The sequence below is a fragment of the Bos taurus genome, chromosome 28 (genome assembly GCF_002263795.3).
Source record: "Bos taurus isolate L1 Dominette 01449 registration number 42190680 breed Hereford chromosome 28, ARS-UCD2.0, whole genome shotgun sequence".
Lineage (NCBI taxonomy): Eukaryota > Metazoa > Chordata > Mammalia > Artiodactyla > Bovidae > Bos > Bos taurus.
The window spans coordinates 34700507-34771134 of record NC_037355.1 but is presented as its reverse complement, the minus strand read 5'-3'; the positions used below and the strand labels follow the sequence as shown (position 1 = coordinate 34771134).

General features: G+C 55.5%; 1 long non-coding RNA gene across 1 annotated transcript; it reads right to left on the bottom strand.

The window, feature by feature from the left end:
• Positions 1 to 18048: 18048 nt before the first annotated feature.
• LOC132344145 (uncharacterized) lies at positions 18049 to 67948 on the bottom strand. Its single transcript, XR_009493267.1, has 2 exons — positions 67864 to 67948; positions 18049 to 61061 (listed from the first exon to the last, which is right to left on the bottom strand). It is a non-coding gene; the product is annotated as an uncharacterized lncRNA (long non-coding RNA).
• Between the last annotated feature and the right edge of the window lie 2680 nt (positions 67949 to 70628).

The window sequence follows — 70628 nt, the reverse complement described above, 5'->3', positions numbered from 1 at the left end:
CCCCTGGCTGCCCCCCATCCACCCCCCGGTGCCCCAGCTGTCCGCCCCTCCCACCCAGAACAGGATGTGGGTGTCAGGAGGTGAAGGAGAGTGTGGGGTCGGGGTGGGGAGTGGCCTCAGGACTCGACTTCCTGAAGCCTGATCGGTTTACCACAGTCAGTTGGGCCCAGGACCGCACAGCTGTGAGTTATAAATGTCCCTGTCAGAGCCTGGGCTGAGAGGCCCCGCTGCTGGCAGAGGCACCAAGGCCCAAGGCACCCACTGCTCTGGGGGCCTCCCCAGGCAAGGGTCCATTCTCCAGGAGGCGCCCCCACTCCCCACAAGTGTCCAGCACTCCTGACCTCTGGGCTCTCTCAACTCCCCCGAGACGCCTCACGCAACAGGGTCTAATCGTGCCCACTCTCTACCCCTCCAGGTGCAAAGCTTGTGGTTCCAGCTACCTCGAGAGCTCTCAAAGGGCAGGGGCCATCCTGAGTCCCCACCTACCTGACACGAAACCCAGGGATTGGCGCACAGCCAGCCCCACCGGTGACAGCCTCTGGGGCAACTGTTCCTGCTCAGCAACCTGCTTCCCACGGCCCCAGCCACCCCCTGTGCCTGCCCACCCAGCCCACCCAGGGTGGAGGGGGCGGAGGTGGGGGGCAGGGCTTCAGCCTGCAGTGCAGGGCACTCAGACCCACTTGGCCCCTGGACTCTGCACATCCAGGGTCTCCGTCAAGAGAGGGTCCCATTCTCCCTGCCTGCCCTCTCTGGGGCTCCCTTGACCTGGAATGCAGGGTAGAGACTGCAGTCTGGGGTGCATACACAGCTGTACAGGGTACAAAGTTAGGTTCCTCCAGCCCCAAAGCTTCAGCCCTCCTCCTGAGGTGGCCAGGTCCCAGAAATACAATCAAGGGAACAGGAATCAGCAGGGGACGGTCCAGGTTTGCAGGACCTGAAGCTTACACTATTTTGGAGGTCCTCTTTAGAAATACATGTCCAGTTACATTTTTTTCTTTTCTCCTTTTTTATTTTGCCAAGGGATGTTAGTTCCTCGACCAGGAACTGAACCTGGGCCCCTGGGGAAGTAAAAGCACAGAGTCCCACCACTGGACTGCCAGGGAATTCCTGACACATACACATTTGGAATGAGAAAAGAAGTAACAAATTCCTAGAACCTTAGGAAGTCAGGCCCCTTTAAACAATTCACCAGAAATGCTTACACAGAAATGCTGTGATGGCAACCTCCTGCCCCTTCCCAGCCGCCAGCAAAACCCCACCTTCATCCAGGCGGTACAGGGGTGGGGTCAGGAGGCTGAAGGGCATGAGCTTTCCTCTAAACAACAGTGCTAGAACTGGTGATAATAATAACACCCAGCATTAATGGATCTTATTCGGTGGGTATTCTTCTAAGTCCTTTACGTGAGTTAAGTCCTGTAAGTTCAACACGGCTTATGAGGTAGGTACTATACCTATTTTAACACATGAGGACACAGTCACAGAAAGGTTTAAGGAAGCAGCCCAAGGGCACACAGCTAGGATATGAATCCAGACAGCCTGGTGTTGGGGCTCTTATGAGCCCTCAACCATTCCTCTTTGCAACTGCTCTGGAGGGTCCAGGGGTTTCCTCTTCCCTCGGCGGCTCCAACAGCAGCAGTGACCACAGGGCTGACAGTTAAGCCTCCATCTGATTAAGCCATTCATTCATTCCAGGCAAATGCTTACACCCAGCACCAAGAGGCTGTGAACACAGGCTTCCTGTTTGCCTCGCTTGGCCCCGGGGAATTCTGGGGTCCTCTCTATGGGTAGAAGTGGGCACCCAACTTGACCCTCTGCAACCCGAGGGTAGGAAGAAATGCGTTGGCCTCAAAGAGACTCCAGCAGAGGTGAGAGGGGTGGGGTCTGCTGGAGAGCACTCTGCAAGCTGTCCCACTTCCTCATTTACAGATAAGAAAAAAGGTGGCTTGGAGCGGAATGACTTTCCGAGGGTCACCCAGCAAGTGGGGAACCCCCTGTGAGGCTAGGGCTAGTCTGGAGGGGCAGGCCAGGTGGCCTGAAGCCTGGGGTGGCACAGGCGCTGGTGGGGACAGGCTGGCCAGGGCCGGAGGGGGAGGAGGCCCCTGCCTTTTGGCCTCTTGGAAGCAGTGCCTTTGTTCTCTCTTTGTTTTCCATCTGCCTGCGCCCCCACCGCCTTCCAGGCTTCCCCTGATTGTGCGCAGGGCGATAAAAGGGCAGATGAGCGGGAGATCTCTGGCAGCAGCGGGTCACCTCACACAGACATGGTGGCGGCGGGTAGGAGGCAGAGGGGCCCCCCACCCCTGGCCCACAGGCCAGGGCTCGGGCTCACCACCAGCTGCACAGAGCGCTCCTCTGAGGAGTTTTGCACATGGCTCTCAGAATCCCTTTGGCAACCCTGGGAGGAAGGCACGGTGACCTCACGATCTACAGAGGAGGAGCATGAGGCTGCAGAAAGCTGCGGTCAGGACCGGAACCCTCACCTCGGGGATTTCCAACGGGCCACGCTGACCCTGGCCCTGACCTGGTCAAAGCTGTTCTCCCTTGCCATCTAGAACCAGCCATTTTCAGACTTTCAGGATCGAGGAAGACAGAGTAGAGGGTCAGGCAGGCTCTCGCCCATGAATGCAGGGAAGCCGGGCTGGCCAGGGAGCCCAAGAAGTCACACGCTCTACTTCCTGGCCACTCTGAGGCAGAAACAGAGTCCCGGATAAAGCGCCTCTGAGGGCACAGCTTTCCTCTGCTGGGGGCTAACTCCACTAGCCTCCGGGCTGGGAGAAGGGCATGACGCAGGGGCACTGTCGGCCCAGCCATGGGATGAGGCAGCGGTGGCCTGCAGGCCAGGGACTGGCCAACCCTGCCCTCGAGTCCTTGCTGCTGACCCGGGACTCGCCACCCGGTCCCTGGTCTGTGTTCTCAGACCCTCTGCCAGTGTGTTCCCAACTTTAGTTTCTAGAAATTTTAAACCAGGTCAGGTTTCACCTAAATCATTTACATATTGCTCTCTAAATCACTTTGAACCAATCGCATTCTTTTTATTTAAACTCACCTAAAGCAATATTGTCTGTGAAATCACAAGTTTGATGTATTAATTCTATTTGTTCCTAATTCACACTGAGATAAACGCGTAATGTTGAGATGTGAGATTCAGACCCTCACACAGGTCCTAGCAGCCCACGGTGTGTAAGGCCCGGACTGGGAGACGAGACGAGCCTCAGGAAGTGATGTCAGGAGGATCCGAGCCCTGGCTGGGTGCGAAAGTGCGAGCAGGCAGAGGTTTACAGAAGGGCAATTGAGGGTCTGGCTTGGGTTACGGGCTCAGACCAGACTATGTCTTTCTTCCATCTGGGCTGGAGTTTGGTCCAGATGTTGTTCCAGTTGCAAACAGAGGCTGCAAATTCCCCCAGACAACACCTCTACACAGAGGGAGCACTGGAGGGGGTGCCCAAATGCCTGGTTTCATCTCTGTTACTGGACCCAGTAACAGAGTCCTGGGTTAGGGAGTCACTTAGGGATGCTAGACCTGTCCGAGCCTCAGTGTCTCCATCTGTGCAGAAACAGTGGATGAGTCAATGGTTCCTCCCAGCTCCATGGGTCAGACTGCAGCCCCCTTGAGCCCTGGTGACATGTGGTGATCCAGAGGATCCCTGGGCCTCAGATCGACCCTCTAAACATGCATTCAGACCTCCCTGGGCCTTTTCCTCCCACACCTGATCAGGGGCCTCGAGTGGCATCTGGGGTTCAAAGGGGAGACAGGGCAAGCCTGTGTGACAGCTATAAAATTAGATAATCAGCTAATCACCAGCGAATTAGCATCCCATCTTTACATAGAACAAATATAGTATTTACGTAAAAGTTGTTAGGAGTTTCTCTCTTTTTAATTAGCAGAAATAAATGCAAAATGAATGGTAATTAGGCAGCTGATGGATTCGGTAGTACAATTATGCTTGCAGCAGTGCCCTAGTCCTTAAACGCTGCCTGCTCTGAGGAATCAGAGGAGCCTATTTATATAGTTTATTTATAAAACAAAGTTAGCAGGAACAGAGGGGCAAGGCCTGGGTACTGCTGGGGGAGGGTCTTGGCTGCAGGGACGGGGCCCTGGGAGGAGAGGGGAGCTTCTGTGCCCAAGGAATGGGTGGTGGTGGTTCTTAGGACTGGGCTGTCCAAGTGCACCACCAAGGCCCCCACATGTCTATTTCAGGCCCCACATGTGTCACTGGGAATGGCCTCCCTGGCAGGAAGCAAGCTAGAGTGTTGTGGAGGGGCTGGGAGCAGCTGTTCTGTGCACTCCTGTCTGTCTCTTTCTTCGGCCCCTACTTCTCTCTTTTTTGCTGGCCCAATTCCTTCATTGCTGCACCTTGAGGCATATTCTTCTACAATGTTCTCCCTTTCCCCCAGAAACTCAAGGGGAAGCGGGTCTCAGAATAACGCAACCAAACACAGTAGCACTGAGTTCCGGACCAATGGAGCACCTGGTGGGAGACAGAGGCAGCAGAGTCTTGAGAGGAGGCAGCCCAGAGGAAGAGACCAGCATTGGGTTTTGAAGGATGCGTAGGAGTTTCCAGAGAAGTTGGGAAGTAGCAAAAGGACCTGCATGTGCAAAGGCAGGGAGGTAAGAAATAGCCTCCTGTGGGTGTAGTAAAGGGGTTTCCCTGGTGGCTTGCCAAGCTGGAGACGTGGGTTTGATCTCGGGGTCAGGAAGATTCCCCCTGGAGAAGAAAATGGCAACTCACTCCAGTACTCTTGCCTGGGAAATCCCATGGCCAGAGAAACCTGGCAGGCTACAGTCCACGGGGTTAACAAAGAGTCAGACACAACTGAGCGCCTGAGTACGCACACGCCGTAGTGAAGAGTCCACCAGGGCTGTGGAGGCTGGGGAAGGAAGTGGGGCCTCATTTTGATGAGTCTTGGATGCCAGGCTAAGGGTTTGGACTTAATCCTAGAAGCCGTGGGAAGGTCTGAATCCAGGGAGTTGGGCAGCCCCTTCCCACTCACAGTTCTTTTCTGAGCTTCCCCTCCCCCACCCGGGAGCCAGGGGGAGGGCCAGGTCGACAGGCCATTAGAGGCAGCTGGCCCAGCTCAGCAGAGTGAGCACGGAGCAGGAGGCTAACCTGATTAGGAGGGACAGGAGGTTTGTCTGCAGGGAGGGAGGAGGGGAGGGTGACTGGGTCTGAGGGCCAAGGAAGGCGGGGGTCTCCTGAGTGAGGGGTCTGTCTTCCCTGCAACGGAGCCTCTGCCCTGCCCCCAACCCTGCCGGCTGGGGGGAGGTGCACCAGCACTGCAAGAGGGGCCTTGCCCCCATCCCCAGCTCAAACCCCAGCCCCTCCACCGCCTTGTGCTGTGACCTTGACACAGCCCTCCCAACTCCAGGCCACATTCTTGTCTAAAACAAAGGCTTGAATTAGACTCCGGGAGAAGCAGTAGGCAATCCAGCTCACAGCCCCATCCAGGATAGTTTTAGGGGTAACTTTGAGGGTTTTCTGCCTGCAATGTAGGAGACCTGGGTTTGATCCCTAGGTTGAGAAGATCCCCTGGAGAAGGAAAAGGCTACCCACTCCAGTAGTCTGGTCGCAAAGAGTCAGTCACGACTCCTAGGGGTCGGTGAGGGGTTTCAGGGAGGCATGCACTCCAGTGTACCCCAGTTCCTCTGCGCCCAACTCAGGCTCCTGTGGCGGCTGAACCTCCCTCTCCAGGGACTGCCCGTCAAGCAGGATGCCCAGCTCAGAGGTGGGAAGAATCATTCGTGTCCACCCAAGCCCTGGCAGCCCTCCTAAACTCAAACAAAGTCAGTGATCTGAAGGGGCAGTCTGACCCTGACACTGGAGGTTGGGGAGGATTTCACAAAGGGAAGTTTCTAGCTCCCTGGTGGGGACAGCTCCCTCACCTCCGAGTGAGTGAGTGAGTGAGTGCTCAGTCACTCAGTCATGTCGGACTCATCGCAACACCATGGACTGTAGCCTGCCAGGCTCCTCTGTCCATGGGATTTTCCAGGCAAGAATGCTGGAGTAGGTTGCCATTTCCTTCTCCCCCTCACCTCTGAACCACCCCTTTAAAACACAGCAGTTCCATGGAGGTCTGGAAACCTGAGCTCCGCCTGAGCCGGTATCTGCTGCCACTCAGGACTGTGCTCTGAACTTGTAAGGGAAGACAGAGATCACACCGCACGGCCTCTCTGCTCTGTAAGTTGCGCTCCTGCCTTCGGCCAAAATCAATACAGTTCTCCACTATGATTGCTTCACCATCATGAGGGGCCAGGCCCCTTGTGATGACATCCCCACCCCGGCACTGGCGGAGGATACTGAGGGTCCCGCTTTATCACCCAGCCTCAGCCCCACGTGAAGAAGTGTGGGGTGGGGGTCGGGTGGCGATGGGGGGCAGTGCGGGCGAGGAGTAGGGGGGCTGCCCAGAGCTGCTCTAAGTGCCTCTCCAAAGACAAGCCCGGTGCTATTCATCAACTGGTTTTCAGGGCTGTGAGAAATCAATGGCATTTGTGCTGCAAACTCATCATTAGGACAGGAAAAACTCTGCAATGGAATTGATTTGTTTAAATATAATAACACGATTTAACAGAGAACCAAGGGGGTGGGGAAAGGACCCAGGCAAACAAAACACAGGGATGGCACAGAGGAACCAGCTCTGAAAACCTTCCAATGCAGTGGCCCAAACCCACCACCCTGTCTCCCTCAAGCCCTGCGCGGGGGAGCCCAGAATGGGCACAAGCAGGGACCTGGTGGGAGGTGGCTCAGGCTTGGTCTCAGATGGGCCCTTCATCAGCATAAGGATGTGCCCAGGGACCTGACTGGTCACTGCTGTGTTGTTCCTGGAGGTGACTTAGGCTCCATGAATGTCTGTTTAACTGAACAAACTTTTTTATCAGGCACCTACTGTGTTTGAGGACCCTGTAAGGGTTGTGGGGTAAACAGAGATTAAATCCTGGGCCCAGCTCTGAAGGACAAGGTCCACAAGGCAGCTATGCAGGTGACAACTGGAGACCAGGGAGGGCTGGGCTTCCTGGGATTTTAGGAAATGTGGGAAAGGAGTGCTGGGGACAAAGGTCAAAGGGGGCACAGTGAGGAGCAGAAGTGGACGGTGCACTCAAATAACCAGGAGGAGAGGGCCCTCATCTCATGGATATGGTACCCCGCTGGCCTGATGATGATGGAGTTGGTGATGATAAAAGGTGACTTTATTGATCCTTAAAACGTTCCAGGGTCCCACAAACATGTGTCATTTCAATGAATCTCACCATCCTGTGGAGAAGCAACTATTATTACCCACATTTCACAAATGACACCACTGAGGCTCTGAGGGAAATAACTGCCTGAGGTCATACAGCTAGTAAGTGATGGAGCTGGGGTCAGACCCCAGAGCTTGTGCCCTAACCACTGTACCTCCTGCCCTCACAGGGGCTTGTCCTTCACATGAGCTGGGGAGCAGATGGCCCCTGGCTTCCAAGATCTGGGACAAGCGATGCACGGAGCAGTTTAAGGTGGGAGTCTGAGGCATGGTGTGGGGGGTCCCTGCACTGGGCTGGGGCCCTAGTCACAGACCTGCTGAGGCTCAACCCTAAAGGAAGGGAGAGGCTGGAACACTGGGTGCAGAGCTGGCCTGGCACTCAGGGTGCCCTGATCCCTTGCACACCTCTTCCAACCTCTCCCAGAGGGTGCGAGTCCTGGGGGAGGGAAAGTCATGGACTGAGTTCCCGAAAGGCATGTCTGAGAGGAAGATGGCCCCCTCCACCCCACCCGGGGCTGGGAGATGCTCATCTGAGGGTGGGGACGGCAATCTCAAGTCCTCAGGGAAGGACCGGCAGCACTGGGCAGCCTCACTGAGCTCAAAAAGAACCTTTATGTCAGTCTCGGAATTCAGACTTTATTCCTGGTGACAGTGGGCAGCCAGGGCGGGCAGGGGCGAACTGGGAAGAGCTCAGTAACTGAGACCAAGGAAGACAGTAAGATCTGAGAGCTAGCAGAGGGTTAGGGGTGCTGAGGGGGGACCCGAATCTGGAGGTGGCTCAGAGAATTTAATCGACCACAGGGGTGAAGAAGAGGGAGGTACCAAGGATGACCCAGGCATCTCCCCCAGCCCTCTGGGGGCTTCGATGCCCAGCTTTGCTGAAGCAGCGGCTGCCTGAGTCAATACGAATTGACCAGGACCCCAAGGAGCCCTGGGCCCCTCCCCCCAGGAAGCCCTGACTTGGGGGAGGGTGCTGCTAGCCGGCAGGCCGACACCAGCCCCACTCTGTCCCACTGCTGACCTTTCTCCTTTGTCAGCACTGCTCTCCATCAATGCACCGGAAGGGCCAGTGCAATCTCTCCCGACTGCCTGGGGCCAGGGCTGGGGGCGGGGGCCCACTGCGTCTTCCCTCTTTTAAGGAAGAGGTTTCTGAAGCCTCTCTGGAAGGCCGGGTGCAGAGGAGCCAAAGCCCTCAGTGCAGATGGGGAGCCTGAGGCCTGAGAGAGGTGGCTCAGGACCCAGCAACCAGCTGCAGGCACAGCCCTGGGCACAGAGAGCCCCTCGGGGGTGACCCACAGCCCCCGAGCTGGCAGAGGGGAGGGTGAAGAGGAGGGGAAGCTGGATGGGGAGGCTGGGTCAGGCCATGGAGGGATGGGCAAGGATATCTGGTGAGAAGAGGGACCAATGAGGTGTGGGAAGGGGGCAGGGGCAGAGCAGGGCTGTGCCCCAAAGTCAGGAAGGGGTCCGGAGGCGGTGATGGGAACAGTTGTGGAGTGGAGAATCAGCGGGACTAGCTCATCAACTGTCCCTGTGGGTGAAAATTAAGAGGTTTCCGGGATGTGAAACTTTGAGTGCTAAGACCTGGCAGTCCCAGGCAAAGCGAAAGGGCTGATCACCCAGCAGGGCTGAACCTGAATTCTGGTTTTCAGCGCTACCACTTCCAGACTGCGAGTGACCTCTCTGGGCCTCAGATTTCTTCCTTTGGAATGTAGAGATTATAGGAGTACCTTGTGTAGGGCTGTCACGGAGATTAAGTTAAATAATGACTGTTAAGTGCTTAGCCTCTGACATAGCCTCTGATACTAATCATTCAACCAAGGGTGGGGGCTGCTCTTATTACCGTGGATGGTTACGACTAACGTGAACACGGGCCCAGGGCTCCCCCCGTGCCAGGCCCTGTCCTAAGCACCACACCAACACTCCTGGTTTAATCTCACAGTGTTGATGGCAGAGGAGCCATTATTATCCCATTTTCAGAGGACACTGAGGCGTGGAGGGGCTAAGCCACCAGCCCAGGTTCTCATAGCAGGTGAGAAGAGAGCCCAGAAAACCACTTCCATTTCCATGGGGCTCACCCCACAGCCAGGGACACGTAGGCCAATGTCAACACATCTGATCACACTGACCAAGGGCAAGAACTGGACAAAATACACAGGTGGGATGGCTGTGGCAGGGCACTCAGAATGTGCACAGGAATGGGCAGGACAGCCCTGTTTTTGAGGGGTACCAGTCCCTAGTTCTCAGCCTGGGTCTTTTAAGACCTTCCTCTTCCAGTCTACATACATCAACCAAATGTATGAGGCTTCCAGGGCTGACTTACAGAGCAAGAGAAAGGAAACCTCCCAGAAGTGCTCAGGCCTCCTCCTGGCCTGGGGCAGGCAGGGCGGGGTGGGGCCGGGGGTCAGAAGGGAGCAGCTCTCTTGACCTGACACCTTCTCTGTGTTACCTCATTTCATTCCTGCAACGACACTATAAAGTCAGTCACAATGCCCACTTCAGAGATGAGAGCACAGAGGCTCAGAAATGCGCTAAGGTTTCACAGCTGGATTTAAACATGTCCAGCCCTCCAGTCTGGGCTCCTCTTGCCTGCAGGATGGACATGGAGCATGAAGGTAAGAAGCCGCACCTTGGACCACTGTGTTGGACATGGCACAGGTCTCAAGGTGAGCACTGGATAATCCAGAGGAGGAGGGGCACCGGCATAAACTCCAGCAGCTCAAGGAAGGAGCTTAAGCATCCAGGGCTGGAGTGGCCAGCCTGGCAGGATACTGCACCGAGGGAGAAAACGGGGTGGGTGCTAGGGTCTGGGCAAGGGCCCATCACCCCAATACTGGGGGGTAGGGAGGCCCTGCAGAGAGCTCTCTTCAGTTTCAGGAGCAATGCCATCCCTGCTCAGACCCCTAGGAAGTCCTCAGCACGAGAAACTGTACTCTCGCGAAGCAATTAGCTTCCAGCACCCAGGAGAAAGGTCGCCGAGGCAGGCAGGCAGGCGATAGCTGGGCAGGGGCCCTGGGAAGCTGGACCCGGTTATTTTTAGCATCTTGATTCGAGAGGGATGAGGCCTGCCTCCCTACCAGGTAAATGTCAGCGCCACTGGCGGATCCGCCAATTAGAGTAACTGGAACCAAGGAGGAGAGACTGACTCGGGGCCTCTCCCTTGAGCTCCTCGCCCCCCAGAAGCTCTCCTCCTCCACTCCCTCTTCCTGACCCTGGCCCATTTGCATGTAAGCCTGAGCAGAAAACCCTGGCTCCATCCCAAAAGGAGTCTGACTACCACCTGGAATTCAAGGTGAGTCCTGCCTTGGCCCCATGACCCTGGCCAAGTCTCATGCCTTCTCTTCTCTGATTCTAATTCCCCCCTGGAAAATGGGCCCCTGAGAAGCCCACCTACTATTTTGAGGGTACAGGAGCCAGGGGTCATGGAGAAGCTTTGCTATGAGGCCAGCTCGCCCTTCCTGGTGTGGATGGGCTGTTGTATTATTCCGGGAAATGAATTCAAGGCTTCCTGAGTGGGACCCCGGACCAGCCCCAAGCTGATGAAGCTTGAGCAGCTGCTGTGCAAAGTACTGGGGGGATGTGTGAAATCTTGGGTACCAATAGGCCAAGGGCCCCTAGGTGCTGCTCTGCTGATAGGCAGGGTGAGAGGGAGGATGCTGTGGGTCGTGAACACAACCTGGGCTGAGCCCTTGGCTATGGGGAGGGGCTGCACCCAAGGGGGCATCCTGCACCCACAGCTCCTGCAGCAGCCCACAGGCACATATAGCTCAGAGGGCAGCCCCTTCTCCGTCAGGCTCCGAGCCAGACCAACGTCTAGGGCAGGGTCATCTACTCCCACCTTGCCCCACACACCTTCCCTAGAAGGAAAGAGGAAACTGGTCACAGGAAGGAGAGGAAGCCCATTGCTCAGCCCACCTCCCCCTCAGACTCTCAGCTTCGTAGTCTACTCTGGGAGTTGGATTTTTAGCAAGCAGGAGAGTTCCCTAAGGGCTGAGTCCCCTATCCTCCCTGGCTGGGGAAAACTTCTGGCAAAGCCTGGGTCCCCTGGAATCCTTGGCCAGTTGCCCAGCTCCCGGGGGAAGCCTAGGACCCTGGCACTTGCTCACACCCTCCCCAAAGGTAGGCTCTTCCACTGCGGCCCTGGCCTGCTGTGGCCTGCCTGGAACTCCGAGGAGATCTGAGGCAAACAGGCACAGAAACGGAGAAGGGAATCTCTCAGGGATGTTTAACAAGTTAGAAACAAGTACAAACTTCCTCCTTCTTCTGCCATCTGGCCTGTAGGGGGCATCTCCAACCTTATTTCCTTCACTGCCCACTCTTGGCACGACTGATCTGTCCCCAGAGTGCCTGCCTCAAAGCCTTGACCCAGCTGATCCCTGTGTTTGGAATGCTTTCAGATCACAATAATGTCCATTCTTCAGGAACCAGCTAGAACTCCACCTCCTCCAAGAAGCCCTCCCTGACTTGGAACCCTTCTTGGGGACCCTGAGAACTCATCCTAGCAACTACAGATCCAAAAGCCTCCTGCAGACTGGTCTCTGGGCACCCTGCTGTGGCTCGGCGAAGGGGGCTGACAGGGGACACGGGTGGCCTCAGGTTTCCAGAGTCCACTTTCCTTCCGCACCCCTTGCATCCTGTCAGCTTTCTGATCAGAGCCTGACTCTGGAGCATTCTCTCTGCCTTGGCCTCCGGGCCTACAACCTCCAGACCCCACTGGGCTCTCAGCGTAAACAGAAGCGAGGAGAATAATAAGGGTCGCAGGCCTTAGCAGGAGCTGGTGATTACAGGAGGCGGAATACAAACAAGGCCTTCACAGAGCCAGGTCTGAGGGCGCCCTGCTCTGCTCTCCACATCCCCAGAACTTCCCAGGGCCCCCACTCTGCACCCCCAGCCCCTCAGGGGTGGGTCCTGCCTTTCTGCAAGCACCACGCCCCACAGATGGGTCACATCAGCTGTAGGACTTGGGCCCTGCTGGCATCCACATCCGCCACACAGTTTAGGGTGGCAGCGAGCTCAGCTGAAAGCCTGCAGTGCCATGTTGGGCTCCTTTGGGGTGCACCCTCCATTCTCTGAGCCTCAGTTTCCCCATCGGTCATGAGGGGGTGGACCAGGTGATTTCCTAAGGCCATTCCTCCCCCACGCGACGGAGATGCTATGATTCAAGTAAAGAGGCCACCTTCACAGCTCCACCCAGTGTCTGCTCCCTGCCCGCAAGGTCACGGAGCCTTTGGACCGGGGACATGGGGCATGGGTGTGGCTGCCCTCACCCTGAGTATGTGGCTCCCGGACCAGAGGAAAACAAACTCTAGGGCTCAGAGAGGGGTGGTGAGCAAACACCACAGGGAGGGAAAAGCACCCGCTGTGAGTAACACCCAAGGAATCCTTCCTGGTGTAGTTCACCAAATCCCTGCTTGTCCTCAGAGAGCCCTGCTGGTGGCCGAGGCCAGTGGTCCCTGGGGTACAAGGGCAGCCCCACACACCACAGACAAAGCAAGGCTCCCACCAGACTCTGGGAGAACCAGGGGACCATCCTTTCACCCCCTAAAAGGATGCCTCCTGTCTAGGCTGGCAGCCTCCTGCAACTGCTGTGATGATGCTGTGTGACTCTGGGTTGGGCTCTGGGTCTCTCTGTGTCTACCATGTCATTGGACAGGTTTTTTCATGGCTCCCTTCCAGCCCCACCTCTGGGCTAACGTCAGGCCTGTATCAGGAAGGGATGCAGACTGTGGCCATAGAGGGCGGCACCTGGGCTCTGCTCCAGGGCAGCTTCCCACTTCAGCATTTGGGCAGACTGGCATCCCTCTGGGAAAGAGGCCCAGCTGCTAGCCCAGGAGAGGTCCCAAGGTGCCTGGGTTGCTGAAGAGGACTCAGTGTGCTGGAGGTTCAGCCAGCGGGGGTACACAAGCCCCCAGCGCTGCCCCTCCCCTCTGCCACTGTCTCTGGGTGAGCTGTGAGCCTCTGCTTCCAGGCCAAGGCCAGTCCCAGCTCCTGGCCTTCACAGAGGAGCTGCCACTGCCCCACAGCCCCCTTTGGCTCCCTGTAATCTGCAGGATCAAGGTCAAACTCTATGGCCCCTGGGAGCTGCCTCAGTACCTGCTCCCAGGTGTGGCTGAATGAAGTGTCCTCTCCCAGAAGACTCCTGACCAATCCCACCAAGTTGTGCAGAGACCCCAGGAAGACCCTGTTTCCTCACTCCTCTGTGTAGGGATCTAGACCCCTCCTCCAGGCAGTCTCCCCTGCCTGCCTCCTCCAGCACAAGGGAAGAGCTGTCCCTCCCATTTCCTACTGCCTTCACCTGCTGAGAGCCTCCACCTAGCACACACTGCTCTGTAGACTCCGTTGACCTCCGTTCAAGTCCAGGGCTGTGCTCACCCAGCACTCAAAGAGGCACTTGTGAATGCCAGCTCCTAGCCCAGTGCCGGAGCCCAGTAAGTGTTCAACCCACTATGACCGATGGAATGAATGGTTCACCAGCAAACATACCTGTGGCTACCAGAGACAGAAGCAGTGGGGAAAACACATATTATGGTGTCAGGTAAAACTGGGCTGAATTTCAGCTTCACGGATAGCACTGTGACCCTGTGTATATTTCTAAACCTCTCCGAGCTTTGGGGCTTCTGTCATAGCTCGGTTGGTAAAGTATCCGCCTGCAACGTAGGAGATCCCGGTTTGATTTCTGGATCGGGAAGATCCACTGGAGAAGGGATAGGCTACCCACTCCAGTATTCTGGCCTGGAGAATTCCAGGCACTATACAGTCACAGGGTCGCAAAGAGTCGAACCCGACTGAGCTTTGAGCTTCTTCATCTACAGGTGGGATAATCCGAGTGTCCCTGGGTTGTTGAGATGTTTGAGAATATTGCAGGTTGTGAACCCTGACCTGTCTCAGCAGAGCCTCTGGTTTTACAGACCAATGAACCGCTGCTCAGAGAGGGACGGTGACTTGTCCAAGGTCACACAGCAGGTCTGCAGCAGGACTGAGGCTTGAACTAAAACTTTGCTCGAAGGGCTTGGGGGGACAATGGCCCACCTTGCTGACCCAGAGGGTCCCCCACCTCGGGGAGGAACGACCAGTGGGCTGTGGACTGTATTTCCAGCTTCAGGTTGGGTGAGGGGTCAGTGCTGGCTGCAGAGGCTGGGGGTGGACAGGCCTGGACTGCTGGCAGTGAATTCCAAGGAGGGAAAGGAGTCTGTGCATTCCCAGCTGGCGCTGGAGACTGACATGCACGCCACATGGGGACCCTGGAATTCAAGCTCTGTGTGGCCACGGCCAGGCCCGCCATGAGCTGGGCTTGGCACTCAACGTCGTCTAAACCAGCCCCAAACTTGCCTTGTGCCATGTAGCCCTGGAAACGTGTTGACTGACAGATGATGGTGTTCATGCTGTCAGTGTGAAGCCACAAACTCAGGGCTAGAGGGGCTGTCAACCCAGGTCCCTGCCTACAGAGCTCTCATCCACAGCTGTTTGGAACTGCCTCATGTGACACCCCAACCCCCGCTGTCCCCCTACAGCCTCTCTGAAATGACAATCCAACCACGTCTCTCCCTGTGTGCCCACAGCCCTGGGGATCAGCCCCATCACTCAGCCCCACCTGCTTGCGTACCGTCAATGCCGTGGAGCACTAACCTCATCCCAGGCACTGCAGCAAGGGTTTATGTGGATGACTTTATTGAATTCCTCACAACTCAGTGGGGTTAGTTCTATTATTATCCCTATTTTACAGATGAAGAAATGAGGCAAAGAGAGATTAAGCCACGCTTCTAAAGTTACAAAGAGAGGAGTGTGAAGAGTCTGGAAAACCCCAATGCCAAGGCTCGGAGTCCATACCTTTCACCACATCCATGCCCTCTGCACTCATCCACCAAAGGTGTGCTGAGTACCTTTAATGAAGTGCCAGCCGGGGGGGCAGCTGTCATGGCCCTGACTAGACATTCTTCTGTGTCCAGCTGGGTTGGCTGTCATGACCCAGACCTGGCTCCACTTTGCCAGGCTGAGGGAAGCGGGCCAAGCCACTCCCAGTGGTGGGTAGGTCTGGGGGCTTGTGTACTCAGCTGAAGAGACCTTCAGCCCGCTGGGTCCTCTTCAACAGCCGTAGCACCTGCGGGGCCTCTCCTGGATAAGGGGCTGGGAGAGCCCGTCTTCCAAAATGCTGAAATGGGAAGCTGCCTCGGAACACAGCCTAGGTGCCACCCTCTGTGGCCACTGTCTATATCCCTTCCCGAGGTAGGCCTGACCTCAGCCCGGGAGCTAGGCTAGGGATTGCAACTCTGGGCCTCTGTTTTCCAGTCTGGCAAAGGGCATAGGACCTCTCAAGGGCTTTCTCAATGGCCTGATGGGGTGTGAAAGAGCTTACACACTGTAAAGAACTCTACAGTAACAGGTCATTGTAGCTACCGGAGCGGGTCACAGGGCGGAGGTCAGGAGGGCAGGCCTGGGGTCAGAGAAGGCTCCATAGCATCTGGCCCACAGAAGTGAGTTTGCCAAACAGAGAAGGGCAGGCAAGGGGCAATGAGGCAGAAGGCTCTGCAAATAAAACACAGAGCAGCCCCCAACCCCCTCTGCCCTTGTGGATTAGGCAAAGCACACAAACACCAGGTTTCCAAAGTGTGTAGGGACAGGGCTCAAAGGCAGACAGTGCACACCGGGACACCCCTGGACACCACTGCCTGCTGGGGGTGGGGCTGGCATCCCACCCTCCCCGAAGCCACCGTCCCCAGATGCTTGAGATGAGCTGGATGCTGGCTCCACCGGGGCTTCTGCAGCTGGTGGAGAGGGCAACATCTCTCCCTTGGACAGATGAGTCTCACAGGGCGATGCGGGACCTGCCCAAGGTCACTGGGTCTGTCAGTGACTGGCGGAGCCTGCATGTGAAGTCCGTTCTTCACTTATTCTAGGCAGTGCTGGCTTCATAGGCAGTTGCCTGGGGCCCCAGGCTCAAAAGGACCTACTCATGGTTTAATGTTCTATGGCCACCATCGTGAAATCCTTAATAATTTTTGAGTGACAGGCTCCACAATTTTGTTCTGAACCAGGCCCTGCAAATTATTTAGCCAGACCTGATTCTAGGAGATTCTGGTGGACATGTTGGGAGAGGAAGTAGAGGGCCAATAAATGAACTTTTTTTCTTTAACTAGAGGATAATTACAAAATAGTGATGGTTTCTGCCATACGTCAACATGAATCAGCCACAAACTTTGATTTCTCTGGGACTTTGCAAGAGCCGGACCTTCTGCTTGGGCTTCTCTTTTCTCCTTTATATCAACCTAGCAAATTTCTCCCTGCCTTCCAATGCTCAGCTCACTTGTCACCTCCTGGGGATTCTTCCCAGATCTCTTCCCTCACCAGAGAACATACCAGTCAGAACTCATGCCCCCTGTGCCATGGTCCCTTCTCCTTGGAACACATCCCTCCCTGTGTATGCATGTGAGTACATCCCTGTGTGTATGTGGAGATACCATGTGTCCTGAGAACCTGTGTCTGTGTATCTGTGTAAAGAGTCAACACAGAAGTTTGTGAACGTGCCTCTATAAGCATACGTGTGCAGCAAGTCTGTGCACATGTGTGTCTATAGTGTGCACGAGTGAGGTCTGTGTGTATACGCATGAGAGGGAGTGTGCCTCTGCAGGTTTCTGTATGTATCTGTGCACACACAACCACTCATGGCTGTGTGTGCACGCACATCTATAGCCCCTTAGCATGTAGGGACAGGTTTACAAGCACACATTGCCTGTGTAGAGTACACATGTACACGTGTTCATGGACACAGGTATGACTATGGGGTAGAAGACCCCTCTGAGACTTGTATGTGTATCTGTACTTTCAGATGAAAAACCTCATGTTCACGTGTAACTATAAATGGTCTTCTTTCTCAGGAAAATCTTAGTCCTCTCAGAGACATTCTGGATCATAACTTGGGCTACCTTCTCCAAGATTTCCTAGATTCCAGCCTCCCCATACTCACATGAAACTCCAGTGTTAATCTCATCCCACATCATGGCAGCCTTCCTAACCTCATGCTTCCCACCAGCCAAATGAGGACACCCATGATCTCTTGATGCCCACCCACAAGAAAAGACCAGCAGAGAGGGGGCAAGGCCAGGGGCAGAATGAACCAGAGGTCAGGACGTGGCGCACTGGAGCCACACAGACCTGGAAGTGAACCCCATGGGGGCTCAGCCAGGAGTGCGGCCTTGGGCATGCTCCTTTCAGACCACAAACCTCAGTTTTCTCGCCTGTACAATGGGAAGGATAACAGCACCCACCTCACAGGGCTGTGATGAAGATGAAAAGAGTGAATAACTACACAGTACTTAGCACAGTGCCTGGCATACAGTTAAGTGCTCAGAATGTTAGAAGATATTATTATTATTTTCATGAGCTAAATGAGAAAACGGAGGCTTTCAAAAGCGAAGGGACAGGGCTACCCAACACTACACTGGGAGTTGGCAACTGGATAAAACCTGAAGTTCAAGTGCCAGACTAGGGTATATCCCTTCCCACAACCCTCCATTCTCTGGCTCCCTCTGAAAGGAGGATGCCAAGGAGAAGTGAAAATTAAGAAATAAACCCCTTCCCCTAATTCCTCAGTGATGACAGCCCAGCTCCCGCTTCTCTAGGCCCTGAAACAGCACCAGCCGCTTGGACTGAGTCCCACACCTGCAGACACCCAGGGTCAGGGCCCAGCTCATTCTGCTTACCTGCCAAGGTCTCTGCTGACCACGGGGACTGGAGGCTGCTAAGGGTGTCAGGAAAAGGCAGTCACAGGGGAAGGAAGCTGTAGCCCCAGCAGTCCAACCTGGCTGAGCAGAGCTGCTGCAGGTCCTGTGGAAGAGAGGAGAGGGTGCAGTGAGCTCCAAGCCTGAGCCTGAGGGCCCCGACCCTCTTCACCCACCTCTAGGTCCTGCCTGCCCAGGCCCCTCTGGCCATCTCCGAGAGTTGAGCAGGCCCACAGAAGTGGAGCCACCCTAGAAACTGGATAACTGGATGCTGTCCCCCTCCTCCACTCCAAGTAAAGGTCAGAGGTCCAGAACTGGCCCCAGCACCAAGGTCAGCTTCTCTGTACCCTGTCCTGCAGCTTCAGCCATGCTGGGACACCCACCACTGTGTTGCAGTCAGCCTAGCCCCCTGGAACCTCATCCTTTGGATAAACCGGGTACTCTGTCTGGGTCAGCCTAGCCCCCCTGGAACCCCATCCTTTGGATAAGCCGGGTACCCTGTCTGGGTCAGCCTAGCCCCCCTGGAACCCCATCCTTTGGATAAGCCAGGTACTCTGTCTGGGTCAGCCTAGCCCCCTGGAACCCCATCCTTTGGATAAGCCGGGTACTCTGTCTGGAGCCCTTTCCCATATGTTTCTGTCTTTCAAAGCCCCACTCTGCTCAGAAGTTCCCATGGAGCCCTCACTGACCTGCTGCTCCTTTCTTTGTTCATCCTGCAGTGGCTTGGGTCCAGCTGACCATGTTCCCTGCCCTCCCCCCAGCCCCAGCTTTCTATTGGCCGGGTTCCCCTGTGAGCAGAGCTCCTGGTCATCAGGAATGAGGTCTAGTTTATGTCTGTCCTCTGAGGCTCACAAGGCCACAGCGACTGCTGGATGGATAAATGGAGGGATGGATGGATGGATGAGTGGGGCAGTGAAGACAGTCAGTAAATAAGTTGAACAAAATGGGCCATTTGACATATGCCCTAAAGTCCAGAAGCCTGCTGAGCTTTCCACGGGCCTCCTCATACCCTTGCCCCTGTTAGATTCCAGAACCCAGAGTTCAGGGTGGTGAGACCAAAGAGGCTTGGGGAGGTGGACTCCCTTCTCTGCCAATTCACATATGAGGAAACTGAGGTCCCGATAAGGGAAGGGTTCCCATTGCAGGGTTCCCAAGGTCCCATTGCAAGAAAGAGCCAGGCCAGAAATTAAGCCCAAATCTCCTTGTCTTGTCCACTGCCTGGAGGCAGCCACGGCAGTCCCTTCCACCTCCTGCATCCTCATGTGTCAGTTCATGCAGGCACCTAGCTTCCCTGATTGTTGGGGGATGAGGCTAGCTGTAGAAGGCGGACTCTGGGTAAAAGAGGGAGGGCAGTAGAAGGGCTGTGGGATAGGAAAAAGTGCAGTAATGAAGATCAAACTCAGAAAAGAGCCATCTGGTCTGATGGTCCTCCTTTCCCAGCCAGGAGGCCTGAGGCTAGAGGCAGGCCAGAGAGGGGACATTACAGGGAACCCTGGGGTCAGAGACACCTCTCCAGCCCACATTCAGCTGGGGGGCCTCTCCAAAACCCCCATTAACCACTTCACTGTCCTCCACAGAGGTCTTCTGGGCCTCCCAAACACGGGTTGGTGGGGCATGTCATGGGCACCACCTTGAACAGTTCGCATGCATCCCCTAGCCTGTGGTCTATCCTCAACCCAGCATTTTCAGCTCCACAGAAATGTGTGCATGTGGTCACCCAATGATGCATACTAGAATGTTCACAGCAGTGCTAGTCAAAACGGCCCAAGAATGAAAACTTCACAAATGGTCATCAACTGTAGAACGGATAAATCAGTGTATCCACACAATGAAATACAACACAGCAACAAAAACAAATAATCTGCAACTATATCCAACAATACAGGTAATATTATGAACATAATGTTGACCAAAAAAGCCAGATACAATGGATAATATACTTGTGTATTCAGTCACTTCAGTCCTGTCTGACTCTTTGCAACCCTGTGGACTATATAGTCCTCCAGGCTCCTCTGTCCATGGGATTTTCCTGGCAAGAACACTGGAATGGGTTGCCATGACCTCCTCCAGGAGATCTTCCTGACCCAGGGATCGAACCTATGTCTCCCATGTCTCCTGCTTTCTTTCCCACTACACTAATAGGGAAGCACCGAGAATATACTTAAGGAGTCCACTTATTTAAAGATCACCTGATGCGAAGAGCCGACTCATTGGAAAAGACGCTGATGTTGGGAAAAATTGAAGGCAAAAGGAGAAGGGGATGACAGAGGATGAGATAGTTAGATAACATCACCGATGCAATGGACAAGAATCTGAGCAAACTCTGGGACATTGTGTAGGACAGAGGAGCCTGGCATGTTGCAGTCCATGGGGTAGCAGAGTGAGACATGACTTAGTGACTGAACAACAGCAACAAGAATAGGCAAAACTACTCTAGCCTGGGGTAGACTAAATACATATGGCCAGATTCTCTGCAGCTGCTCCTATCAAAAGGCGAAGTCCAGGGACTTCCCTGGTGGTCTGGTGGCTAAGATTCTGCAACGCCAATGCAGGGAGCCTGGGTTCAATCCTGGGTCAGGAAACTAGACCCCACGTGCTGCAACCAAGGGATCCCATATACCCCAATGAAAATCGAAGATCCCGTGTACTGCAACTAAGACCTCGTGCAGCCAAATAAATAAGTAAAAATAAATATTTTTTAAAAAGGGTGGAGCCTATCCTCTATCCCTGAATCCAGGCTGACCACGAGACTTGTTTTGACCAACAGGACTTGGTGAAAGTAGTATTTTGTGACTTACAGAAACTAGGTCTCAAGAAATCCTGCTATTTCTGGTTTGGGCCCTCTTGGAATGTGGCCTGGCCAGGGAAGGAAGCCAGTCTACCCTACTGGGGGGTGGAGGAGAACTGAGGCTGCCCAGCCAATAGCCAGCACAACCTGCCAGATGTGACTGAGGCCATCTTTGACCATCCTGTCCAGCCGGCCTTTCGGGTGACTGGAGTCACATAAGCCCAAGGGAAACTGGCAAAGGGACTGCTCAGGCAAACCACAGAATTACGAGACATAATAAATGGCAGTTGTTTAAGCCACTAAGTTTCGGGGTGGTTTTGGGGGCAGTAATAGATAACTTATAGTATACTGTTGATATTGTAAGGATAATGTAGTCATTATCCTTGCGGGGGAGCAATGACTGGAAGGGGGTATGTTGGGGGGCTTCTAGGGGATCTGGAATGTTCTGTTTCTTGATCTATATGTTGGTCACATGAGGGTATTCATTTTGTGAGAATTTGTTGAGCTATGCTTAGCATATACACACTGTTTCAGCATGGATGTAATACTTCAGCTGAAGCTAAAAACAAACAAACCTTCCATGGCTTTCTGCCCAGGCAGCCAAGATCCAGCCCCGCCCTGGCCTGCTGGCCTCACCTCACTCTCCTCTGCACATTCACAGTGCCACCTTACACCTCTGTGCTGGGGAGGCCCCTCCCTTCCTGCCCAGCTTCAAGCTTGAGGGCAGGAAGCACCTCCTCCTGGAAGCCTTCCCTGACTGCCCTTGGCCTTGCCCGAGTATCCATATTCATACAACTATCTCTCTGGAGCTGGAATTTCCTGAGCACAGATTTAAGTCTGTCCCTTCAGTCTCCCCAGCTCTTGGAACTCTCCAAGTGGGAGCCCTGTAGGGTTAGGGGGCACCCCTTTTCCTATTTATTCCCCTAGGGTCACAACCTCCACAGTGGAGCTGTGATGATCAGCCAGGCTTTGGGGATGAAGGGGAACAGGGAGAACTGGTGATCACAAGAAGGGTCATATGTCACCATCTCCTGGGAACCCAGTTTCTCCCAGGTAGACCAAGGGCAAGGCTAAATTTGGGGGTACAAAGAGGGTTTACAAAGAGGGGGAGGACTTAAGGAGCCACCCATTTGTAGCCAGATGGTGACACCTGTGAAAGGGTACTACTCCTTCCCTCTTAATTATCTAGTGAAATAAAGTGCACAGCAGGGCCGACGGGCAGTCAGCACTGCATCTCTGCCAAAACAGTGGAGAGTGGTAATGTCAGACACATGGGCATCAGCTCTGCTAAAATCCTTCCATACACTGACTCCGTGACTGTGACTCAGGTGGGCACCAGGGCCTCGGTCCTAGATGCCCCTCTCTGGGCCTCCTATTCCATCTCTGCAGTTCCAGCTTTGTCCTCAATGGATGTGTGGCCCTGGGGTAGCCCCCTCCAACCTCAGCCCCCTCCACTCTTATCCCAGAGATCGGCTTAGTCAACAGTCTCTGATGAGTCACATTTTTCTTTCCTGTGGGAGGGCTGGCCCCTGAAAGGCCAGGGAATCTTTCTGCCTCCTCAGAGTCCCTGCCACAAGCAGGCGGGTGTGGCCACTGCAGGTCATCGATGGCAGGCCACTGCACCCTGTCACCCACCTGCCCCTGGGAAGGGGGTGCTCAGGCCTGGAGGGGAGAGTCCATCTCCACCCTCATGCTTTCCCTGGTACCCAGATTCTTTCACTAAGAAAGGAAGCTCCTTGCCCAACAAGGAGGCTCAGAGAAGCCAGAGCGTTCACGATGGGAGATGGAGACCCGGCTATTTGCGGGTCAGCTTCGGTCTGTCCTGTGGCAGAGGTAACTTGGTGTGAGGAGCCTGTGAGGGCAGCTGGCTGGGTCCAGACTAATGACAGAAGGAGCTCTGAACTGGGGCACGCCTTCCCCAAGCGGGTGTGCCGTCTCAGAGTGGTGAGGGCCCTGTCCACAGAGGCGTGCAAGCCGATGCAGTGGCCAAGTGGTGCTGTGAGCGCACAGGAAGCGTCGGAACTGGAGCTGAACTCTGTATTTCCCAAACTCCTCTGATGATAAGAATCACCGGGGCTGCTCGTGAAACCCACAGCCTCCCAGGCCTCTCCCCTGAGAATGGAAGTCTGTGGGTCTGGAACGCAGCCCAGAAATTTAAATTTTTAACAAGCCCTCCCAGGTGATCCTGCGCATCTGTAAAGTTTGAGGGGAACACCGGCAGATGACCTTCCAGGTCCCTTTGGGCCTTGAGATGAGTGATTCTGAGCCCCACACTCCACACCTCCCCTACCCTATCTGGAAGATGCGGCTGGCAGGAGACTAACTGCATCATTAAAATAAAAATGATTTAACAGCTTTAGGAGGGGCAGAGATGTCAGGGGGAGGGCGGTTCTAACCCATGGTGGTACCGGCAGCCGCTCCCTCCTTGTGCCCCTCGGCCCCCCAGAGTTATCCAGAAAAGCTCAGCATTGGGGAGGGGGTGAGTTGACAGCTGTTCAGCTGCTGCTCAGCGAGACCCGGAAAAGCAATTATCTTGCTCTTAGCAGAAAGGCACTGGCTTTTACCCGCCCCCTCCCTCCCACCTTCACACACACATACACACACACACACAGACATATACACACACACACCCACCCACACACACACACACCCACCCACTCACCCAGGCCGAGACGCTGCTGGCTGGCTCTGAACCCACCTCCCCCTAACCCCACCAGCCCCCAGATTCCTCTGACTCTCAAACCTCCATCCTCAGAGCACATTTCCAACACTTAAATCATTTAGCCCGCTAAACCGGAGACGGCGAAATGGGTGCTATTTCTTAAAAACATACAGAGAGCGTATTAAATTATTGATAGCCATTAAACAGGGGGAAAAATTAAACAGCTCTCAGCTCTTATCAATCATTCATGCAGTTTCCACTGGGGTGTTTTCTGGAGAGTGATCACACGGGCAGCCCAGGGAGCCGACTCCTGCTGGCAAGGAAGGCTCTGGCTGCGTGGAAGCGGGGAGGGGGCCGCTGCAGCCCCCAGCTACTACTCAGGCAGGCAGAGGCTGAGAAGGGGGTCTGGTGGGGGGTGGGGAGCAGTCAGCCTCTCACTTGACTGCCCCCCACCATTTTCACCACGTTATTAACAAAAGGACACTCTGATACCGCTCTCAGGAACCCCCTTCATTAAATCCAGCCTGCTCTTATTGAGCATCTAGTATGTATCAGGCATGCAAGGTGCACAGATAAATCAGCCTCAAAGCACTCACGCAAAGGTGGGAGGGAGCCCTTTGAAGGAAAACGTGGTTACGCTACGTTGTGATAGGAGCTGCTGTGGAGGTCAACTCCGAGGGTGGCCCCAAGGAAAAGGGAACCACTTTGGCTGCAGTGGGGTTGTTAAGGAAGGCTTTGCCACCGAAGTCATTCCTGGGTAAATTCTCACCCAGAGCACAAACCTGGGAAGGGCATCCCAGGAAAGCTGGACAGCCCCGGCAGAGGTCCGCAGCCTCGCTGAGCCTAAGTTGAGCATTCCATCCTGTCAACAGCCCCGCAGATACTGGCCATGTGGGCTCAGGGGCTTGGCCACAGTGTGTGGAGCAGGGAGCCGGCCGTCACCTCAGCCTCTCTTCCAGGCCCTGGTCAAATCCAGGCCAGGCCAGGGGAGTGATGCATGAGGCCAGGCCCCCACTGAGCGCTGACGCTGACGGGCAGGAGGTTGGGGTTCACCCCAGCTGCCCGGGGCAGCAGCACCTCCACCCTCGCACGGCAGATCCATTTCCTGGCTCTGACTCAGGACACCTAAGCCAGCGCGTGACGCAGGCCACGGAGGCTGCAGGGCCGGGGCAGCGCTGCTCTCCCAGCCTCAGACAGGCCTGGCAGAGCTGTCCTCGGGCTCCCTCCTGTCGCTGAGCTGTGCCAAGGACCAGGGCACCAGGGCTGTGGGAGCCAGCGGACACTCGATACCGCCCCACCTCTCCGCTCAGGGACCGTCCACAACCAGGGGCCATCTGAGGCTCTGAGGCCAGGCCAGGCTGCCGGCTGCTGCAGGGAACAAAGAGGCCAGGCCCACGCCCGCCAGGACCCTGCAGTCCCAGCCCCCCCGGAGAGCACGGCATTCTTGAACGCCTTTCAGGAGCTCTCCTTGCTCAGGAGCCCAAGCCGGGAGCTGGGAGGAGGCCCTGCCAAGTGTTGATAGCACCCTCTCCAGAGAAAGCTGCTGTCGCGGGGAAACATTCTGGGGAGAGTGGCTGTTTACCACCAACGCCTGGGACTGTCAAGAAATAATCAGAAGAAACTGAATGTGCAAAGTTGAAAAGACATGTAACGGAAGCCCCCTCCCCAAGCCTGGGACTTTTCAACCTGGAGGACCAGGCTGCTGTATATTTTGCCTGGTTTGGGGAAATATTCTTAAATTTGCATCAGGGTGGAGGAGGATGTGGGAGGTGATATACATACAGTCAGCTAAGGACTGGGAGACCACGGCCCCGAGCACCATCATCAGCCTTGGCCTCTCTGGGCCTCAGTTTGTGCACGTGCAGAGTGACAGATACCCATTCGACCTTCAGGAAGACCATGCGGTCTGAGGGGACAGGGTTAGCCTCCAGGCTATCTCTCCAGTCTGTCAGGAACATGCAGTTCCTTAAGATGACCTGAACATGCCACATGCTCACCTGAAGACTCGGAACAATGGGGCTCAGCGAGTCTGAAAATGTCAGCACAGACCCGTACATCTGTCAGCAGCACGCGGCTCTGCCGGGTCCCTGCCACCCCACCTGGAGTGCTGCACGTGATCTGTTCCCTCTCATCCACCACCACACCTGTGTAGGGCTTGGGCCTGAGTGGGCACAGAGCAGGCTGTCAAGGGAGGTTTGCTGACCGGCAGAATCAAGACTCATATGGGCAAGTGACCCCCCCCAAATTCCAATCATAACATCTATCCCTATTCAGGCAGCAGCCCTGACTCCCCACTGCCAGCACCTCCCACTGCCAAACCCCCAAGTCTAAGTCCTTCACCTGGGAGTTGTGTCTGAACTTCCAGATGTTTCTTACAGCCTCTTTGCTCCAGCCAGAGAAGAACGACTCAATCTCCCCTGTCCATTCACGCTCTGGGGCCTTTGCACATATTATTGTTTTCTTTCCTACAGCCAAGTCCTACTCCAGGTCAAGCTCTCTGTCCCCCTTTGTAACTGTTGTCACACTTTCCACGTTACACCAGACTGGTTTCTGTTTGCATCGGCTCTGCACTCAGCCTGGAGCACCATGAATGCAAACAGGGCTCCTTTCATCAGCACCTCACCCAGGGGGTCAGAGAGGGGCCTCTAACTTGACTACAGTTCAACAAGCACCCCAGCCCCCAGCCTGTAGGTCAGAATCAGTTCCTCCTAAGGGCTAACCAGCATCACTACAGCTGTAATTGTAAAAGCCATTCCCTGGATAGTGGGGGAGATGTCCTCCGCCAAGTGTAAATGAGACTGTACTCTTGGAGCTCCCGGAGCCAAGGGAAGGGGCAGGCTTGGGAATTTCCAGGCAAAGGCCAGCAGAAATTGGCCACAAATGAATCATTAACTCTCGAGTCGAGAGCTCCGAGTGGCCGGTGCCAAGGTCTCGGGCTCTGGCCTGTGTGGGCCACTTGGCCTCTCTTGGCTCAGGCCTGAGGGTGGCCCCCCCTCCCTGGCCATCTGCTTCACCCCATGGCCACTGGTCACTGACAGGCGAGGCCATCTGGACCAGAGCGGCCCAGATGTCTTATGGGAGAGGGCACGCCTTTCCCCAGGAATGACTCCAAAGCTTTGCCACACACGTCTGTCCTTCTGAAGTGCTGTCCCTTCAGTGAGCTAAGTCCCCTCCTCCTTTAAGGTCTGGCTCCAGTCTGGCCTGCCTCCTCTCTGCCCTGCCTATCTGGGCCCACCTTGGCCCACCACCTCTGAGCGCTTGTTGCCTTGGCTGTGCCTGCCCACCCTGCCCTGGGTGCAGGGGCTCATTCCTTCTGCACGATGGGGACTTGGCCCCTCTCCTGGACCCCGTCAGCCAGTTTGAGGCAGAACACAGGTCAGGAAGCCCACGTGTGATGGGGTTGCCCATGGGCTCAGTCTGCAGCTAGCAGGGTGAGCGCCTGGCTGGCCGTGGGGTCTTCGGTCCTCACCTGACTCAGGGACAACGTCAAGTCCTGCTCCAGGCCTCTTTTCAGGGCTTCTGGCAGCGAGGGTGCAGTTCAGGCAGGTCTAGACATGTCTGCCGCACTCCCACTGGAGAGCCAGGGAGTTGTGGGGGGCCTGGCACCCTGATTCCCAGGAGGCAGCAGAGGTCAGCACTGACCACCTTCCACCTTAGGGCACCATCCTGCAGGCTAGGGTGCAGTTTCATCACAGCCCCTGCAAACTGCCCTAAAGAGGCACCCTAACTCTTCTTGGGTAGGGACTGATGGAGACAAAGTCTCAAAACACAGATTCTATTGTAATATGATGCCAATACATCATTCACCTGTGTTTCTGAACTTAGTGTCCACCTGCCTGGCAATAAAGCTGGCAAAAATAAGAACAAATACTGCTGACTCGAGCGTTTACTTTGTGTTAAGCTCTGTGCTGAGCTCGACACACATTTTTCATGAGTCCTTCCATCCCACCACAAAGTACCTACTATTAATATTAATATGACTGCTTGAAAGAGGAGCAGTCCACGGTTCCTAGAGATGTGGATGAAGATGGGGTAATGTGCCCATGTCCCAAGGCTGGAGTGTGGCAGCTGGGGATTTAGATGGAGCATCTGACCTGGATCCCCACGCAGCACCTAACCCCAAGGACCCTGAGCCCCTTGTCTTGCGCTCAGAGATGGAAGACGCCATGGTGCCCTGTGGTCACCACCCCACTCTCTTCACAAAGTCCTTTTCTCATCTGATCCTAAAAGTAGCCCTATGAGATGGCCAGTGAGGGTTATTATTACCATTATCTGTGTGTGTGTGTGATAGTCGCTCAGTCATGTCCAACTCTGTGTGACCCCATGGACTATAGCCTGCCAGGCTCCTCTGTCCTTGGGAGTGAGTAGCCATTCCCTTCTCCAGGGGATCTTCCCGACCCAGGGACTGAACCCAGGCTTCCTGCACTGTAGGCAGATTCTTTACCATCTGAGCCACCAGAGATGGGGAAACTGAGGCTTCACGGGGCAAGGCCTTGACTTATTATCAGCTTTTACAGCCCTTTAATCCTCACAGCAACCCCACTAGGTGGCTGCTGTTAAAGCCACTTTGCAAATGGGAAAATGCTGAGGATGAGAGAGGCAGAGGGAGCATGTCCCACATGCTGGGGACGGAGCCTGGGCTTATGCCCTGATCTGCTTGACCCATGACATAAGGCTGTCCCCAAGGCTTGGGCCAGAGTAAGTGTAGGCTTGTGAGCATGGTGGAGAGAGGTGACTGAGGAGCAGGACGTGGGGGCCTGGGGATGCGGGCTGTGTCCCTCCCAGCCTCACACTGCAGGGATGGCAGAAAGACGAGTTGCTCTGAGAAAGATCCCACCTCCATTTCCCCGCAGGAGTCCTGGGCGGAGGCACTCTGGACTTGTTTACCATGGTGGAGTCTTACTGATGAGTCCAGTGATCAGGCTGAGACATCTCCGCCAGCCACACGGGTCACCGTCTGCAGGTGTTAAGGGTGGATGGCATCCATCCGAGGAAAACAGGATGAGGTAGTAGCTGCAAGTCCATAGGCATGCCCAATCACACCCTGACACAAGCCACACACGTGCGTGTACACTTCCCTTACTAGTGTCTGCAGGCTCCTGGGCACACGTGCTCACCGGTGTACACACTCATACCCAGAACAGCACACAGCTGCGCTCGGGGCATCCGGGGGGCCCGAGCAGGGGCATGGAGAGCTCTGAGGCACCGGCAGGGCCCCTGCAGCTCTGGGGCCCAGGAGAGCGGGTGCGGGGAGCAGGTGGGCAGGTGGCCATCTGCAGAACCATGCGGGAACTCGTGGCGGCCGCTGTGCTCATGGGGTTGGGCCTGTCCAGAGCAGGCCCATAAATCAGGAAGCAGCCTGCCGCCAGCGCTAAATCACTACCTCTAGGACATGGTGCTTAGAACAGAGAAGCAGCTGGCATCAGGCCCAGGCCCACCGTTGGGGTGGGGGCTGGAGGGGACATGGTATGTGGCACCCCCTCCACCCTGTGCCGCTGCCCCCTCCTGCCCTGTGTCTGCCCGCCTTGTCCTAAGGGCAGGGGCTAATTCCTCCCGCAGTCAGACCTTCTCTCCCACTCGATTCCTGCCTCCCCCTGGCCTTTCCTCCCATTCTACCTTTCTTCCTCTGCTCCTGGCCCCAGACTCCTGAGTTCACCCCCTAGGTTGAGTGCTGCCCTCCCACTCCGAGCACTGAAGGCTTCTCCCAGTGTCTAATGCCTTAGGACCTCAGAGGGCTGGGGTTGGGGGCTGTGGAGAGTCCACTTCTGGGCAGGAACACGGGGGTGCCATCACCAGACCTGGGCTGTGAGCCCAGAGGCACTCCCAGCTGTACTCCCCAGAGTTACCTCCTTCTTCCTGGCCTCGAGCACTCCACTTTCCAATCTGTAAAGTGAGGACTGACTGGGGAGAGACCTCCTGGGGCTGCCTGCCCTGAGGATCTGAAGCCAGGGAAAAGAGCCTCCGTGGATGCTGATTAATTATGATTATTAATAATACAACCATCTGTATCTAGTGGTGGAGTGAGGATGATTAAAACTGGGCTCCAGGCTCCAGCCGCAGAATACATGGGTTTCCAGGTGGGCTAGGGTGTCACCCCCTAGGCCTGCAAGCAGATCCCTGGTGGCTATATGTCGGGGAGGGGCTGTTTATACTGCACTGCACGGACGGATACAAAGAGGAGCGACATACAGGAAGGCAGACAGACAGACGGTGGGGAGCTGGCTCATCAGCTGATGAACAGTAGACAATTACCTTGTGCCAAGGCTCTGGGCAGGACTCTCTCTGCCTACCACTAGGACAGACCACTTGGTCTTCCCATCTCTCCTCAACCTTCGCCTTAGCCTGCAGCAGAGCCAAGAGGACTCGACGATTCCTCAGTGCTCAGCACAGCGGGGGAGCCCGTGCACTGCCCAAAGGGGTGAGCATGGCCAGCTCACCCTCGAGAAACTCACCCTGAGCCAGGCACTGCTAACCCATTAATTGTCACAACAGCCCCATGTGATATTTACGCCCATTTCCTAGATGAGAAAACTGAGGCACAAAGAAAATGAGTGTTAGTCACTCAGTTGTGTCCGACTCTGTGACCCATGAACTGGAGCCCGCCAGGCTACTCTGTCCATGGAATTCTCCAGGCAAGAATACTGAAGTGAGTTGCCATTTCCTTCTCCAGGATATCTTTCTGACCCAGGGATCAAACCCAGGTCTCCCACATTGCAGGCAGATTCTTTACCACCTGAGCCACTGTGGAAGCCAAAGAGATAGAGGAATTTGCCAAAGGCCATATGGCCAGGAAGTGGCTGAAATGCAAAGCAGACCATTTGGCTTCAGAGGTCTCATCTACCCGGGTACAAAGATTCCAAATGAATGAATGAATGGATAACATTTAAACAGCAGGATACATAAAGATTTTTTTGCTAGTTCATCTGATAGTTCATCTGCTTTAAACTATATCTGTGAGTGGAAGGCAAAATGGCCAGAAAATACATGTCATGGGTTCAGGCTAGGTCTCCGAATTATAGGCTGTGTGACTGCAAACAAGTCACTTGCTAACTCTGGGCCTCGATTTCCTCACCTGTAAAGTGGTGGTAAGTGGGGCTGCCTCATCTACTGGCCAGCTATGAAGGCAACGGTAGAGAGTTCTGAGGGTGATGATGGGACATGATCGTAATGTTTGAATTCACAGCAGCCAGGATTCCAAACCAGAAACCTGTACACATGTTCTGTTAGGAACCCCAAGAACAATGGACAAGGGATCCGAAACCTTGGCAGCACATGATCTCTGGGTCTGGTCAAGACCCTCCTGGGCACGTACCCTGTGCGCAGCCCTGGGCTGGCCATGATGGGGTGGGGGTGTGGGAGGCACACAGGCACACATCACGGTCGTGTCTGGTCATCACCCTCAGAACTCTCTACCGTTGCCTTCATAGCTGGCCAGTAGATGAGGCAGCCCCACTTACCACCACTTTACAGGTGAGGAAATCGAGGCCCAGAGTTAGCAAGTGACTTGCTTGCAGGTACACAGCCTATATATAATTCAGAGACCTAGCCTGAACCCATGACACATATTTTCTGGCCATTGTGGCTTCCACTCACAGAGGTAGTTTAAAGCAGATGGACTGTCAGATGAACTATCACACAAGACCTAGAGTAACTGAGATCTCTGTGAGGGGAGGGGCCGCAATACCTGCTGGGGCTTGTCTACACCTGGCGGAGGTAAGGCCTGGATCCCAGGAGAGGAGGACTGTGTTGTGGAGTTAGTGGTCACCTCCAAACACTGCGCCGTCGCAAGAGATCTCATCCAAAGTTCTCCAGCACCCTGCCACTCCTCTACGAGGAGACAGAAGGGTAACGGAGATAAAAAGTTCACACAGGTGAACAGGAAGGAAAAGGGACCCCCTGGGTGCAGACCCGCCCCCGGCCCCACCACGTTTCCTAATGTCTTTCTGGCTTCTGTCATGTCCTTCTGCCGTCTAGCCTTCCATTCGCTTAATATTTGTCTTGAAATCTACTCACAGATTTTGCAAAAATACATTTCTTAAAAAAAAAAAAAACTTTGTAAGATTACTGTAAGTATGAAATTAGCCTCACTCACCACAAACAGAAGTTAAACAGAAAAACAAACGCAGAGAGAGGAAACACTGGCATTACTTTGCTGCCTGCCTGCTAGAGTCTGCGAGCCTCACCAGCTCTCTCTGTGGGAGAGAGAGAGAGAGCAGCAAGGGGCCTGGGACTTGGCGGCTGCCCTCCACATGGCCAGGGGGCTGGACAGGGCCGGGGGCTGAGGGGTTTTCTCTAGCTGTGATGAATGCCGCAGCTGAATCCTGACGGTCACCAGTGGGTACGTCTGAGGAGCAGCAGCACCAGCTCTCAGAGGTGGTGGGTGATATGTCTCTGTGACACAGATAAGGACACAAGAGGCTCCGAGAGGTGAGCCCACCAGCCTGAGGTCACACAGCAGTGAGTGGCCGAGCCAGGCCTCCCGGCTGAGCACAAGGGTCTTTCCCTTCTGCCGCCACTGCGGCCTCAGTGCACGCGTGGAGTCACTTAGGCGGAGCGGAGTCGGCCTGGCCCGCGGCTGGCTCAGTAACGGCTTTTACACCTGAGGTTAACAACAGTGATTTAAGAGGTGATTTGTCTTAATTTTCGGGGAATCAGTTTTTCGGGGAGGAGATAACTAACACGTCGGGCTCGGGAAGCTAGTCTTTTTAGAAAATATTTATAGCATTTCAAGACAGTTTGGTGGCAAACGGATACAGCATCTGCTATTTTCCTCACTTTCTACCACAGCTCTAAAACCCGGAGCAGTTACAACACACACACACAACACAACAACAGCAACCACATCAATGCTGATAGGAAATCAAAACCCATCTCTTCTTTGAGAAATAAACACAAAACCGGAGTGATTTCAGAACTGCTCCCCACCTTGGGTTAAAGCCCCAGCGTGCCTCCACTGACACTGAGAAAGCCATGGCCAGTGGGTTGGCCCCCAAGGCCACGGCGGGGTTCACTGCTTCCACACTTAGGTTTGGCAGGGCTCCCAGGCCCGGGATTGTGGCTCTCACAGGAAGCCCCAACAGCAGAAGTGCCCGCCCCTGAAATGTGGATTCTGGCTGCAAACTGGAGAGGGCCAGGGAGAGGGCAGCCACCAGAAACTGAAGATCTTCCATGAGCAAGGGCTGAGCTGAGGCCTCCGCATGGTCCCGCAGCAGTTATTCATCCCTCTGAGGTCAGTGATGTTTATCACTCCCATTTGGCAGACGGCAAAACCGAGGCTTTAAAAAGTCTAGAGAGCTTCCTGCAGGCACAACCGCTGGTGTGGTAAGCTGGGCCCTTCGACCCTCCACAGGCGCCCGGGCGTTCCGGCTCCCGGTGGCCTCTATCCCGCACTCATCTGCTCCCCAGGTCCCTGTAAAGTGTTTCCACAGTGCAGCCGCCAGACTTTGCTCACACCACGACCCTAATGCCAAACCTCTGCAATCAAAGCTGGAGGCATTGTTGCTATAGGAGCCCGAGGACCTCCTGCTCCATCCTGGTGTCTCAGATGGGAATTCCAAGGCCCAGAGATGGGAGGGAAGGGGGCATGTTTGTGGTCACACAGCTGACCGATGACGAAACGAAGGGGAACCGAGTTTGCTGTTAGAAATCCTAAGCATGTTGCTACTTCCACTGTCCTGGACATCCTGATCCAGATACATGGGGGGCCGCTGCTACTTCACAATAAGAAGTCAATCCAGTTGGGCACGAGGCATGGTAGTGACACCCAGGGCTCAGTCAAAGGCAAAGGTATGCCAATATGCCCCAGAAGGGTGCCTTCTGGCCCGTCCAGCCCAGGCTTTGGGGCTGAGCCTTCAGGCCTCTCTGCACCGAGTGCAGGAGCTGCCCACCCCCACCCAAACCAGTCAGCCGGAAGGGCTTTGTCCATGAGGCACTGAGATGAAACCCCAGGCCAGGTCTCAAGGGAGCACCCGCCCACACAGCCTGGCTCGAGACTGGCAGAGAGCTCCTGGGGAGGAGAGCTGTGCCAGCCTGGGGCCTGGGGTGCCCCCTCGCCCAAGTGACCCTCTCCACTTGAGCTTGGATAGTTGCCTGTGCATTGTCTAGAAGAGCTTTCCCCCTGCCCCAGGTCCTCCTCTCCCTCCACTCTCCGGGCACCAGCCCCTTCTGACCAACTGCCCTCGCCTCCCCACAGTCCAGCCATCAAATCCCAAAGTCAAGGAGCCATCCCTGATTCTGAGGCTCCTTCTCAGAACCATCTGCCACCTCCATGGGTTCACCTTTCCTGCGATCTAATCTGCCCACTGCTCGCCAGCTCCTTTGCCTGGGCGAGGGCAACAGCCCCTCGCTGACTTCCCATTCTCACTTCCTTCCTGCTTTTCCCTATAGCTGTCAAGCAAATCTTTTCCTGTTTTTAGTACTCTCCAAGGCTTTCCCATGGACCGCATACCCTGCTCATCTGGCCCCTGCCCATTTTACCAAGTATACTGCTTACCCTCCAGCCACTTTTCCCTGCCCCAGGGCCTGTGCACCTGTTTTCCCCTCTAACCACCTCCTCTCTCCACTGTGACTGGCTCTGTTTTCTTTGTTTCTCAGGGGTTCCTTTCTAATTGCTCTTGTTTAAATATGTGCCCCCTTCCCTCACCCCATGTGTGCGTACATGCTAAATCACTTCAGTCATGTCCGACTCTTTGTGACCCCATGGCCTGCCAGGCTCCTCTGTCCATGGGATTCTCCAGGAAAGAATATTGGATTGGGTTGCCATGCCCTCCCCCAGGGGATCTTCCTGACCCAGGGATTGAACCCGTGTCCTGCACTGGTAGGCAGGCTCTTTACCACTAGCGCCACCCGGGAAGCCCACCTCCCTCACCTCAATCACTCCTTAACACATCACTCTGTATTACTCCTCTACTGCACATTGTAAGCAGATTATTGTTTATGCAAGTGCTTGTTTATTATCTGTCTCTGGCCCCGACCCTGACGATGTTAGCTCCAGGAGAGTCAGTACCATATCAGCTTGGCTCCTTGTTCTATATCCAGTGGCCAGAAGAATGTCTGGCACAAAATCAATGCTGAGTGTTTGCTGAGTGAATGAATGACCAGCCACGACCTTGTTAAGCTCACGCTCAACTCCCACCAGCCAGGTGGGGAACGATCCCACTTCAAGGATGAGGGCGTGGAAGAGATGCTGAGAGCTGTCACACCCATCAGAGCACACCAAGGCGACAGTGGCAGCACGTTCCTTTGGGGCCAGGCCTCCTGACGCCCAGACTGGGGAAGGGACAAGGATTAGGGACTAAGAACCCACGGAACAAAGCATGAAACTGTGTGGCTCCAGTATCTCTCTTGTAACATGAAATGTCGCCTCTCTGCAAACCACATCCTGCCCCCTTGTGAGCTGGTCTTGGCCTCAGCTCCTGGCTGTGGGCAGCCTCCCTGAGACTCCCCCACTCGGCTCAGTCTCTTGGTGGACCCTAGAATTCACTGGCCCAGCCCTGAGGCTGGTGGGAGGGAGGGCAGAGGGGCAAAGAAGGCCCCTTCTGCTGGGTGGGGCAGGAGGAGGGGGCTGAGCCAAATGCAGGTCATGCTGCTGCACCCACAGCCCTCCCAAGGCTAAAAATAACCCTGTTTACACGCTTCCAGAACTGGGATTTCTGCCTCCCTGTCAGGAGGGGTTCAGGACTCTACTAGGTCCACGCTTCCCAACGTACGTCTTACACTCGGGCTGGGTAATGCTGGCCCAGCACACGCAAGGAGCAGAGCTTTTCTGGGTTTAATTCCCTGGGTTGTTTTAGGTTGGGGGGAATAAAGAAGCTGCACAAGCTGATTCCATCAGGAGAGTGCTTACTGTTGGCAGACAATCCCTCTTCCCGGGGCTTGGAGACACAGCTAACACAGGAGCCAAAGAGAAGGTGGCCAGATCCTGAGCCATGTGGGGGTCCAGTCAGTTCCTCCCAAAGCTTTGGGGCCATGGTGCCATGGGGGAGCCTGGGAGCTGACTGGTGGTGGTCCAACTTGCTGTGTGACCTGGAGCGGGTCACCTCCCCTCTCTGGTCCTCAGTGACCTCTGTATGTTGTGGCAACTGGGGGTCAGTACTTGACACCTTCCTGGTTCCTCATGTCATGTCCTCAGAGTGGGGAGGGCTGACGGTACATCTTCAGAGTGTGTGTGTATGTGTGTGTGTGTCTTTGGGAGGAGGGGACGGTGCTGGCCCCTGGGGCCCCCTGGTTTGTCTTCACGCAGGATGACAGGGCACACCTGCCAAGAAGGCTATGACCTGGCCACCCTCCCTCCCTGCCCTGGTGTACTCAGATGGACTTTGGCACTGGAGGGGCAGGTGCCAGTCACCTGCCTAGAGGCAGCCTCTCCCTCTGGACAAACAGGCCCTTCTCTGACTCCCCAGCTCCCATGAATGTGGTCATGCCAGAAAGAAACACACAGGCTGTCAGAGGGCTGGCACACTGCGCTGTCACCTTTCTCGGGCAGGGAGAGCCCAGCAAGCACTGATGACTCCCCCTCACCCTCAAACACCCACCAGGATAAGGACCTCAGGCCTCCCAAGATCTCACAGGCTCAGGCCTTTCTTCTCTGACTTAGGGAGTCTGGCTGACTTGCTGTCCCTAAATGGAAACTTAGTCCAGGCCCACTAGCCTGAATTTCAGGGCTGCGTTCCTCTGACAACATTGCTCTGGTACTCTGAGTCTTTGCAAGTTCTGTTCCCTATGCCTCAGATGCTTTTCCCTCACTTCCTGACCTGGGAATTTTCCACTCATCTCGGACGACTGAGTCAGTTGCCGCCTTCTCCGGTAGTGTGAGCTCAGTATGTAGCCAGTGCTGTGTGCCTGCCTTGGTTGGACAGTCAGGAGGGCTGCCCACCCCTGTCACCTACAGGGCTGGCATAGGAAGGGCACTCTGTGCCTGTTTGCTGATTAACTCTTCTTCTCTCCTCTGCCCAGCCCACTCCACCCCGTGCAGCTCCTCCCTGTATCCTTTCAAGAGTTTGCAATCAGCTCCACTCTTTCCCTTCAGAGGCTCCTGTCCTATTGGGACCCCCTCAGACACCCTGCCTCTGTGCTCCTCATCAGACCTGCAGTTCTCAACCCGGTTTCCACATGCTGGGGTGAGGCCCAGCACCTGCGCAGTTAAGCAGTGCCTGAGGGTTGTGGTGCAGAAGCCCAAGGACCAAGGGCACCCCTCCCCCACCCCTTGGTGCTTGAATTCACTCCCCTTGAAAACCACCACCAACCACCATCCAGCCTTCATACAGCACTGCTGTAGCCAGGCCCAGCCAGCACTAGGCAACCCCTTCGCTAGGCAGCCGGGCCGCCTTAGGGCCCCTGTGAGGACACCCTCCAGCCAGCCCCCATGGTGATCATTCTATCAGTCAGGTCTGGCTCCCTCACTCTTCACCCCAAATCTTTTCTCACTGACCCTGCACCAAGGGTAAACTTTAAGGCACGGAGGGCATTTAAAGCCCTCCAGGGTGTGATGAGATCCCCGCTGAGCAACCTAGCCTTGCTTCCCACCCACCAAGGCCCCATGTCTCCGCTGCTCCTTTTCTGCTGAACATTCCCTGGCTCATTCTTTGGGGTGCAGCTTAAAGGTCACCTCCTATGGGAAGCCTTACTGAATGCCCTTCCCCTGCAGTCTGACCTGAGCCACTCCCCAAGGCAGGCCCCTCATGGTGGCCACGGGGTCTTCCTGCTGTAGGAACACAGGCCTGTCTTGTTCTCTAGTGAGGCTCTGAGCTTCTGGGGTCAGGCCAGGACAGGTCAACCAGAGTCTGGGACAAGGTTGGCACTCAGGAACGAAGAGGTTCTGAGCATCACATGTATGCCCACCACACCTCCAATCAGGTGGGCATGAGGACCCCCATTTTGGTGATAAGGAAATTGATGCTCAGAGGAGCTGAGCGGTGCTCAGAGGGGCTGTAAAGGCCATATAAGCAGTAGTGGTGGGACTCGATCAGGGTGGCACCAGCTCGCACCCGTGCTCTGCTGGGACGAGGCCCTCCAGGTAGTGAAGAGGGCCCCTTCTCCTCCTAAAGCGCTTATGCTACTGCACCTTACAGCTTCCCCTCAGCCTTCCCCAACCACCCCACCCCCAGCTCCCACTCCCACAAAGGGACACTTCCTCTAAACCCAAGCCACAGGCAGGGGGCGGGGAGGGTTATGGAGAGGGATTTTTCTGGGCAAGTCACCTGCTAAATGCAGAGCCAGCCTTCTTCCCCAACCAGGCAAGCGCCAGTACCCCAGGCTCAGCAACAGGAGGACCCACAGGGGTCACGGAGGCTCCGACAGGGGCAGGGGGCCTGGGGCAGACCTGGGCCCAGTTGCCACCTCTCCTCGCCCGTAGTGTGGTACAGGCCCCTGGGTCATCTGCACACTCCCATCTAACAAGACTGCTTCCTCTTTCCTGAGGCCCCAGGAGAACTCACCACCTTGCCTTCCTCTCAAAGCAAACAATGCAGAACCAGTGAGTAAGTCCTGGGGTGCCCGTGAAGTCACGGGAGGGAGGAACATGGTAAAGGCAGACTGTGGGGGCCCCAGTTCAGTGGAGTGAGGGGTCCTGAACCCAGGGGGCCTCGGGGAGCACCAGCCTCTGGGGAGCACAGGCACACCCAACTCCCAGGCCTCCAGTGTGGGTCCCTAACAGGTCTGTGGCAGCATCAGAACACCTCCCGAATCTTTCCCACCGCTCAGGGATCCTCTCGCTCTGGTTTCCAAGGCCGTGGCTCTGGGGTGGGTGTCAAGGAGGCCGTTGGCTCTCAGGGCCTGACCCCTGGCAGGGGGCACCCAGAAGCATCTGGATCCCAACCCACTGCTGGAATGTGCAAACAGAATGGCTCATCTGACAGAAGCGGCAGCCCTTGCGCAGCCAGACTCCAAAGCTCCACCCTCAGGTCCCAGAGGCCACTCAGAATCTCCCCAGGCCACCGAGGCCACTAGCAAGCAAGACCTGAGCCCACCCACCGCCCACCTGCGAGCTAACCCCCAGGTGGTTACCTAGCAACCTCCCAGGCCCCGTCCTCATGCCACCACCTCCCAGCTTCAGCAGCAGCTCTGCTCCTGCCAGCTCTGTGAGCTGGGATGCCCTGCTCTGCCTCTCTGAATCTCAATTGTCAGGCTCTCAGTTACCCAAGGGTTAACTGATAACTGAGCAGAAGTAATGCCAGTGCTGGTCAGGTGCAAACAAGGTACCAGCCCTGTTTGAGGCTCTGTACTGGGATTAACTCATTATGCTCCCAAGATCCCTCCAGGCGGGTGGTTCTGCTACTATATCCCCCACTGCACCTCCCTGATGGAGTCTCTTCTCTGAGTTGCCCCGTGGTAAGGGGAGCTAAGATACAACCCCAGAAGGCTGGCTCTGGAGAACACGCACTAATCGCCATGCGACGCTGCCCCCAGGAAGGTTCCAACCTTCTCTCCCTTGCTGCTGGGGCTTAGACTCATCAAACTCCTCACTCCCTGATCAACCCCAGGGTCCTGAGCATGCCCCCTCCCCACTTGTCTACCAGCACACACTGCCACTGACCTAGGCCTTCTCTCCACTTGCCTTCTGCCCCACAATCTCAGGAAGAAATGACCACTTGACTGTTCCTGCTCCCCAAGCCGTAGACTTCCACAGCAGCTCCTGCAGCCCCCAGGGCAGGGCCCAGTGGTCTCATGGACCCAATAGGACGCAATAAATGCTTGTGGACTGGCTGAGTGACCCATGGGGTCAGGCCCAAAGGCCTCTGGCTTTGCCCATCCAGCCTGTGCTCGTCACCTGAGCAGCTCTCAGTAATTTCCAGGCCTGGATGTCAAGGCCCCTCCAGCAGCTGTTCCTCCTCACCCTGGTCGGGGGCCAGTTAGCATCCAGGCAGCTCACATGGAGGTGCCATGAAGACCACATATGTAGTGAGCACAAAGGCCCAAAGTGACAGAAATTGATAAAAACTTCACCACACGGCTGACACCCCATATATCAAAGGCCCCAAATCTCATTCTCTGCTTGCCTCCAATTTCTATCAGAGCTTGCCAGCTGCACATTTATTGAGAAGTTTGTGATCTGACAGGCACTGTATTACCAACATTAATGATGCATCAGCCTCTAGAATTACTGGGGAAACAGTCCAATTGATTTTATTATTATCTCAAGTTCTTCACATTTCATTCCAGGCAGCTTGCTACCAGAGTTCTGGAGCAAAGACCAAAGTAAATAAAGAAAGGTTTGTGGGCCAAAGTTGACCTCAGGTGGGAAAACCCGGCTTACCTTGGGACCCTTGGTGATGGACCCCCCACCCCTCTGCCGTCTTCCTCTGTGAGAGCAGGGGGTCACTCAAATGACAGGTGACAGAGAGGGCCAAGTGTGGATCCTCATGGAGAGGAGAGCTGGGGGACAAGATCAGGAACTGAAGTCAGGTCTCCCATTCAAAGATGGAGGCAACCGGCAGAAGGCAGAAGAAGTCACTGATGTTACTGGTCATCTGCCCCTTGGCTGGAGTAGAGAGCTGCCCTGAATGGAACCCACACACAGATACGGGCTCAGGTCCACATCTGGCCTGGCTGCTCTGCTGGCTTTCTGGGGGCAGGAGGGAGACCCAAGATAGGATGGAAGGTGGTAGGTGGTCCCTGCCTCAAAACCCGAGAGATTCCTCCAGCCACACAAGGTTCCTCTCTGTTCTAGAACATGCCATTTCTGGAGTCAGGGTCTGCTTTAGCACAAGCTGCTCCTCTGCCCTCAGGTGCCCTCCAGCCCACCCCCACCATTGCAGGGCCCTCCCCAGAAAGGTCCTCCCATCTTGAGGCCTCTTACCCCACCCTCTGTGTCTTCATCCAGCACTTTACTTGTTTCCTTCTTAGCACCTATCATCGTGTATAAAAGGGACATCTATCAGCCTCTTGACCTGTTTCCCCTCTGGCTCCCCATAGACAGGGATCTTATCTGTTCTGGTCACCACCCCAGGGCCAGTAGGAAGCTGAGGGCTGGAGGTCCGGCCGGGAGCCAGGTTCAAATCAGAGCACGTAACTGACAGCATCAAGTTCTGCCCAATCACCTCCCCGGGACCTTAGGAGACAACAGTGGTTCCAAGCAACTATGAGGACTGAGGTGCAAGGACCCCAGGTGGCCGTGAGATGTGGATCCCCCAAAGGGGATACACATCCCCCTCATGTGGAACAGTGAGGACCGGACTCTGAGGGAGAGACACCCATTGTACCCTGTAGAAGACGGGGGTGCTTCACGGGGTGCAGGGGTCCTGGGCAGTATCTCCTGGAGAACAGGTCCCAAGGGCCCTTGTTCACATGGCAGGATTATTAGGTGCAGTCCAGCCCCGAGGCGACAGACAGGTGAAATACAAAGACAGGGTTAGCAGCACGGCGGCCCTCAGAGCAGTCAGCCAAGAAGGACACAGAGATCCTTATCTGAGCAGAGAGGCAAGCTGGACGTCCGAAGGCTGAAAGGCCAGATGAGAACTGGTGTGTGTTCAGCCACGAACGGGGCTTACCCTGAAGGCTCCAAATGCTCATGGGGCCAATGGGTGGGCCTTGCAGGGGTGGCCTTCTAACTACCGGTATTATGGTTATTGGCGTTGTTTAGTGTTTCCTGAGATTAAATCACAATGTGACTCGATAGGCAGTGTTCTGTTTTGAAAATAGATTTTCTACTGAGATGAATATTTCAGTATAATTTATTTATGAGCACTTCCCATGTGCCCAGCTCCACACTAAGCACTAACCAGACATTGTGTTTCATCCTAATAAGTCCCAGTCTCCCCACCTCATACCCTGGAAAACTGAGGTGCTCAGATCGGACATGGAAACACCTGAGGTGCCACCGGTGGAAGGACGTGGGTATGAATCCTTGTATATCACAGAGTCAAGCTCCTGGGCCCCATGTGGAGGGAGCAGCCTCTCTGGACCAAAGGTCCACCCCCCGAGCAGCCTCCAAGCCCCATCCAAAGGCCTTGGATGTGCCCCAGATCACGTAGTTATCCCACGTAGGGCAGGGACAAGAGATAAATCCACTGTGAACCTCGCCTCACTTAATTCTCAAAGCAACCTGGGAGGAGAGTACTACCAATTTCACGGCCAAAGAACTAAGTCTCCAGAAAGAGAAAAGACTGCTGGGCAGAGCAAGGGTCTGGACCCAGGCGGGAGGCCGTCTGGTAACCCTGTGCCACTCAGCCAAACGCCTGGAACCTGGCCCTCGCGCCTCTCTCTAGGCGGCCCGGCCCCACGCTCGCAGCCTTCTGGGCCGCCCGGTGTCACTGCCGGCGGGCTCTGCACCCGGCATGTGATGCCAGCGGCCTCGGTAAACAGGCCCGGCTGCAGCCGACCTCCTCCGGCTGGCCTGTGCCTGGGGAAGCCAGGTCGGGGGACGGATTCCGTGGCGTTTCCAACAGTGAGCTCTTACTCAATTAGGCCCTTTCTGTCCAAAGGACAGCTGTGACGTGTGGAATGGTCTGTGGTGTCAACGTGAGCCCAGCATTGTGCGACTGGGGACACACCATGCTCTCGGCCGACTGTTTATTTATAAATCCACCCGGCGCTCACCGCGGCCTTTACACTCAGCTCTTTCCCAAAATGCAAATTGGCTTCTTCCTGTAAGTCAAACCGGCTTGCTCAAGCTGATAAAAATCATCCCAAACGGGCTCTTTTATCTGCTCAATACAGAAAGTCCCACACCTCCTAGAAAGAGGAAGATGTCTTCTCTTAGCTTCACGGGGACTGGCCCGGGGACAGGCCGTGCAGAGGCGTTCAGGGTGGGCGAAGGGGGGTCAATGAGAGCAGTGGGAGAGAAAGTTCCAGGCTCTGAGACTTGTGTTCAAACTCTGCCCCTGACACGTTCCCAGCTCTGTGGCCTTAATCCCTCTGAGCATCACTGTGTGTGCTCACGTGTGTGTTGTTGTTCAGTCGTGTCTGACTCTTTTGTGACCCCATGGACTGTAGCCCAGCAGGCTCCTCTGTCCACAGGATTTCCCAGGCCAAGAACACTGGAGTGGGTTGCCATTTTCTTCTCCAGGGGAATCTTCCTGACCCAGGGATTGAACCCCCATCTCCTGCATTGGCAGGCAGATTCTTTACCACTGATCTACCAGGGAAGTCCATGTGTATGTTAAGGGGGATAAAAAATAGTCTCTCCCTTATAGGGTTCTTTGGAGAATTAAATGAGATAATGTATATAAGCCGCTTGGCACATTTACCAGTGCTGAACACTGGTAAATCTTCTGAATGAGGTGGTGGTGGTGGTGAAGAGGAATACAATCATTACTATCTGAAGCTTGCGAGTGCCACCTAGTCACATTTGCTAGGTGACTTCAGGATGGCCCCTTTTGCCCTCTCATCCTCGGTTTAAAGTGTAAAGTGTAAAGTGAGCCCCCAGGAGCCTTTCTCCTGTGGGGTGGCCGCTCAGCCCTTCGAATGCCTGCATCACAAACAGCTTTGGGGGTGCTCTTTCCAGTACCCTATCTCTTCACTCTCTCAAGGGCTCTTTTATCAGAAACACACAATCTGTTCTTTAAAAAAAACCTCTCCGTGTTTCATAGAAAAGCGAACTATGTGACCAGCTTGTGTCGGGATGTCCACAGAGCCGTGAGCATCACTTAGAGGCACACGCCTTGCACAAGGCTTGCTGAGGGATAACAGGGGACTGATAGGAACTCGTTACCTGCTAGACTATCAAAGGGCCTCCAGGGGGTGGACAGGAAGTGCAAGTGAACTCGATACGGACCTGCTGCTGCTAAGTCGCTTCAGTCGTGTCCGACTCTGTGCGACCCCATAGACAGCAGCCCACCAGGCTCCCCCGTCCCTGGGATTCTCCAGGCAAGAACACTGGAGTGGGTTGCCATTTCCTTCTCCAATGCATGAAAGTGAAAAGTGAAGATGCTCAGTCATGTCCAACTCTTAGCAACCCCATGGACTGCAGCCTACCAGGCTTCTCCGTCCATGGGATCTGCCAGGCAAGAGTACTGGAGTGGGGTGCCATTGCCTTCTCCGCAATATGGACCTAGAAGTCACCAGAGATCAAGATGTGAACTGGAAGCTCTTGGTGGAGGTTACAAGGAGGCGGTGTGAAACTGTCGTGACAACTGGGTTTGGCAGGCAATGTGGGCCCTGCCCACAGAGGGACACCCAAGCCTCAGTCTCCTAGCAGAGAACACCAGCAACCGTGCATGTGGCATGCATTCAATGCAACGTTTAGCACCTGGTGAGACAGGGGTTACCAGGACGGACCCTTTTATGGAGGAGAAAGCTGAGGCCTGGAGAAGGCCGTATCTAGCCCAAGGTCACACAGCTTGTTGGTAATGAAACCAGCAGCCTTGAAATAGCCATGCCACTGCAGCCACCGATTTTCCCGAATGGGATGAAACCTGATGGATGATGTCAGCTCCCAAAGACCTTCCCCTCCATGCACCTCATTTACTCCTCATAGCAGCTGGGCAGACAGGCTGTGGTTGTTAAATCTCCCCACTCTGCCGGTTGAGGGCAGAGACTCGGGGCCATGACACCCCATGAGGGGACGGCTGGGCCAGCCTGGACTTAGACCTTCAGAAACACCGGCTGCTTTCACCTCCTCTCCCGCTCAGTGTGGAGGGCCCAGCTGAAGGAGGAGCCAGTCCCCTGGGCCCCATCCCCACCAGCCCTCCCACCCAGCACAGGTGGGATGGCCCTGAGATGCAGCTGAGGGACTCCACCTGTGTTAACAAACAGATTCCAGTCTCTCCCTCCAATCCAAGCAGTTCTCTGCCTCCTGATTACTCTCCTCAAATGCTACCGCTCCCTGACCTCCCTTGCCTCCTTGGGAGGAGACAGTAAGGGTCTCCTCCCAACACTGCCTTCTCGCTGAGGTTCCAGCCATCGCTGGAGACCTGGCCTCAGTAACTCCCCTGAAGACACAGGCACTGGCTGCGCTTCCCCGGAATCCCGGGCCCCTGGGGCATGCACACCTGTCTTCCTCTCTTCACACCTTTTTGCCTCCCAGAAGTGCCCTTTCTCCCCCTTTCCTCCTCGCCTTGTTCTAGCTAAAGTCTCTGCATTTTCAACACTGCCTTTAAATGTCCCCTCCCCCAGAAGCCCCTCCCTGACTGCTTTAGCCCGTTCTCATTGCTCATTTGTTCCAAGGTCTCTTTGGAACTTCTTGGATTTCCCTGGTACTTTGAGTAGGTATCATTCCTATTCTGTCAAATAGCCAAGGCTTAGTTTACAATTAGACCTTGAAACTCACTGAAGTCAGAGTCTCAGGAATTTTGTTTGGCCATCCTTCCATTCAAGAAATATTGCCTTAGCCTCTGCTCTTCTGCCCATGCCATCTCCTTGATAACTGTGCTAGGGGATACAGGAAATGGGGTTCTGGCTTTCTAGAAGGAGTTCATGTCTAGAAATGGGAACATAATCAAGCAGTTGGCACCTAGCATGGGTGGGGCGGGGGGCGCTGTGACAGGGAAGCAGGAAGCGATGGGCCCACTGCCTGGTTTAGGTTCTTGCTCCCATCAGGAGCCCTCACTATGCCAAGCACGGGGCCCTACCGTAAGGAGATGCTCCAGCAGGCCTCCTGCTGGGACGAAATTACAGGTGAGTGACTCACCTGTCAGATTACAAGTAAGACAAAGGAGGTCTGGGTTGGGGTGTGAGGGGAGCAGTGTGGGTGAATGCTGCCCCACAAGGCCGGGGCCTCTACCAGCACAAAGGCAGGAAGAAAAGCAGAACGCAAGCGATAAGAAGGAAGCCCCATGGCCTGGGTCTGGGGGGTGGTGGTGGGGAGGCCAGTCCACCCTGATGGAAAAGGCAGGGAGAGAGAGGGCTGAGCCTGACCTGGCAGGGCTCTTTGGGGCATGCACATCCCCCACCCCTCAAAGCCAGTGCCCCCGAAACCTCAGCTCCTGAAATGCAGGTCAGCCTTGTGGGTGGGGCCTTTTTGTTTTCTGTTTTTCTGAGCAGGCCTCTCCAGATGGGCCGGCGATGGGAAGTACACCACCACACACCGCTGGCTCTTGGCCCAGTGGGCCTGGCCACTGTCTGCAGCTCTGAGCCTCTCAACGAATGGTTTCATTGTTCTTCCACCCTGAAGCCTTCTCTGGAGAAGTGCATGGGTTTCTAGAGAACTAACTGGAGTGCTACATGCCAGTGTGGGGGCCTCAGATCATACCCCCATGTCCAGCTCCTTGTCACCCAAGCTTGTGTCCCTGCACCCCAGAAGTGGGTAGAAGCTTCTTCTTTGGCTCCAAGCAGAACCTCCTTCCTTTAAAAACCTCTTCCGTGCTTGCGCTCTCTGTGGGTCTCATGGCCAGGGTGGGGTGAGGGGGCTCCAAACCCCTGGGGTGATGAGGAAAACCCTCCATTTGCAGTGTCCCAGGTTCCCCAAGCAGCCTCCCTCTCCACTGCTTCAGGGGCGGCAGAAACACTTGAGTACCCTGGACACTGGGCCTGGGAGTCCCTGCTCTTCTCCCTGAGCTTGTTTTCCGGTCAGTGAAATGGGACTGCTAAAGTCAGCAATGGGCCAGCTGTCTCCCAGCTTCCACTGTCGTTGGAACCAACCCCGCCTGAAGAAACAGCGGAGGGGCCAGTGCCCAGCGCAGCCAGGGGTGTTCAGAAGGCTGGATGGGGAAGGCGGGGGCTGTCGATGGCTGCAGAAGCCCTAAAAGCTGGTAAAAGGCTTAATCCTGCATAATGATTTACAAAGTGACAAGTAAAATAGATTTACCGTGACAGCTTGAAAGGCGAACCACAGAAATAAAATTACACTCGGGCTCATCCTGTCTCTCTGCCACCTGTCCCCCTTCCCTTCCCAAAACCAGGAAGTCCTGTGTGCGCACACACAGACACAAGCTTGGGAGAGGGATGAAGAAGGTGGCTGCTCCGGGCCCTGTGCTGGGAAAGGGTGGAGGGTGCCCTGTGCCAAGGACAGTCCATAGAGGTGATGTGCATGGCAGGTCTCCAAAGGCAGGGGGTTGTCCCCACTGACAGGTGAAGGCACACCCAACTGACATGCCCTGAGTCAGGTTCCACCTTCAGGAGCATGCAGAAAGCACCCCAAGTGCCCACGGGGCCCAGCACTGCCAATTTCCATCTAACCCCCGTCTGATCCAGTATCGCAGTCCTCTAGGTTTTCAGGGCTCAGGGAGAACAGTTCACTGCTTCCCCTGGCATGAAGAGGGACTCCAACAGCACTGGGCTGAAACCAGCCAAGAGGAAATCAAGAAACACCTTAAACAAGTTCAAGAATGAAAGTTGAGTGGACGCTCCCGCCTGCAGTGCTGGGTTCACGGGCGGCATCTGGGTTTCTCTGACAATGCTATGGCCCTCAGTCTGTGCTTACAGGAGTACCACAGGGTACATTTTCCTTCACTGCAGCGGGTTCATTTGGCATCAGGCTGTGTGGGGGAGAAGGATCCAGCATGCCAGCGTTCTACCCACGGGCCACAGAGATTCTCTCCTCGGTGGCAATGAACTCTACCAGAGGCTCCAGGCTCTCTGGCCATCTGTCCACTTTCCCTAGAGACGTGCCCACCTAGGAAACTTCCCAGGCTCCCCAGTTAGAGGCTGGTAACCATGCCCATCGGGTTATTCAGCAGGGTTACTCACCCCAGCAGGGAAGGATTTGATAAGAAAATTCTAGAAGTGGCCATCTGTAGGGAGAAAGAGACCAACATCCCCTTGGTATTAATAGATTCAGATGGTAAAGAATCTGCCTGTAATGCAGGAGACTCCGGTTCGATTCCTGGCTCAGGAAGATCCACTGGAGAAGGGATAAGCTACCCACTCCAGTATTCTTGGGCTTCCCTTGTGGCTCAGCTGGTAAAGAATCCACCTGCAATGCATGAGACATGGGTTTGATCTCTGGGTCAGGAAGATCCCCTGGAGAAGGAAATGGCAATCCACTCCAGTATTCTTGTCTGGATAATTCCATGGACAGAAGAGCCTTGTGGGCTAAAGTCCACAGGGTCACAAAGAGTTGGACACTACTGAGAGACTAACACTTTCACTTTCACATGGAGCGAGAAAGAGACCAATATTGCCTTGGTATTAAGAGCTGTGGAGCCTGAAGCAACTTCACCTCTTTGAGCTCCAGCTTCTGCCTGGTTAAAATGGGGATAACACTACCCACTCCAGAGGGTTGTTGTAACAACTGTGAGGTCCCAAATAACCATGCCTGGTGCGCAGTGGGTGTTTCCAAGGATGTGAGCTTTGCCTCAACTGAGTACGGATTAAAACATATTGGGTTTGCCAAAAAGTTTGTTCGGGTTTTTCTGTAATATCTTCTCCCGAATGATTTTTTTGGCCAACTCAGTATTTGCAATGGGGATAGCTAAAAAGAAATTTTGCTCTCAGTCTTGGCTTAGAGAAATCACCTGCCCGTGGCCCACCCAGCCTCCCCGGGACCCCAGGAGCTGCCGGAATTGAGGTAGTGAAAAGATCATCAGGGAAGGGACAGACAGCAGTCAGACGGGTCTGGGGATCCCAAACCTCCTGCAGCCTCCGCTCTGCTGCAGGGGCCGAGTCCCAGGAAAGTCTCCCTCCCTGTCACTCTCTGGCTGACACCTGGCAACTCCCAGCTCAGTGCCTCTAACCAATAGAGCACTGGGATGTGCCTCGGCAGGCCCGGACACCCATGTTCATCCGACAGAGGATGTCCCTCCCTCCTGCCCGCCCCCAGCTCCGTGGCAAGCTGGAGCTCATTCGGCCGCAGACTGGCCTGGTGCGTAGGCTGCATGGATGAGGCTCCAGCCCCTGGCCCTGCCCAGGGAGTCTTGCCCAAGAGGCCCTGAGGCCCGGCCAGGCTGATGCTGAGCCAATTCTCCCAGGAAGCCAAGCCGAGGAGGGCGGCAACCCTGGGCAAAACCACTCAGGCCGGCTACCCCTCTGGCTCTAAGTGGAGTGTTGAGGGAGTGAAGAAGGAAAAAGTGAAGTCGCTCAGTCATGTCCGACTCTTTGCGACCCCATGGACTGTAGCCTGCCAGGCTCCTCCATCCATGGGATTTTCCAGGCAAGAGTACTGGAGTGGGGTGCTGAGTGGGGGGCCCAAAAGAAGTGACTGAGGGGTCAGACCATGTACACGGGGCAGCTGGGGCTCTGGGACTGAAGTTACTCAATTCCTTCTCAAGCAAAGCATGCAAGTCTCTTCTAAGGTACCCACCTAAAATGCAAATATATATATGTATATATGTTTGTATATTTATGCATTTATATTTGGACTTCCCTGGTGGCTCAGGGGTAAAGAATCTGCTTGCCAATGCAGGAGACACAGGTTCAATCCCCAGGTCGGGAAGATCCTTTAGAGAAGGAAATGGCAACCCATTCCACTATTCTTGCCTGGAGAATTCCATGGACAGAGAAGCCTGGTGGGTTACAGTCCACGGGGTCGCAAAAGAGTTGGACACGACTGAGAGATGAAAACAGCAACAACAATTTATATTTATCTCCAAACCACAAAACCTACCAACTCTGTGTAAAGTATAGCCATCACTTATTTATTTGCCTCTTTAACAAGCATTTTGGAATGTCTGCTACATGCCAAGCTTGGTGCTGGGTATCAGGGAGTCAGAGCCTGTATGTGGATAGGGCACCTTGAAGGTAGCTGGGATCCTGCCAGATGAGGGCTGCAACAGTGCTGGGGAAACTGGGGCAAAGGCAGGGGACCCACCTCCTTGACCTAGCTGGTGCATGAGGGCAAGCTCCACCTTGAGCAGAGCTTTGCAGGATGCCTAGGAGTTCACCAAGCAGACAGAGCAGAGAACAGAATATGTAAAGCACACACAAGTGGAAGTTCAGCTGGGGCCAAAGGGCCCTGAGTAGGTGCTGTAGCACCTCCTACATCTAGCATCTAGAGATGTAGCATCTCTAGCCGGGCTGTAGGTGCTAGAGGGCTACAAAGGAGTTTTAAGTAGAGTAGCGGAGGTGACAGCATCAGAGGTGCCTTATATTAAGGTCATGCTGGTGGCCAAGTAGAGAGAGGACAGAAGGGAAGCTGGAGGCAGACACTGGAGGGAAAGGCTGCTTCATAAGAGTGGAAAGGAGAGGTGACTTTGGAAACATTTGGAAGGTGGAGTCTGAGGTGTCAGTTCCCTGACTACATACTCCCACAGGCCAAGTTCTGGGCAGCGCAGCAGGGACATGGAAACCCAGTGTCATAGGTAGCAGTCCTAGGGAGGAGCCAGCGATGACTCCCGAGTTTCAGCTGGGGCAATGGGCCAATGACAGTCCCTAGTCCTGAGAGTCCCTAGCTCCTAGTCCTGACAGTGGCTTTACAAGAACTAGAACAAGGTTCCCCTTTCGCAAAACACTTCCCCACTATCCACCAGAACTTAATAAATGTGTAATCTGTGGGGACTACACTGTGAGCACTCCTAAGCTGTGTAGTGCACACCATGTATGATCAAACACGACGGTCCCAACAGACACAATGCACTGAGCAAGCGCATGGTGTATGGGAGACCTGGAGTCCGGAAGGGAGGAACAGACAGATAAAACCTAGTCCCTGAAGGTAGAAACATAACAAAGAACAACCAAAGCAGAATGTTTACTAACCTTCCTTGCTTTTTTGGCATGAGAAATGAGAAATGGGATTATTTACTCTATGTAACTCAAAAAAGAGATAGTAACTGCTCAAACAATGTGAATACATGCAACTATACAAGTCAGAGGGAGAGGCGATGGCACCCCACTCCAGTCCTCTCTCCTGGAAAATCCCATGGACGGAAGAGCCTGGTGGGCTGCAGTCCATGGGGTCGTGAAGAGTTGGACACGACTGAGCGACTTCACTTTCACTTTTCACTTTCCTGCATTGGAGAAGGAAATGGCAACCCACTCCAGTGTTCTTGCCTGGAGAATCCCAGGGACGGGGGAGCCTGGTGGGCTACCGTCTATGGGGTCACACAGAGTCAGACACGACTGAAGCAACTTAGCAGCAGCAGCAGCATACAAGTCAGAAAGCACCAGTTTTGAAAGACAAGGATTCGCCAAAACCCAGCCCAGGGATTGAACCCAGGTTTCCTGCATGGCAGGCAGTTTTTTTACTGTCTGAGCCACCAGGAAAGCCCAATTCTGGCCTTGGAGCTTATTAAAAATTAGATTTTTTTTTTTAAAGGATCCTATATCCTGAGCAAAACATCAGCAATTGAACATAGCTGAGTGAAACCCATATGCTGAGAAAACTGGTACTATCTGGATAACTGAGGGTTTCTATTTCCTTATCCTTCTATCTGAGCTTTACTGAACACCCTGGCTGCTCCAGGCTGTCTGGGATGCAGGAATGAGACCAAGCTGGTACCCTCACGAAGATGGCAGTCCAGTCAGGGAGAATGCAGAGGGCTAGGGGAGTAAAGGGGAGCACCTGAGAGACCCCCGGGAGGAGGCAATGATAAAACTGAGATGTGCTAGAAGGAGAAGCTGAGAGACTTTATGCCAGTCTCCACAACAATGTCCAAAGCCCTGTGGACAGATCCCTGTTCTACAAATGGGAGAACTCTGTGAGTAGAGGGGAGATGATCACAGTCAGTGTTGGTGGGGGGTGAGGGGGCTTGTACAGACAGCCTTGCCTACCCAGGAGGTACAAATACTCAAACAGACTTCTTCAAGAGTCCTAGCTAGAAAAGGCCTCAATGCACACACAGGGAAACCGAGGGCAGACTCAGGGCCACCAAGTGGCTCCCTGGTGGAGATGGGAATTGGGTCTCCTGACTCTGATCACAGCCATTTTCCGGGGCCCCTTACTGCCCTGAGGATGCTAGTCAGCCCAACATCAGAGCAGTGCTGGGCAGGGAATGCACGTCTGGTTGGCTACATGAGTTCCCAACCACTGGAAACCACATAGACACAGAGGGGGAGGTATTTCCACACGGCACCAGATTCTCAACCTTAAAAAATTTCCGGCTTTCATTTCCTGAAAAAGATGTTTACAGGGGCATCCCTCCGGCTGAAGTCTGCTGGCAATCCAGTAAGAGTTTTTACTGGATACAAACTACCCTCCTCGGCCTCCCCTCCTGGCGCCCTGGGAGGCGGTGCTCTCCACCCATTTTACAGATGAGCAAGCAGACCTGGAGAGCCCCAGAGGCCCTCTCATCCCAGGTTCCTCCTTACGGGCCTGATGGGAAAGACCAACCCCCTGCTAAGTGCCAGGCGGGAGTTGAGGTGGACTGGTCCAGGCTGAGTCCTCTGCCTGCAGGCAAGCCCAGTCGCTCATTCATGTCTGACTCTTTGAGACCTTCTAGACTGTAGCCCACCAGGCTCCTCTGTCCATGGGATTTTCCTGCAAGAATACTGGAGTCGGTTGCCATTTCCTCCTCCAGGGGCTCTTCCCAACCCAGAGACTGAACCCACATCTCCTGCAATGGCAGGCAGATTCTTTTACCACTAAGCCACCTGGGAAGCCTGAGCCCTCTGCCCACTGAGACTAGTGGCAGGTGGAGACCTGGCTCTGGGTTAGGCCCTTACTGGGCATCTCAGATCCTTGGTCTCACTGGTCTGGGCCCTGCCTGATTGTCACCAAGCCCTGGAACCACCTCACTCAGACGCTGCAAGGCCATGAAGGGTGCCAGCAGCCAGGCTGCGGTTTTGTGTTTGGCTAACTCTTGGCTTCTAAGTAATGAAGTGGAGAGAAGACAGTCATAGTGAGAAGGCACTGTCCACCCACTCACCCTGCTGCGGGCAGTCTCTGGGGCCGCCCAGGACCAGCCCTGCTCAACACCAGTATGCTGGGTGGCAGCCAGTGGAGACAAGGCCCATCTGACAAACACCAGCTGTGGTCACCTTCAAGGCAAGGGAAGGAGGCCCAGGGGCCTGCACAGGCTCAGACCAGAGTGAAACCCACCCCTCGCTGCCCCTGTTGCCATCTGGGAGGTAGGACTTCCCTCCTGCTGTCTCTGTAAGTCACACGAATCCCAGTTTAGTTATCAAGGGCCTCCTGGCCATGTACACCCTGGGATTCTGGAGTGGCCTGACTCAGACAGGTTATCCTCTTGGAGGAGAGACAGGAACAGAATAGGGAACTGGAGGCCTAAAGAGGGCGAAGGGCCTGCCTGTGGTTACAAGGCAGAATCGGAGGTACAGGGTGGAAACAACCTCAGCGAGCCAAGCAGTCCCAGTGCCCCCATGTCACTGACAGGTAAACTGAGACCCCGGGATGGGAAAGGACCTGCTGAAGATGACGTTGAATCAATAAGAATCCCAGGATGGTCATCATGGGTTGACCCTTGGGGCCAGGACAGAGCTACCTGCTGTGACCCCAACCTCCACAGTCAGGGAAGTTGCAACACTTCCTTGTTTCCATGGTGACCAGCTATTGCTCCAGGAATACACTGCGATGTTTGTGTTCCCTCCTCTGTGCCAGTCCTGGGCCAGGCTGTGAGGACCTGGAGTGGAAAGAGGGGGCTTAAAGGGGGAGGCACAGACCCAGTACCCATTCTGGTGGATCACAGGCAACAGAGGGCAGAAGAGAGAGGAACAGGAGAATTTTCAGTGGAGGAAGAAACCCTAGGGTCGGAAAGCATCCAGGGGAGGGAGGTCAGAGGTGGCAGCTCTGGAGCTGGGCTCTTAGGGACGCAGAGGAGTTCACCAGGTAGGACTGGGTAAGGACTGACATAGGCAAGGGTGCCAGGGCTTGCGGGTGATGGCGTGTTAGAAAGTGACGGTGCAGAGCAGAGGGTATGAAAGCAGAAGGCGAATGCAAGACAACCAGGATGGGAGCCAGATGCTAAGTGACAAGTGCAGACTTGGGTGTGAGAAACACCTCCCCATGCCTCTATTTTCCCAACTGCTCATTGGGCACTTTATGACAAATAGTTTATAGTTTCATGGGAGGTGACAAGCACGAAAGAAAAAGTGCACGTACCCACAGGACTTGGAGATCTGGGCCAGCTTGCCAGTCCCGACCCCTCAGCCTGCTTGGCAGAGATCGGCAGGCATTCCCAGTGGGCTTCTAGGCACTCAAATACATCCACTAACATCCGCTTACTAACATCCATCTCACTAACGCCACTGACTACTCTGGTCAAAGTCACCAGCATCCTCATGTGGGTTCCTGTAAAAGCCGCCCAGTTGCTCTCCTTGTTTCCACCCTTGGCTCCTAGAATCTATACTCAGCTCACTAGGCAGAGGGATCTTTTTAGAAGATATGCCAGATAGTCTCAGTCCTTTAATTAAAATCCTCCAATGACTTCCAAATTACTGAGTGTGAGGTCAGAAGCCCTTCCTGGGCTCCATAAGGCCCTCTGTGACCTGGTCCCTGACCACCTTGCTCACTTCCTCTCCTATCTTCCTCCTGATCCTACTCCATCCAGTTACACTGGCCTCCCTGCCTTTCTTAGAGTATGCCAGAGGGTCTTTGCACACTCTGTTCCTGCTGTCTAGAGTGCTTTTCTCCCAAATGCTTATGGGATTCACTCCCTTATCTCCCTGAGATATCTACTCAAAGGTAGGCCTCTTCAGAGAAGCCTTTCCTGATCACTCTATCTAAAGAAGCCCAATTCTCTCATCTCCTTGTATCACCTTATCCTCTGTTTTCCTCAAAACACTTACCCTAACTCAGCATGACATTGTACATTAAGCTGTAGACTTGCTGACTGTCTCACCTACGAGAATGCAGTGGGCCTCTGTCAAGTTCACCACTAGATCTCCAAGGTCTGGAATAGTTCCTGGCAAATAGTAGGTGTTCAACAAACTTGACGAATGCATAAGTGATCCATCTTTCTTTTTTTTTTTTTTGCTTTTCTTTTTTTAAAAAATTAATTTATTTTAATTGGAGGCTAATTACAATACTTTAGTGGTTTTGCGATACATTGACATGAATCAGCTTTCGTGGGTGTACACGTGTCCCCCATCCTGAAGCTCCTTCCCAACGGCCTCCGCACCCCATTCTTCAGGGTCATCCCAGTGCACCAGCCCCGAGCACCCTGTCTCATGCATCAAACCTGGGCTGGCGATCTATTTCACATATGGTAATATACATGTTTCAATGCTATTCTCAACTCATCCCACCCTCGCCTTCTCCCACAGAGTCCACAAGTCTGTTCTTTATATCTGTGTCTCTTTTGCTGTCTCGCATACAGGGTCATCGAGTAATCCATCTTTCTTAAAGAGCAGGGCAAGGGGAGGCACAGAAAGATCCCAGGCCTTGTACCCTCAGGGACAGAACACTGGAGGCTCCAGACCGGCCAGGAAACCTGGTTCTCAGGCTGGCAGCAGGCAGCAGGTGCTGCCCTCCCAGCGCACGGGCTCCCAGGTTTGGAAGGGAATCAGGGCCTGGCCTCAGGGTCTGGACAAGCCCTGAAGGGAAAGCAGCAGCTGCTATTCGTTGCATGTCCCTGTTCCACACACACTCGACCTGGGCAATCCAAGGAATTAGCCTCGGGGAGCGGGCGATGGAAGGAGGCCAGGCTGGCTCACATGGAGGATTTAGTACCTTGCTGGCTTTGCAGCCAGCTTCCTTCCCTCTCTGGGCCTCAGTCTCCTAATCTGGGAAATGGGGATGAGACAGGGATAAGATAGGCTGGTTGCCCAGGTCCCAGCTGTCCCAACAGTCTGGGCATCTTTGCATCTTCAGAGACCCGGAAGGGACTGCACCAGGTTGAAACGAGGGTCACAAATTCAACCCATGGTCCCAGGCCAGGGTAACATTCTGCAGCCAGTTAGGCTAGACACCTGTGCAAGGGGTCTCGGGTGGGCTCCTGTTCTAGCCAGTGGGACACTGTTTCTAGCCAAGGTGACAGCTAGCAGAGTGCAGGGCAGCCCTGTCTGAGTCAGGAAGTGAAGGGGAGAGCCTTGTTTTAGGGCAGCAGCCCCGGTGTAGGCGGGGGTGCGGGGAGGGAATGGGGGGCTGCTCGGCTCGGGGAGCCAGCTGGGTCTCTGGGTCATGGAGACACCCAGGCCCAGAGGTTCTGGTGAGTACAGCCAGAGAGCCAAGGCCCAGGAGCTCTGTGAGATGAGGATGGTAGGTCCCAGGTGAACCAGGTGTCACTACCACAGCCACAGTGGGGCTTCCCTCTGAGTCTCAGTCAGCAAAAGGTTTCTGCCCAATGACAAGGCGGAGGATGGGCACACGCTGATGGTCAGGATGCCTGGGTTTTAGCTCCAGTTCTCCAAGCCAAGGACTTGCTCTGTGACCTTGGGGAGGCCTCTGTCTCTTCTGAGGTCAGACCCAGCAGCTAAATGAGAGGGTTGCCCTGGATAATCTCCAAGGCCTTTCTGTGCTGACACTGTCATCACGGCACATGGTAATAAGTGCTGTGACACTGGGCAGCATGCAGGGCACTGGCTCGCCCCTCTGACAGCCTAGGTGGGCACTGTCGGCACGCAATGCCAGAAGTTCTGACTAAATCCAGCACTCTCTGTAGACACGCCGGGTCTCTGGGGCCTCAGGATGCTTAGGCAGGAGGTTCCGACAGTGAGACAGGGGACAGAGCAGGGCAGAGAGGGGCTTGGGAAGAGGCAGATGGAGACAGACAGTGAGGGAGCAGTACTCACAGCCCCCTGGCTGTGCTCCTAGAAAGGGACCCCAGTTCCAGCGGCAGGTAAGCAAGCTGGGAGAAGCTAGAAAGATTTCCTTCTCAAAACAACGGGCATGTCTGACACTTAAAGAGCAGGTGCCAGGCCACTTTCTCTCCCTTGGACCCTAATGAGCCACTGTTGGGACATCCCCAGCCTGCTTCCATGTCTTAGACCATTTTCAGGTCAGGCTTGAGTTCTCCAAGCTGCCCAGGCTCTTACCAGAAGGCAGAGATAATAAGAAGGCCTGGAGAATTGAGGGGAGAGAAGGCGATGGCACCCCACTCCAGGACTCTCGCCTGGGAAATCCCATGGACGGAGGAGCCTGGGAGGCTGCAGTCCATGGCGTCGCTGGGAGTCGGACACGACTGAGCGACTTCACTTTAACTTTTCACTTTCATGCATTGGAGAAGGAAATGGCAACCCACTCCAGTGTTCTTGCCTGGAGAATCCCAGGGATGGGGGAGCCTGGTGCGCTGCCGTCTATGGGGTCGCACAGAGTCAGACACGACTGAAGCAACTTAGCAGCAGCAGCAGGAGAACTGAGAAAGGCTACCTCATCCAGGAAGCCCATTCTGCCCACTCCAGCCTGAACTCAGCTAGAGAGGAGAAGTCTCTGGGGAAACACCCATGATGCGAAAGGGAGTTCCCAAGAACTGACTTTACCCTATCGGCACAGTTCTGAGAGATAGTGAGAGGCATTCTTCCAGGCGCCACACAAAGTGGAACTTCCCAGGAGGAAGCAGATAGGAGGCAGGGAGCTGTCCCTGGAGGCATGCAAGCCTATAACATGCTCTGTGGGGATGTGGCAGAAGGACCGGAAGTCATCTGTGTAACAAGACATCAGATGAGGTGGCTGCCAAGCTCCCTTGCAGTCTTGAGAATCAAAGGTCCCATGAACACCCAGAATAGTAGTGTTTGGAGCCCCCAGAGCGGCAGGTCTGGAGGACCATCTCCCCTGGCTGGACAACCACACCTCTAGGGAGCTAGCTAGGAGGGCAGCCATCCACAAGGCAGAAAACTCTGAGAATCCTGGGCCCCATGTGGATTCCAAGCCCCAAAGCAGCTCCACTCCTGTGCCTATAGAAATCAGCCCTGTACCCAAAGCACACACAGAAATGAAAGTGTCAACCTGGACTGGGGTGGGAGGAATCACAATGCGATCCTTTTGCAGGAAATAAATCAATGCTGAGCTCACAGCTTCAGGGAAGTTCCTTTCACAGCCAGGCCCCATCACCAAACACCAGGCAAGAAATCACACTTGAGGTTTCCTCTCTTTTTCAAGGATTGGAAGCAAAAGGGGGTCCAAGAGCTTGGGGTGGAGTTGCGGGGGTGCTAAGCAAACCAGGCAGAGGGGCTAAGTGCCCAGGAGCCCCCTGACTTGCCCCCTGCCAGCCACAATGCCCACTCCCCAGAGTCCCACAAAATTAAGGGCAGGAGGGGTGTGAGCCAGGGAGGGAAAGTGACACATCCGCCGTCCCAGAGCGGGCCTGCCGGGGGGGGAAAGCCAGCTGGGGCCCACGGCTCTCCCCAAGGCCCCAGGCTGCCCCCGCTCCCATCCCCGACAGCAGCATGACACCCCAGCTAACAGCTCACAACTGACTGATCCCGGCCCAGCATTCAGAAGACACCGCGCACTTCTCTCTAGGTAATGTTGTCAGGCCTCTCAGCCCAGGAAGAGGAGACATTAACCGGGGCAGGATAAACAGGCAGTGCAGCCAGCAGGGCTGAAACTGGCCTCCTGACCCACAGCAAGTAAGCCCTAAACCAGTCCTGCTCAGCCTCCCTAGAAAAGGGAGTGGGCGGGAACTTCCACCCTTCACCCTAATCCTAGCTCTTTCTGTCAACGTTGAATCCCAGTGTTCACGGAGGATGAGACAAAATGGTTTCAGCGGCAAGGGCAGCTGGCACAAGAGGCCACCCCCTGGGGCCACCCCAGCCGCCCCACTCCGAGCCAGGCCTGGTGTCCCAGGGGACCTACTGTTCTTAGTGATGTTGGTCAGGTCCGTTCTCCCTAGGCCTTGCCTTCCTCACCAGTCAAGCTGGTTTGGGAGCGGGGGTTTAAACACAGTGCCTCCGTGACTAGAGAGGTGAGACACAAATGAGTGGGAATCAGAGGGTCTGGACGAGAGGAGAGGAAAGACAAACCGCCAGGCACACTAACTCCAGTGTGGGTTCATCCCTCAGTCGTGTCCACCTCTCTTGCAGTGACTGCAGGGACTATACCCCACCAGGCTCCTCTGTCCATGGGATTCTCCAGGCAAGAATACTGGAGCGGGTTGTCATTTCCTTCTCCAGGGGATCTTCCCAACCCAGGGATCAAACCTGCATCTCCTGCATTGGCAAGTGGATGGATTCTTTCCCACTGCCACCATCTGGGAAGTCCAGTTCATTTCAGTCGCTCAGTCATGTCCAACTCTTTGTGACCCCATGGACTGCAGCACAGCAGGCTTCCCTGTCCATCACCAACTCCTGGAGCTCACTCAAACTCATGTCCATCGAGTTGGTGATGCCGTCCAACCATCTCATCCTCTGTTGTCCCCTTCTCCTCCCGCCTTCAATCTTTCCCAACATCAGAGTCTTTTCAAATGAGTCAGCTCTTTGCATCCGGTAGCCAAAGTATTCAGATTCAGCATCAGTCCTTCCAAGGAATATTCAAGACCGATTTCCTTTAGGATTGACTGGTTGGATCTCCTTGCTGTCCAAGGGACTCTCAAGAGTCCAGAGCCAGTGTAATTTTAGACCCTCAGATGAAGGCTGTGGTTCTTACACTGCTTTCAGCTGTTCAAACTCATTCAAGGATTGGAACAAAGCTGGGGACCACCTCTGCAGAAAACTACATTAATTGCCAAGGAGTGCAGGCAGGCTCACCACCCCTGCAGGTTGGGTGCAAGGGCCTCTCCTCTCACAAAGCCAGCAGATCTTCAAGGCCTATCTCTAGGGACATGGAAGGGTCCCACCCCTCTGCCAAGCTGGCCTTGCTTTGGGGCCTGCCCAACCACAAACGGATTTGTGGTCTGGTAACAATAAAAGAAAAGGAGGCCAGCGAAAGTGACGGACCTGCAGGTTTGAGGGGGTGGAGATCAGGTAGAACTGCTGAGAGACAGGCTGGCGGGCTTCTGTCCTCACACTCCCCATCACGGACACCCCCTGGGGAAGGCCGCTCTTCACTAGGAAAACCAGCCACTGGCTGAGCTGTAAGATGGCAGAGCTGGGGCCACCTAGGCTCACCAGGAGGTTCCACTGGGGTCTTCATGAGTTATTCTGCATTAAAAAGGGAAGTGAGAGGTGTGTCCTATGGCTTAGTAAAGCCTGGGTGAGCCAAAGGGGCTGGTGGTTTCCCGGGAGAGGCTGTGCTCTGCCATCTGTCCTTCCTTTTGTGTACTGGTGTCCGTGAGGACCCATTTTGAGAACCTGGATGTGGTCTCAGCTTGCGATTTTCAGGTGAGGAAACTGAGGCTCAGCAGAGCCTGTGACTGGCCTAGGGTCCCAGAGTCAGTGACCATCCCGCACAAGTCTGCACAGAAGTTGACGGCCAACAAGACTCAGCCCCTCCTGCCTCTCCTTTGCTCCACACCTCTGCCCCAGGAAGAGTCTGCGGGGGCAATACGATCATTGCTCACCTCAATTTATAGGGGACGAAGACGAAGTTCCGAGGCAGGAACCCAGATACAAATCTCTGCCTTCAGAACACCTCTCCCAGGGGAACAGGCTTCCCTGCTAGGGTGAATGAGGCCCCATGGACCGGGGCCTCCCTGAGATGCCCCAGCAGTCTTGCCTGCTCCAGAGGGGAGACTGCAGACCACGGCAGGGGCCTGGTGTCAGGAAACCTGGGTCCCAAGCCTGCCTTGGTTGGCCCTGAGGTACCAGGTGGCCTTGGGCAACACCTCTGAGTCTCTTCGTAGTTCACTCTGAGGTGAGGCACTGCTAACAGCTGGCCAGGGGTCATGGGAGCAACAGCCGTGACAGCGACCGAGGCGACCATGTCTTGGGCACATACTATGTGCCAGACCCTGCCTGTGCTCCATCTTCTCAACCCAAGGGGAAGGCCACATGCTCTTTTTTTATACTATTAGTGAACCTGTTCTGCAGACATGGAGCTGCCCAAAGTCACAGATGTCACAGAGGCTGGAGTTGAGAGTTGATCCCGGGCAGTGTAAGAACCTAAAGCCAAGGAGCTGCCCAGGAAATGCTGGGTATTAGGATGTTTATGCAAGTCTTGGGTTAGTTGCTTTAAAGATGTAAACAGCAGAAGCACCAAAACAATGACATCAATAAGGAAATTCCACCCCTCCGCACTCAGAACACTCAGTCCCCCTCAGTGAGACACCCTGGTGCAGGGGATCCACCTCAGTGTGTGACATGCGGCCAGCCCCTTCACCTCTCTGGACTTTGGGTTTCCCCACTGCAAAACGCGAAGGTGGGACAGGGACCCTGGGAGGGCCCTCCCCACCGGCAAATGCCGAAAGGTTTCGGGACCCTTCCCCCAGAGGCTGCCATGCCCTAACTGTCCCTCAGTCGGAGTGCTGCCTGGGCCGAGCCGGGTGCCCCGCTTCCCAGCGTTGGCCACGGTCTACCAGGGAGCAGGATGGGAATTTGGACAGGAGCCTGTGCACAGGGTGAGGTCCAGGCACCTGGGTCTGCTTCCTCGTCCCGAGATGACACAGGTGACTCCCAGGGCGGAGTGAGCAGGCTCCCTCCCTGCTTCTCCATCCACAGAGGAAGTGTTAGCAGGAACAGGAGAGCAGACCACTAGTCCTTCCGGGTGGGGCTGGGGGACTGGAGGCAGCAGTCACCCATCTCCTTGGACTAAACAGGCCTGGGCAGATGAGAAATCCTGTACTCTCCCTAAAGAGTTTCTGTTTTCCTCCCCTCAAACATCCAGTGCAACCAACCTATTATTACCTTTCAAGAAATATGCTGCTGGGTTGGGGCTCACTGCCATATCCTTCCTAGCTGCATAGGATCTGAGGGTCAAGACAGAAAGTGTCCTCCTTAGATTCATCTGGCCCTTCCCAACTCAAAGATGGAACATCACTCATTTCTGAGCACCAAAGGGTGGCTAGCCGGACCGCACCAGGCCAACAATAGGTGCTCAATAAATGTTTAATGAACTAATGAGCTGGAGAGACAGGGTTCCAGGCTTGGGTCTGCCATTAATTCGCTGTTGTCTTTGGATACAGACAATTGTTTCTTTCCATAGTTGGGTTTCCTGGGCCAGAAAAAAAGGACAGACCAAGTAATCCTTACAGCCCCTCAATTCTATAACACATACTTAGGGGTGCAACACATAGGCAGGGAGATTGCAGAGTAGGAAGAGGTTTCAAACACCTCTCCCCACTGCTCCAGAGAGAAGAGAACAGGATGTAACTGCTGGGTGGGACCCTCCTGGGCAGGGGTTCTGAAAGCATCGCTGCCACCCACCACCCCCTCTTCTGCAAGTGCCAACCTCTGTGGGTGAATGACTAGAGCTGTCGGGCAAGGAAAATGGGGGCAGGGTAGGAGAAAGGACAGAAAGTAGGTGCAGTGTCCGTTTAAGCCAGATATCAAAATAATTCCAAAATAATTTTAGAAGAGCCATTGAAAGTACAAAGAGACTATATTTTAAATAACCCCCCTCCCTGACATTCAGATTAACTCTGCCACTCTCTGGCAAAGCTATAATCTGCACTGAGGTGGACCCTCCAAGAGATCAAGAATCTGGAACAGACTGATGGGAGAAGAAGGAGAAAGGCCCTGTGGTCTGGGAGCCTGGGAAAGACAGGCCTGAGTCCTCAGCAGAAACCCTGGCCAGCGGAGGCAATGACCCCGAGTCTGTGTATAGAGAATGCCAACTAGGGAGTCAGCTTTGAGACAAAAAAGTGCCGAATAAAGTAGACTTCTCCAGAGGGTTTACTGGCCCTTGGACAATTCCAGACCTGTCCTGATGTCTACAGGTACAAAGATTACACAGAACAAAAGTCCCTGCCACCCTGACACTACCAGCCATCCAGGCACTGGGCCAGTCCCTACCCCTCTGAAGGCCTCAGTTTCCCTACTTGGCATAGTGAAGACTTTTAGCGAGATGGTATCTCAGGCCACAGCTGCTCTGACAGTCCACGATGCTAAGATTCTATGGAAAAGCACATCACCTACACCATTCAGACCCCCACCCCGGAGACCTGGGAGGGGAGTCCCCAGTCCCCAGCCGGCTGGCTGAGGCTGGGGCTAAGTGGAGTCCCCACACCGTCTGTCCTCAACAGCCTGCCACGGCTGAAATCTTCGAGTGGTTACAATTACAGCCGGGCTAACAGGATTAGGGGAGCATTGAAATCTAAGAAATCTAATTAGCTCAGACACCCCGGCCTCCCCCAGCACGATCCACAGTAACCCCAGCAGCTGGGCCTGATAGGCGGGGCCTGGGGCCTTCCTGGGCCACAGTCATTACCTGTGCAGGTGTGCCAGGCTGGGCCAGGCTTCCTGGGGAGCCGCCAGCTCAGCTGCCCGACTGCTCCCTGCTCTGGACCCCCGCCACCTGCAGCCTGGTCCTGGGATGCCACTGAGATGGGCTCCAGAAAACTCAGTGCAGGGGCCTGGTCAGCAGAGGGGGCAGTGCTAAGGGGCAGAAGGAATCCAAGGGCCCCCACAGGGCGGCTACCCCACACGGCTTGGGGACTGACTCAGCCAGAGGAGGGGCAGGCTGAGTCAACGTCTGTATCTATAGAAACCATCACAGCCCAGGGAAGAGCCTTGGTCTGCATGGGGATCTGGGGCCTAGAAACATCTCTGCTTCCTGCTCCAGGGCCAGGGATGGGGGTAAAGCCCCATGCACAGACATGTGTGCCCTGGGCAGTCATGGCAGGATCTGGGGTTCAGAGCAAGCTCTGGCTGTAAGACACTGTGCCCTAAGAAAAGGGCACAGTTGCTCAGGGCGTGAGCCATGTGCTGCCAAAGTGGGGGGCAAGTGAGCCTCCCAACCCCTCCTGGGCACACCTCCTGCTACTTAACCTCAGTCCCCAGTTCCCCATTCTGGGAGTCCACATGGATTTCTGCACCCTTGTCCCTGCCTGGCTGGTACACTGGGAAGGCACCAACACACTCGCCATCTATAAGGCCTGACATTGAGAACGGCTGCAGCAGGGGACATTTCACCTCCCTAAACCTCAGTTTTCTTCTCTGCTAAATGGGGCTGATTCTAAATAGCAGCTAGCTTCCGCCACTGCTCTTGGAGTTAGGCAAAGTTGGACAGCACTTCTTAATCCACCAAGTGCTGTACAAAGGCGAGGGGCTGTGGTTATTACTGTCATCATGCGCCCATGGCAGGCAGCCAGCCGGTGGTGGTTAATTATTTATTTGGACTGATCTTCCTGCCCTTGCTGGACTAGAAGCTCCTAAGGAACAGGAACTGTCTTACACATTTCAGGGTCTCTCACAGGCCACGGTCCTCACACTGGAGACTCTCAGGAAGTATCTTCAGCAGCAGTGCTAGGGCCCTGACCCAACCCCACTCCCCGCTACGTATCTCCTTTCTTCTTCTAACTGATCCAAGGCAAGTGCCAGGAAGCAGAGCTGGCACGCAGACGCAGACAAGTGACAGTGAGCCCCTAAGACAGACCCCGCTCTGCTCCCCACAGGTCACTCCCAATAAGGGCTGAGGCAGCCAATTGAAAGGTGTCCTCTCGCCCCAGGGAAGTGTGGCCTGCCTGGGCACTGGTATTGAATCTGGGATCATCAAAGTGCTAGTCTGTGGTCTGGAGAACCCCTAGTTCCTTAAGCCCAGCAAAGGTCAGCAGGGGTTGATTTCCAGAAGGTATGCAGCCGAGCATGCCAACAGTCAGAGCTATCCACTAAAGGCAGAAGCTGCCCAGAGGTGGTGAACACCCTGTCATGGGGAGCATGCAAGCCAAAGCTGGACAATAAGCTTCCAGGAGGTGTGTGGATGGGAGAGCAGTATCTGGCAAATGCTTCTAACACCTCCAATTTAACCCCTTGGTGCTCCATTCATTCTGCACCCACAGCCTGCCAGGCCTTCAGGGGACACACATCCAGGGATTTCACACCCATATCTGCCTCATCCTCACAGCAACCATGTGGCATCAGAGTTGGGGGTGGGGTGGTCCTGCCTTTGGACCCATTTTACAGATGCGGAAACTGAGGCCCAGCTGAGTAAAGCTATGAGCCGGAGGCAGCCAGCCAACTACAGCCTCCTGACACCTTTCCCCTATCTCCTCAGGTGATAGGAAATGTTTGCATAATCCTGACAGGTTTCTGGACTCTTTCCTCAGAGCCTGTGCTTAGCACTGGTTTTCTCAGCCTCTCATCTTCCCTGAGGGCCACAGGGTCCAACCTCAGGATCACCCCTGGAGCTTCTAGCCTAGGCAGGCTTTGCCTCCCCTTGTCATCAGGGTAGAGCTCTAGGGATAAAGAGCCACCCCCCACCTCCGCCCAGAGGGCGTGGACAGAGGCCACTGTGTCCTGCTGAGAGGTCAAAGCAGTCACCAGGCAAGGCTGCAGCAGGGTTCAGAGTAATTACAGCAGCCCAGCCTTTGTTGTCCACACAAAACCTAAGGAGCCTCATAAAGATGAGGTGGTGATAGGAGCCAGGCTAGGGCCCTGGGGAGCAAAGTTATGAATGAAAACGTATGGGACTCAGTCAGAACCTGGCAGGCCCTGCTTCCTGGTTCTGTGACAGAGTGCCCAGAGAAGCTTCCGGAAATTAACTTGTTGGTGCCTGAATCTCTTATAGCAACATCTCACGTGAGACGAGAGTCATGGCTGCCTGTTGGATGCTGGCCCATGCCAGAGAACTCAGAACTTCACACACACGGGGACTCTTGTGACAAAACTCTCAGGACACAGCAGGCTGCCAAGTGTCTACCTTCTTTACCCACCCCCATCTCTGTCAATCAGGAAAAAAGTGAAGTCTGCTGCTCTTAGGGGGGGTCCTTGTCTCTGCAATTTTCCATCGATGGCAGACACCTGTCCTAGGCTGGGGCACGTGTCTGGAGACCAGGGATGGAGATAATGCTGTCACTGGGGGAGTGTGTTTGTGGGGGGGGGCGGTGGGAGGGGGGGGACAAAGACAGAGACAGAGGAAAAGCCCAAGTCTCTGGACCTTTTTTTGCTCCTGGCTGAGAAAGGAATGAGGCTCCTCCTCTTCTCCCTTTCCTTAGGAGGAAAAAGGGACATTTTGTCCCCATAAAGAAGCCAGCAATCCTTTTATGCAGAGAGAGGACTAGTTATCAAAGTTTCCCGTAAGTCCAGCCATTACTTATTCCCAACTCTTCTCTGTGAGCCATACCCCGAATGACTGAAATCCCAACTCCAAAACCATTTAAAACTCTTGAGAAAACTCCCTACTGTTCCCCGCCCCCTGCACCATCCCACCCAGGTCACCAGCTCCGAAGTCTACGGTTCTAAGATTTACACGTGAAAACAGCATTTCCTAACCTCGTGACTTGGGACCAGGAGATGCTTCTGTCCTGTTGGGTAAAGCAAAACCCAACTGAAAACATAAAACTCAGAAGAAAACACCCTCAGTCACACGTGCTCTGCGGCTTTCAACGTGTCTTTTGTTTGATGCCGGTGCTTCAGTATCTTCAACCTGAAGACAGAAAGGTCAGCACAAGTCTCGGGGCATTCTCAAACCAGGCCACGAGGGCTAGGCAGCGGGCAAGTGAGAAACCAGGAATGTCCCCCAGTCTGGATTCCCTCAGAAAGCAGCCAGGACAGAGAAAGTTACTGGCTTACTCGCTCATCTAAACTTCCCTGAGAGCAACTTTTAAACTCCCAGGACCATACTACAAACGGCAGCACAGGTCAGTCGGAATTCTTCACCAGCCAGGCTGCCCATTATCCAGCGACAGCGCCTGCCTCTTTATCTCTACCTTCAAGAAACAATAATAAGCAAACCCAGGCACCTCTGGGAACAGCCTCTGGCCTCCTGCCCTGCCCTGTGTAACCAGCCTGTCCTCACACCCACCAGGGAGGAGACGGCACTGGTTAACCCTCTGGTCTACCAGGCCCTGTTCCCGGGGTTGCGGCAAGGAGACAAACTGTTGCTCAAGAAAATCCTCCAGAAAACCCTTGGCACCAGGAAGCAGCTCCAGGCAGCTCCTGCCCAACGCTAAGCCAGGGGCTTCCAGAAGCAGCTTTCCCCTGCCCTTCTAAATCAGTAAGGGTTGGGCCCTACTCTCCCATGCCCTGGGCTGTCCACCCAGGGGGCTCCAAATGGCCATGGCAGAGCAAGAAGGAAGAAAAAGCCTGGCCGAGCAGTGCCCTCACCCTGCCAGCCCAGCCGCCAGCTTCTTGGAGGACCTCTGAGAGAACATTTGTTTGGGCTGCCAAGTTAAATCTTCCTCCCTCATGTCAGGGCACTGGAAAAGCAGTCAGGGGGGAGGAGAAGGGGGAGAGCGGGGGAAGCAGCGGGAGGGAGCCAGGCGGGCAGGCTTTCAGAGCCCCAGTTACTCCGGCACTGCCTGCCCAGGAAGCTTGCGGCTCCCAGGCAGCCAGCCGGGGCTCTGGACACCCAAGCAGGGGCCCGGCCGCCAGCCCTCCGGGGTCAGGCGCCGGGTGCCAGGCGCCCTGGGTCCTCGCCCGCGGAGAGGCCCTCCCTCAGTGCCCTGCCGGAGGAGCGAGGTGGGAAGGGAAGGCAAGGGAGGAAAAAGTTTGTGGGAGGTAGAGGGGTCGGGCTGGGCCGCCCTGCCGTCCGGCTGTCCCCCGGGGAGGGGTGGGGGGCCCCGGCCGGCAGCCCTGGCGCGCCCCCGCCCGCCCGCCCTCCGGCTCGGGTTGTTTACATTCCTGGAGTGTCTTTTAAACCCGGGGCTGAGGCCGGCTCCCGGCCTTCTCCGGCGGCTCCGGGGCAGTCTCCCGTGAAAATCTGCTGGCGCACAATGGCCGGGAAGACGGCTGCCCCTAGCCCGCGCCCCCGCTGCTCCGGGGCGGGGAGCCTGCCCTCCGCACCGCGCCCTCTCCTCGCCCGGCTGGCTTCCTGGACAGATGTCCCTGGCGAGGGGGCGACGCGCGCCCGCTGCCCGCGCTCTAGACGCCGAGGCCGCGCTCCCCACTGTTTTCCCCCCAGCCTAGACGCCAGGAATGTGAATCAAGCTTCCAGAGCCCGCCCCCCACCCCAGCTCCAGCCCCAGCCCCGGCTCGGCCCCCCAACCTCCGCCCCGGCCGGCCTCCCACTCCCCCGGGGCCGCCGTCGCCGGAGACGGAGAGGAAGAAAGAACACGGGGAAATTACTTTCGTATTTGCAACGCGCGCGCGCACACACACGTTCATCTTCCCCCTGGGCTCCCCTCCTGGTCGGGGCAGCCCCATCCAGGCTTTGGCCTGAAGGCTCCCCGGGTTTCTAAAGATCTACCGGAAGACCCTTCACACACCCCTTGGCGTTCCCCGCTAGAACGGTGCACCGCGTCTCCCCGGGCAATTTGCACACAAACAACTTAACCGCGCCCCCCACTCCCATTTACCAAAGTGTGTGTTTCCCCTGGAAATTCAGATGCACAACTTAACACCACCACCCCCTTGCCGCCCCGAAATCCGGCGCCTTCCCGGGCGGCTCTCCTACACACAGGCGCACAACTTCGCGTCTTTCCAAAGGAAAGGAGGGAGACAGAGGTGAACCAACCCCGGTCCTTCTCTCCCTCCTTGCCCGAATCCTGGTCCTGCCCGGCCCCCGGGTGTACGGAACCAGGGTTGCAGGCGCGCCGGCAGGAGGCGGGCACCAGGTCCGCGCGCGCACAACTGCACTCACGCCCCGCACACCCGAAGAGCCCCGAACCCCGCGCGCAGACCAAGCCGGCTCCGCGCAGCCGGGCATTCCTCGGTCGCCTGGGCCTCGGCCCCGGGTCGCCAAGAAGAGCGCAGCGGAGCTCGGCCGCCGGGCACTCGCCCGGCTCGCCAGGTCCCAGCGGACCCTAAAAGGGAAAAAGCTCCAGCACCCGGCGCTCCACTATCGCACCCCAGGAGTACAAGGAGAGCGGGAGGAAGGCCTGGGGCCAGCGGACGCCCGGGTCTGGCCCCAAACTTACCCGGTGCTGCGAGCGCCGCTGCTGCCGCTGGAGGACGCGCCGCTGCCACAGCCACCGCTGCCCGGCAGGGCCGGCTCCGGCCGGGAGGAGCTGCGAGGGCGCCGAGACGCGCTCCGCGCCGGCTTCTGCTCCGCGCCGACCGGGGCTGGGGTCACCGCGCTGCGCCGGCGCTGCTCGCTTGCTCGGCCGCCCGGTCGCTGCTCGCCGCCCGCCGCCTGGCCGATCGCTCTCCCGGGCGCCCGCCGCCGCTCGCTTTTTTAATGTCCACAGACAGTGAAAAGGAACTCGGCGTTAGGGGGTGAGTAAGTGAATCAACTCGCCCGGAGCCGAGCAAGTTGAAGTGTCAGATTACATTGGCTATTCTATTTCCAAAGGGCCCCGCGCCGCCGGCCGGCCGCAAAAGCCGGTGCGGAACTGGGGGTGGAGGGAGGAGCGGAGCGCAGCGCCAGCGCCGCCGCCGCCACCGCCGCCGCCAGCGCTCAGCTCGGCTTGCCTAGCGCTCTCTGCGGTCTCGCCTTTCTCTCGGTCTCTTTCCGCCTCTCTTTCTCTCCCTTTCCTTTCCCTCTTTTTCTCCCTTTCTTCCGAGATTCTCGGTCTGGGCGCTCTCCAAGCTTTTTCCCCTCTAGGGCTCTGATAGGCTTCGTGCGTCACCCACTCCCCCACTCCCACTCATCTCCTCTCTCTTCCCTCCACTGCTCCCTGGACGCTCCCACCCACCCCCTCCCTAAATGCGACCTCACCCCCAGCTGCCCCAGCAAGTTTGGAGCAGGAGAGAAATACTGAGCCTAAGATGTGTTCACACTGGGAAGGAGGCTGAAATCACCAGTCTCATCGGAGTGTCCCCCGCTCTGCTCTCACGCCCCCGACAGGAGTGCGCTCGGGGCTGCGAAAGCTGTCAGGTACCAGTACTAGGGCTGAGCGAGTTGCTAACGAGATTGCCAAAGCCTTCCGCTGGAGAAGGCTTTGGGGTTGCTCCTAAAGCCCGTGGGCTGGCGGGTCGGGGAGCAGAGGACGCCAGCCCCCTCCCACCAAAGGCCATGTTGGAGAAGGCTGGAGCGCTGGGTAGAAGCGGTGCGCAGGGTCTGTCCCCCGCACTCCGTGCGGTCCAAAAGCGCTTGGATTCCCCAAGGCCCCGCGGGAAACATCCCAGGCCCAAAGTGCGCGGGCGGTGGGCGGCAGGGGCTGGGGGTGGGCGGGAGAGAAGGGAGAGGTGGCGCAGGATTCCGGCTTAGGGCTGTGCACTGTCCCAGGAGTCGGGGAGAAGGATGGCACTCACAAGGTGTAGTTGGATACAGCCGCTCGCGGGGTTCCCCGGGCAGACCCACCCTTGAGAGCACCTAAGTGTGCACCCACTTCAGCTCACGTCCGCTGCCCCTCACACGGAAACTCCTACCCAAACGGCACACGTTTGCACCCACACTCAGTATTACTAACACGCTTCCACACGCACACGCACCCACACACACGTACACTTGCGCTCTCAAATATGCCAGTGTACATGGCAAGCGCGCACACACCACTGTACAAACCCACATACACTCAAAACACAAAACATCTCCCTGTGCACGAACTCCTCACATTCAGGTACACATACAAACACATCCTTCCACGTCCTCTTCCATACCCCTTCCCCTCAGCCCCCCTACTCATGATCTGCGGTACCCTCAGTCCCAAATCATAATCAGCGCCCGCGCAGCCCGGGTTGGACACAAACGCGCGCACGCGCGCACTCCCCTCCCCGCGCCAGCTGGGGAGGCTTCGGGCGGGCGCCGGCTTCGGATTCCAGGTGTAGTGGCGGTTCCGCGCTCCGCGTTTTCCAGTCCGCCGCGGTGTTGGAGGCGAGGCGAGGAAGGGAGCTGGAATAACAAAGGCAAGTTGGGGAGAGCGCAAGGGGGCGCAGCCCCGGCCGGGCCGCGGGGGGAGCCTTGCTCGGCCGGGGCTTTAGAGGCTGCTGGGTCTCGGGCGCCAGGAGCCGGAGCCCGGGAGCCGGGATGGGGGTCGAGGGGCGGGGCCTCTGCGTGACGTCAGAGAACAATGACACCGCCGCTGGGGGCGGGGTGGGGGGAGGCGGGCACCGGGAGAGAGCAGAGGCGGGGGTCTCCCCGGGGGCTTGAGACTAGCGGAAGACGTACTGGCCCGGCTAGGGCCAGTGCCTGATTGACGAGGCCCGCTTGGGAGAGCGGACGTGCAACGCAGATTCGAGGATGGCCCCAGGCCTCCTGAGCAGGGATCAGCGCGGACCCTGGGCCAAAGAGGGAGCAGGCCGGAGTACCATCCCCCTCAACCCTCTTTTTAGAACATCCTTCAGAGGGCTTCTCTGACCTCGGCTTGAACTCCTTCAGGGCCGGCGAGATCATTCCTTCCACCACCGGAGGGAGAAGAGGCAAAATGAATTTGCCAGCCCTGAATTCATTCTCAAGGCTACGCTATTCTGACAGCCAGCAAACTCAGCCTGGATTCCTGAGAGCTCAGAGGACTGCAGCTCAGGTCCACAGGGCTGGGGGTGGGAGGAGAAGGGAGAATGCCGGGAGCCTGCTTGATCTTCCCATGGGAAATTCTGCCTCCATATAGGAGCCATTAGGTACTCCTTTCTGGGCCTTAGTCTTTCCACTTGTCACATGGACTGTTATCAGGCGGCTACTTTGCTTCAGCTCTCACACAGGTGTCAGCTGAGCAGCCCTGAGTATGGTTGATGGTCTGAAAACCTTTGAGACCTCTAGGGACACCAGGGAGGACGGTCCCAGCACATTCCTGTGGGAGGGCAC